The following is a 72,089-nucleotide window of genomic DNA, read 5'->3' on the forward strand; positions in this document are numbered from 1 at the left end:
GGATTATGTGTGAAGGTGGGTGGGGTCTATCTGCAATTATAACTATGTAATGGAGGACTTTGAATAGAAGATTTTTTTTAATTAACTACTAAAAGAATTTTGAAGACTGGTGTACATTTTTTACTTTGATAGCTGATGCAGCACCATATGACATTGATAGGTATATTATTTTATTTTCCCTTTTGCTTATATATTTCTTTTTAACTCTATGTGCTCTTCTATGTGATTATTATATTCCTGAGTCTATGATGTACAAGTTGTATAGCAGAAATCTCTTTACTCAATAGTCAATCCTCATCCTCATCCTCAAGGGACAAAATATAAATAAGTTTTGGCATTTTCTATTAGTTTCCTCTAGACATATGCTATAGATATCATGCATTTTTGGTCACTATAAGAGCAGATAAGTCTAGAATTTTGTCTGATAGTGTATAACTAAATAATGTTTGTTTGATTCTGTTATAATATTTATTCTTCAAATGTTCTGTTCTATCAAATATCTATCATGGGAATGAAGTCATTTAAACAAGAAAGCAAATGTGTCTTCTTTTAACAATAATGATGCCAATACCATGGGATATTTTGGTCAACTCAAGCTAATGTGGTTATGTTAGCTGCACTGAAAGCTTCTTTTATTCTCCCCGTCCAATGACTTTTTGACTACACCGGAGGAGTTTTTAAAAGATAATGATACAACTCCTGCCGTGAACGAAAATTAAAACCATTATATCTTGAAAAGACACCATGAATTTTTTAAACATTCCAGACAAAAGAAGCGCTTACAGGTTCTTTTTATGTTATCACTCTTTTTATGTTCAAAGATTTTTCAATTCATAATTTGAAAAACTAAATTCACTGCTGGAATCTTCTTACCAGGATGATGTGTACTCCATAATCACTGAGAAATGTAAAATGTATCCTAAGTGTACACTATGCATACTTAAACTTGACACTAAGGATTGTAACTGTTGTAATGAAGTTATACAAGATCCAACTCTAATTTCATCTGTCATTCACAAGTGCTCTAGAAAAATTTCCTTGTTTTTTTTTTGTTTTCTTTGTTGGATTTTTGGTATTCCTGTCACAATCTTACTTTTTCCAACTAACCTTCCCAATAGGAAGGGTTTCTGCAGTTACACAGAGAGACTGGGACTTCTCTTATATTGATTGTGTTAGCAGGTACTAAGTATCTGGGGTCTTCACTATAGAACAAACCCATGTTTCCCTTTCAAGACATATTTCAAAGCAGCATCCTTGAACCCCATCAACAAATAACCAAAATGCCAAATAAATCAATTCCCTTGAACCCCCAGAAAATCATACAGTTCAAGAAATTTAAATAGATTTGTTTCTCTATTTCTCCTTGATGCATATTCACAAACATATGGTGCTCACAATCTATCTCAACTCCAAATCCATTCAATTCACACCCACCAACATATCAAAATCACGGAAACAAAATAGAAAACGAAACATAAATAAAAAAATCAAGCAACCCTTATAACTACAAAAATGAAATCAAAATCAAACAAACATAAACTTTGAAAAAAGAAAAAAAAAAACAGAGATAACGAGGGAGAGAGGAACTTACCAGCGAGAGGAAGAAAAGCCACGGAGAGGGAGTGGTAACTCGTGACGTTGCTGAGAGAGAAAGAGAGAAAGCTTGTGATGGTGTGTGCTGAGAGGGAGAGAGAGCTCGTAGGGAGAGAGAGCTCGTCTGCAGTGTGCGATGAGATAGAGGGAGAGCGCGTGTGGTTTGTGCTGAGAGAGAAAGGGAATTTTAATTTCTTTGCTTTTTAATGAGAATTTCAAATTCTCTCAAATTAATATATTAAAATACTTTATAAAAATGACAGCATTTTAATTACTTTTAAAATACCCCATCCAAACATATTAGATTATTGAAAGACAATTTAATATCTCTGTTAAAATACTTTACCTGATTAAATTTCCCCATCCAAACACAGGGTAATTTGCAAGAACAATTATACTATGTATTCATAGAAAAGCATGGGTAATATAGAATCTTCAATTATCTCCACAGGAAAACATCCTTTCAATAGGTTACTTCAATGCGGATTTTTCTTTAGAGATCATCGAAATACCATTTCAATATTTTGCCCCAGTTCCTCAAATACATTGCCACCCTTAGTCTCATTGACTTCAAAGAAAATATCTGAGACTTAAATTCTCCTCATATCTCCTCAAAATGTCATTTCCAATCTACAACACATCCTGAAAGCTTACCAAGTTTAGAGTCCTCTCATAAGCTCCTTTTGATTTAGAAGTTGAAATGCTTCCTCAAATTTCTTCTACATGTACTTAAACTTTTCTCTTCAACAACTATCTTTTTTCACTTCATTCTTTTCTTTTCTTTTCTTGAGGAAATGAATAGGAAAGGATGATACATGTCCCACTTCAGAGTAAAAAAATCTTGATTCTTGCTTGAACAATATGAAAATACTAAAAGACATTTACGCGTATGTCTTATGACAAATTCACATTTCTAGTATAAAAAAAAACACAAAACCTTATCTAGCAGTATGCAGGCCACCCAATAAAATTGATTCCTCCCATTATATCATTTTCTCTACTTGTAACAGAATATAAATGTCAATAATAGTGCAGCCATATTTTAAATCTAGTGTTGTCCATATTGATCTTCTGGAAGGGCAGTGATCTAACTGTTAGTGCTAGAATATACATATTATGTCTTCTTATAACCGTGAAAATGACTTTTTAGCAAACACAAAAGTAAGAAAATGTGACTTTTTTTAATGGATGATGGTCCACTTTTGCTTCCCAACATTGAAAATAAGAAAATGATAAGATTAAAAATGCAATCACAATCATTACAAATGAAATTTACTTTTGTTATCCAAAAACTATTATATACAACCCATTATATTCTATCCTCTGCCAGCTGCAACAGAGAAGCAAGAGAGAATAAAATAAAAAAAGTGACTATCATGCCAAATCAGATCTGTGAATGTTTCAATATATCAGCAAGAATATACATAGATAGGAAAATGATATAATGACAAATTCTAGAAATCAAAAGACAGAGAACTAGTGCAGCTATTGCAAGGAAAGTATAAAAAGACATACACAAGATTCCTGATACATGCATTTTGTAAAATTGAACTTGCAAAAGCTCGGCTTTGTATCTTCAGGCATGTCCAATTAATTTACTTCCTCTCTCTGTACTCCTTCTGCCCATATTCCATTTCCACATTAGTACACAACCTCAACTGCTAGAGGTTATCATGTTCTCTGATCACCCTGCAAAAGAAATGGACTTTTCTTGTATCAGATTTGTTTTTTGAGGAACAACTAAAGGTATCACAACTATCAACATGAAAATGAGATAAGTGCAGAAGGAGTGCAGAGGGGGGGATGAATCAGTGAGTACTCTCACATCATTTGTATTAAGAAGACGAGTTAATAAAAAGAAAAGTCTACAACAATTAAGAGACAAGATAAATCAAATAGAACATTGTACATTTTACATCATATAACTATAACAATCAATGACATCTTGCACGACACGTCAAAATAGTTTTTCAATTATGATTGGTCTTTCATGATAACTACACTGCAACACATGAAAGTATAACAAAAATATAAGGCATTATATTAAATTTTTGTTTTCATTTTTCAGAAAGAACTTTTATACCCGAGCCTGAAAGTTCTTTTCACTACTTTCAATAACCAACAATTCACCTTTTCCTTTTCTTTGGAGTTCGCTTCAACACCGGCCTAAAACCTTGGTCGCACAGTTCCATTTGTTGAACAAAATTGTGATATACTGAGGTGTTTATTGGGCTGACCCCAAACCCTTTTAACACCTCCCACCGTTCACCATCTGTAAGCCATGATACTTTGATTTTAAACTTTGCCAGACTTTTAAGTCTGTTGTTCAGGTAGCAAGAACATCGTTTGTCATACAACACACAAACATGGTCCGAATAAATCATAGAATATGGCCCAGAAGTTTGTATTTCAACACTGTCCCTTTTACATTCATTCTCACCATTACTGATAGAGATGCTAAATTGCAATGCAGGATCCAAAAACTCCTCCGTGTCCTTGTCCAGAATGAAGCAGAAAATGAAACCCAAATGAGCAGGTGGAGCAGAAGAGAGATCAATAATTACATAATCCTTTCTAGTCTTATATGCCAACCACTCTGGAACATTGCTTCCTGGATACATGTACACTGCTTGATAAGAATCATGGAGATCCTTGTAATCATTGTAATTTTCCACATGATCAAGTATTGGTGCTGATAAATGTTGGTATGCAAATTTCATTACATTGATTTGCGCATTTAACTCAATAGCCATCAGAGAAAATTCATCCAACTTTAAGTAATTCCAAAACTCAACTCGTTTCCTGTTTTCCTCAAATTGTTCAACTGCCGTGGAAGGGAACAATACAGTCTCCAGTGATTCACACTCATCAGCATGTAGAGTTTCAAGGGATGGGGGAAGCTTCGGTAGAATGCAGAGATTGCTGCAACAACTCAAGTCAAGATATCGCAGTCTTGTAAGATTATTGATGCATGTTGGCAAGCTTTCAATGTCACTACGTATTAGATGTAGCATTTCTAACTTTCGTAGACTTCCAAAAGACAAGGGCAATGAACTGATGAGAATGCCGGTTAAATCTAGTTCAACCACATTCTCGGCTGTCACTGAGAATTCCCTTAGTTCTTCACAGTCACTGAGGTTGAGATAAAGTAGGGAGCTTAAATGACCATCATCACTTGAAAATTTGATGAGGGAACTGCATCCACTAAGGTCCAATTTCTCAAGCTTGTGTAGAGAGAAAATAGATGGATGCACACTAGTCAACCCACTGGAACAACTAACATCCAGTACCTTGAGATTTGTGGATTTTGAGAAGTCTGGAAGCTCATTCAGCAATACACACCAACGGAGTTTAACATTCTTTAAATTCACCAGATTCTGCAACAAAATAAGAGATGACGCGTCAGATTAAGTTGTTAATTAAGCTTTGCTGAATTGAGAGACATATGTAAAAGGAAGAAACATATTTACTTTCACTTCATGCCATAATTTTTCCACTCTGCTACATGACAAGTCTAATATAACAAGCTTCTCAGCAGAAAATTGCTCTGGCAAGCATGTCAAAGGGTAATGCATCCAATGAAGATATCTTAACTCATTTGGCAAAGATTGAAGCCCTTGTGGAAGAGAAGGAGAATTATTACCAAAATCCAAAAATTGTAGATTGCTCATCCTAACAAATGCATCAGGACGTAACTTCAGATTCTTCAATGTTGACAAAGGTGTTGTTATGCTTCTAATTGCCTTAGTCCCCTGTCATCAAAGTAGAAGAGAAATTTACACATAATTAAAAGCTGCATTTCCTCCAAATAATTCAAACATAGCTAAAAACCATATTTACCTTGTCATTTTTCAAAACATCATAGATCTCAATAGGATCCCATAATCGACTGCGATTTCCAAGGTCATTAGATTCTTGGCAAACAATCTCCCATGCCATTTCTTGTACAGTATCATGCATAGATACAACATTATCTTCAGAAATAGTTATAAGAGATTTTTCTTTCAGCCTTTCTAACCCAACAACCACTGCATTATGACTTCCACAATCTCCCAATAATATGTTTATAGAATCCACTTTCATATTAAAATTCTCTGTCATATTTGCTCTACGGCAGAAACATGCAAGATCTAAAAGAATCTCTTGTTCTTCATGGTGTAGATCGTCAAAACTAAGTTTCACAAAATCATGAACATTGTTACTCTTGATTCCTTTAAGCTTTTCTAGTTGACTTTTCCATACCTCCTTATCTTTTCCACAAAGAAGATGAGCCAATATTTTAAGAACTAATGGAATGCCCTTGGCATAATCAACCACCCTCTTTGATAGCTCGTAAAACTCCATTTCAAGATCACCTTGGTTAAAGGCATTCAACTTAAAAAGCTGAAATGCTTCACAGGAACTCAATCCACCAACATGGTATATTTCAGGAACTTTGTTGGCTATAAGAACTTTTATATCTCTAGTTGTTATAATAATTCTACTACCTGACCCATACCAGTCTGGAGTTCCAAATAATTCTTCCAGCTGCTCTGAATCATTCACATCATCAAGAACAATAAGCACCTTCTTTTGGCCAATCATTTTCTTAATAGAACTGGACAATCCTTTTTGTGTTTTAATATTCACATATTTTTGTAATATTGAAGCAAATAGTTTTTCTTTTAAAGAAATTACTCCAAGTCTTCTTATTTCTTCCTTTACATTTGCAAAAAAACAACAACTTTCATATTCCAGATATAATTTGCTAAACACTTCCTGTGCAATGGTTGTCTTACCAATACCGCCCACACCCCAAATTCCGATAACACAGACATCTTTTGACTCTTGTTTTAACAAAGATTCTAAATGTGCAACTTGTTTGTCAATGCCAACCAGCCCTTTTGAATCTACTGTATGCTTTCTTAACGTCATCAGCACAAGATTGATGATTTCTTGAAGTAGCTCAACATCATTCCTATCAAAAAAATAGAATGTATGAAATTCAATGACAACTTAGATCGCTTGTTAATACCCATATGCAGTTACCCCTCTCCTATTCCTTCCTACTTAGTGGGGATTACTTAACAGGGTCATATGCGCCCCAAAAAAAAAACAGGGTGGCCTTGTATGATTCTAGAAGTCTATCCAAAAAATATATCCATTAAAAATTGAAATATACTGAATTGTATTAATTGGGCCTAAGTTAACAATTACTAAATTCAATGGACTAACATAGTTTATAGCATGCTTGTCCCGTCTAAATCAGCAAGAGCCAGTTATGTCATATATGATGAAGAAGCAACTAGTAAACATACACTATTGTAAAGTCAATTTAGATAGTAAAGGTCATGTCTTCCTTCTATTTAAAAAACCAGCATATAATAATAGTAGGCTTAAATATATTTTTGGTCCCTGATAAATACGTGTTTTTTACGTTTGGTCCCTGATAAATTTTTCCTTTGAATCGGGTCTCTAATATTTGAAATTTTTTGTCTCAACTCCCTGCTATTAGTTGGGATCCGTTATTTGCTTACGTGGCTGTTAACGGGCCATGTAGATATGCCACGTGAGGTGCCATGTGTACTCGTTGCCTAAGTAGGATTACATGTGTCACTGCCACCTCATCAATAACTTCTACCACCTCCTCTGTGATTGCGGTTCCATTCACCACCACTCCCCCTCCGACACCAACCAATCCTCCTCCACTTGCCTATGCACATGCAGTCAAAACCAACTCAAAAGTTTCCCCATCAGATGACACCCCTGATTGCTTCATCTGCTGGAAAACCAATAAACCACCACACCTTAAACCATTACTCGTGTACCCACCAAGCATCAAATGCCATGAAGCAATGTTTTTGTCCAACATTTGATCAAACACTCGGCATGCATTCTTCACACTACCACATTTACAGTACATCCCAATCAATCTATTGCTCACACAAATTCAAGAGTGCGAGATCAACATGATAATCAGCAGCAACATCTTGATCCATGAGTTCCAATACTTGATCGAGGTTACCCTCTTCACACAGGGCCACCAAGTCCACATTCAAGTGGTTTTGTTTTGATAGTCGAGCTTCAATTTTCGTTCATTGGGATGTTTCTCCTTACATAAAGGAGAAATTTTATGAGTGGAACGGCTGCTGGTGTTGTCATTTCAACACCTGCTAGCATCGAGAACCGCATAGGTACAAAAAGGAATGGAGGAAGAGGAATGGGTGAAGATTGCACGTGGAATGGAAGTCATTGATGTGTGGAGTTTGAGCTCCATGCTTTCTGCTCTGCTAGTGTTCCAGTAGCTATTGCTAATAAAATATCCGATTTATCCCTCCCAACACTATTGATCGTGAAAGTAAATCTATGAGAAGTGAGAGAAAAGAAATGGTGATTGCATCAAGTGCTTGACCCAGTTCATGATGATAGTGACCCTATGGCTGCCATCGCGGAGCTTGCTTTCTAGTGCGTTGCGGTGGATAAGGACAACCGACCGAACGTGAGGGAGGTGGTGGAGGAGCTGAAGTGAGTGTTGTGACACCCTCTACCCCTCACATATATATACTAATAAAGGAATAAAAATTCAAATATTAATTAAAAGTATTTTTAAAAAAAAATTAAATAAAAGTCTTTCAAAGGGGTAAAAGACTCACATTCACTTTCTTCTACATCATATTCAAACTTGTCCAAATAAATAATAAAGTCATCTCGGCTCAAACAAGGTTGTCTAGGACTTCATACAATTAATATAAAATCCTATACCCCAATGTCACATCCTATCAGAGCGTTGTGTCCCGACATCTTTCAGCACAAGGTTCCTTAAAGCAATTCACCTAGTCATTTGATCCCTCGAACACAAAGTTCAAGATCATCACAGGATCCAAACACAAACAACACCCAGGGAGTGAGTTATCACATTTCTAACTAATAGAGAGAAACAAGATAATATATAGGTATAAATATCATATAAACAAAATGCAACTTACTTAAGCATCATTCACGTTATTTCACCACTTTGTCGCACAACATTACATCGCAACACCACACGTCTCATTCGTTTTCACAACATTCACGTATTCAAGGATCAACACACAATATCACCAAGTCAATCAATATCGATCAATACACAAGTATTATGCAACATATATACTAAGACTCAATCTTATATGCAATGTGGTGTCATGTTAGTGAAAAACCTCGTTGGCGCCTAGGAGTACATGACAAGACAAACCACACACTAGCAAGTCAGGCCAGTCTCACTAGGTAAGATCATAGGGAGACTAGTCAGGGTCACAGTATTTTGCGAGAATGCTCCAACCATATGGGATCAACATAGGCTTAAAGGAGCACTCAAACCGGGTGACCCCCAAGGCCTACGCTCCGAAGAGTACGTCAGGGACTCTCCCTACTGATTCAGGTCCAACCTAAAAAATATTTTTTGTACACAGACTCTATCTATGAACTGTACAAAATACACGACTCCTCAATTATTCTCAAAATATTTTTAACTCGTCACCCTTAAAGGGTCTTAGCATTAACTTGTCGCCCTTAAAAGGACTTAACATTAACTCATCGTCCTTAAAGGGACTTAACATTAACTCGTCGCCTTTAAAGGGTCTTAGCATTAACTCGTCGCCCTTAAAGGGACTTATGATTGTATGATTGTACAATTCATAGTTCACAACTCAATGCACACAACATCTCAATGCACATATATATCTCAATCATATACATACTCAATTTATCACATACATTCGATCTCAATCATAATGGTATAATCTCAATTTAACACGTTATCACACCTCAAGAATCATATACACTTTACCTATGAACTATGCAATACACACAACTACTCAATTGTTTTCAAAATAATTTTAACTCATCGGGTTCTCATAGTGGATCTCATCACAATACTCGTCGCCCTTAAAGGGTCTTACAATTGTGTGATTGCACAGTTCATAGCTCACAACTCAATACACACATCTCGATACACATTTATTTCATCATTCATCACAGGTTCAATTTATTACATACTCACAATTTGAACCACTATTTCACTATTTCAATATAACAATTTTTACAAAAGGTTTATCACAACTGATAATCCCTTAAATAATTTCACACAGTTATACCAAAATCAATTAATCAAAATAATGGGTTAAAACACAAAAACATCAAGAACATCAATTGTACATATATACTACAAAAATATTGTATTTATAATCATAAGGAAAAGTTATAATTCAAAAAACATCCCAAAATAAACCCCAATTTAATCCTCTAAGGATCTCTACACATGTTCTCACTAATCTCCAATTCTGAATAATTCATCCCTTACCTCTAAACGGACTCACGTGTCTTCCGACAGTGATAGCAGCATCTCTAGCGATTCCCTGAGATTCCTCCAATTTTTCCTCCGACTGCTCCGATAGAGTTCCCAAACGTCAGAGAGACAGAGAAGGGATTGAAGCCTCCATTTTTACTGTCTTCGTGAGATTTCTTTTTCTCTCTCCATGAATATTATCTCGCAAATCCCAACGGTTAACAAAACCGGAATCATAATTTTACTGAGACAATTCTAGGTTTCTACGGAAAAAGAGAAAACTACGGTGCGAATGTTATTTCGCTTAGCTCTGACATGTTTTGACAATTCCCAACGGTGAAAATGCTAGGAATTGGGTTACAAACGTGGTGCTCAAATTTCACGACAATCCAACGGTGAATGATCTCGAATGATTTTACTGAATAGATGCTTTGGTTGTTTAGGGATCAGATTGAACCCTCACTCATATATAGAGCAACATCAAACAGGACGAGCAGTTTAATATAAGGAAGAAGCAATCTCATAGAAATTATCACAAACAGTACAAAAGTGTGACCTCATGGCATGGAATACATATATATTTATAATAGATAACCATTAATTTCACCTCTATATAAATTTAAAATAGAGCAGTGCACAATCAGGGTAACGTTAATGCGCCAAATACTATTTGTTTTCCTTTCAAATTGGATTCTTCTTTTAACATGTATTCCTTTGATTTTTCCCCCTTAGTAATGATAGAGACAAAAGAAAGGACAAATCAACTAGCTTAGAAAAAATAAACTTTATTTAACATGTTCAAGTTAGTGCGTGTTTGGGAGAATTTTCATTATGGATGTCTCTCCCTAATACCACGTCTATTGGGTTGTTTTGCACCGAAGCAGCCATTTGTCGATTCTGTGAAACGTGGAGAGAGAAGCTATAGACATGTTTCAAAATTGTATTCAAACATGCACTTAGTAATTAGCCTACCAGATCCTTCTGGATTAGCAAGTTTTCAGATTAAGCCTTCATCTTGATCCATCTAAATCACAATCAATGACAAAAAAATATATATTCTTTACAGACAAAGCGAGCAAGAAATCTTCCTACTTGATCACTGTCTGATGCTTTCAAGAAAACGAATGTCTGATGAAGATAACTGTAAAGAAGTTGCAGATTTGGAAAGATTTTGTTGAATCGATGCTTTGGCCGGTTAGGAATATTCAGACTGAACACTTGCTCGTATATTTTAGAGCAACATCCAACTGGAAAGCAGTTTAAAATAAGGAAGAAGCAATCTCATTGAAAGTATCACTAACAATCCAAAAGTGTCACCTCGCTCATTCTTATATTAGATAAACGTTAGTGTCACCTCTATATAAATATATAAGATAAAAGGCAGTTCATAATCAACATGACGTTAATTTCCAAACACTATTTGCTGTCCTTTCCCATTGGTTCTTTGCTTTGATTTTTTTCTCCTTTAGTAATGCTAGTGTTGCAACTTTATTTTGTTGTGTTAAAGAGATTTTATTCTTCCCTTAGTTGCTGATGAGGACTGGTGCAAAATTATATTCTGATACAAATGGCACTTTTCTTTCTTCATCTCTTTCTCCTTTCTTTCTTCAATCAACTAACATATAATTGAGAACATCATGATGTTGGTATACCATGATGGTTTTATTTTTATTGGGAACACAAATTAATATGGTCGCCAGACTTCATGATTATGATATGAAAATATAGCGATAAACTAATAAGACAATCAAACTATGAGCTAGAGAAATGATTTTGTATTTTCAAATCATATTAGTAATGTTAGTATGAAACAAATAGTATTTGGCTCTTCTCTTTTTTTTATCCAGTTTTCAATTCTCTGTTTTTATTTTCGCTGCATATTTTTTCTCTTTTTCCTTCAGTTTTATTTTTTTCTATTCACTTTTCCTTTTACTTTAATTCTGATCGCCGTTTTTTACAATTATTCTCCTTTTTCTCTCTATATTTATCGTTGTTCTTCTTGTAATTGGGTGGCTTTGATCGTTTCTGTCAGTGCTGTTGTTATTATCAAACTTTGTGCATATGTTATGAGACTTTGGTCTATATAAACACACGCACACACGCACACATTAGGCCGACCTTAGTGAGTAGTGCGTAGATTGTTATTTCTGGTGTCTGAAATAACTAAGATGTCAGATTGTTATTTCTGGTATTTTGAAGAAGCAAACTCCTTTTTAGGGGGAAACCTTGAGTTTGTTGAAGTTTGTACACAAATCTGACCTAAAAGACCAGATTATATTCAGAATTTAGTGTATTTATTTCTTCAGAGTCTGACCTATCAGATGCCCTCAATGAGAATGAAATGGACTCATAATTGGAAGGATTGGAGAAGCAAATGATGGAGCATATATTTGCAAGTCAAATGAAGACATACAGATTAATATTGTCATCATTGTGGTAATAATGAAGAGACTCTTATTCATGTTTTGAGAGACTGCTCCCTTGCTTCCTTTGTTTGGTCTAATTTGATTTCATCTAATGAGAGAAGTAATTTTTTTGGGTTTCACTTTCTGGAGTGGGTGAGTTATAATCTCCAGATGGATGTGGGAGGGAAAAGAGATGGTAATTGCAGTGCATTTTGGGATCAAAATTGTTATTTTATGTGGTTGTGGAGAAACAAGCATGAGCACAAAGATGATTTCATTAGACCTTTGAAGCCTTGGGAAGTCATTTTGAAGGCTTGTGATGAGTATTCTAATGGTGTTGTTGTTCATGTCATGGCTTCAGGGAATACTAGTTCGGAAGTTATGATTGGTTAGAAGCCACCGTTGGTATCTTGGGTGGCAGTCAACACCGATGGTGCTGCTAGAGGGCAAGGCAGGTGGGCAACTAGTGGTGGTCCTATCAGGGTTAATGATGGCCGTTGGATTTGTGGTTTTGCTAAGAAAATTGGCAGTACCACAGCCTATGTTGCTGAGTTGTGGGAAGTTTCAGAAGGGCTCAGATTAGCTCATTCCAGGGGTGTGAAGTTCATTAATTGAGATGCAAAATTCCCAGGTGATTATTAAGTGTCTTTAAGGTGATGCTGTTGGGAGTGCTTCTGGTTTGAGAATCATTGCGGAGATTCAGCGTTTGATGTTGTTGTTTGAGTGAATTTGGGTTTGTCATGTTTATCTCGAGGCGAATTTGTGTGCGGATGCATTGGCAAACATGGCGTTTGAGTTAGAGAGTGAGTTTTTGATGATGGAGCATCCTCCTGCTTGTTTGCAGGCCTTGTTTTTTTGCTGATTTAGTTGGAGTTGCTACTTGTTATTTTATTGTAGTTTCATTTTTGGGCCTTTTAGGCACAGTCTAATATCAAAAAAAAAAAAGAGCGAGAGAAAGAGACTTTGAGTAGATTAAACAGAAAGTTGAAAATGAGGTAAAGAATTTTAAATATTTTAATTGAAATTGTTTTATTTTCAAAATTATGTGTTTGAATAAAGAAATTAAATATCTTTAGGGGTTGGAGCCCAAATCACATCCGAAGGAAGGTGATAGCTGTACATACACAACTCAGCTGGAACATACCAACTCTCCATACCGCCACTGGAAACCGGTGGAGACTATGCGTCTTCTTCGTTGGAGAAGTTGTTCTGCATGTCCTCCGACAACAAAAGCCAATGATATGATGGGTTGTTGAATAATGCAGCAATCATGAACACCATGCTCGCAACGAGGAGCCTCCCGGCGACGAGATCGTCGACAATCTGCCTAAGAACCATAGTGGAGGAAGGTGACGGACATGGAGAGGATATTGAAGCGGCCATGGAAAATGATGGTAGCGACAGTGGCACGGCGGGAGTAAAAGAAGGTTGACAGAGAGTGACGTTGGCGACGGTTCCAAACCGGTTAAAACGCACAGGCCAGTGTTCTTTCAATGGCTAAAGTGGGCTATGAGAGAGAAAGGTACAAGAGAATTTCAATTTGTTACATTTTAGAAGGAAATTAAAATTTCATATTTTTAGTTATTCAAAATTTTGTTTTAAAATTTGAAAATTTAGATTTTTATATAAAAAAACATTCAAACAATGAATTTTAGAATAAAAAATTTAAATTCTCTGATAAATTATTCTTCTCAGTTAAATTTTTCTATCCAAATGCACTCAGGAATTCATGAAGCAAAAGGCTTCCATGTCTGGTTGCAAAAAGTTCTAGTCATTCAAGAACCACTTTGCCACATGTCCCTAAGCCATTGGATGCCCAGTCAACCAATTTTGAAGATGATACTTCTAACCAACTTAATTAAGAAGGCACTCGATAAGTTTGAATTCCCTGATTTTGATGGGAATGATCTCATTGGTTTGTTGGCTAGAGCTGAGAAACTTTTTGAAATTTAAAATATCAAACCAAAATTAAAGGTGTCACTTCACTGGCTTTTGTTTGTGTGGAGGATTCTTTTGTACATTGGTTTAGAACCATTAGGTATTTAAGGAAGAGATTACAAGAGAGATAAATTGGGAGACTTTGGGATATTTTATGGATTGGTAGTGTGATGTTATTAGGAGAAAGGTAAGAACTCGTGTAATCCGTTGATAAGGGATAAAATAGCAGAACTTGTTTTCGAGGGTTCCAGCACCTCCAGAAAACAAGATAAGAACGGAATTAGCTTTTCATTGATGAAATTGTGCCATTATTACATGATGATTTATACTGAATTCCATATAACGGATTTTGTCATTTTGCATCTACAGAATATCAGCAATATCCTTATTGTTATTATGATTTTCCTACGTGTCAGCACTAAGATTCTATGCAGAGCAACAGCTATATTCCCGTACGGTGATAAAGGATTCACACGAAATCCTTGAGGTAAGCAGGCCTCATAACCTTCCTCTTGAATTTACTTGCTATTTGCACCTTCGTATTAGACTCCCCTGTGTCAGCTTGTATACTTGACTCCCCTGTGTTAGCTTGTGTGCTTGGGTTCTCTGTGACTTTGTTGACTTATTCTTCTGCGTTGTCCATGCTATCATCCGGTGGCCTTTGCAGAGTCACCTTGTCCTCAAGGTGATATTCTTGCCTTAGAGAATTCCAATCTTCCCACGAAGTCTCGTCCGGCGAAAGTCCTTCCCATTGCACCAAGACTTCCCATTCCCCCGTCTGAGGATTCCTTCTGTGACTCAGAATTGCTAACGGAATTATAAGGGGTTGATTCTGGAAGTATTGACTAGGCAATTGGGTGGCTTCATTGGTCCCTGGAGAGGTTGGGTCGCCGTGAAATGGCTTCAGGAGTGAGCAGTGAAAAACAGGATGAATGCGAGCTTGCTCCGGCAATTTTAAATGATAGGCCACAGGTCCAATTCTCTCAATTACCTCGAAGGGCCCATAAAAACGCTTTGCTAATTTCCCTTTTGTTTCAAAAGCTCCCTTAGCTGAAGCTTGACAATGTGGTCGGAGTCGAAAAAGGACCCAATCTCCCTATCGATATTCCACTTCCCGGCGCTTGTTGTCGGCTGACTTTTTCATAGCTCCCTGAGCTTTTAGAAGCTTCTTCCTGAGGGCGCGAAATGTTTCTTCCCTTTCCTTACTCATGTCTTCCACCGCGTCTATCTTAGAGGATCCCATCAAGTAATCAGGAAAATTGAATGGTTTTCGCCCGAATGTGATTTCATACGGGGTCGAACCAATGGCGGCATTCCACGCAGTGTTGTGACACCATTCAACCCATAGGAGGAGTTTTCCCCAAGTTCGCGGTTTGTTGTGCACGAAAGCCCTTAAATATTGCTCAATTACCCTGTTCATGATCTCCGTTTGACCATCACTCTGTGGATGGTAAGCGGAGCTCATTCGGAGCTGCGTCCCATTATACCGGAATAACTCCTGCCAAAATTGGCTGACAAATAGGGGATCCCTATCGGAGACCAAGCTCTGGGGAAGCCCATGGATTTTACCAACTAAATCCATGAAGAAAGTGGCCACTGTGTGAGCTTTGTGGGACAAAGGAAGCATTCCCAAGTGAATTCCTTTAGAAAAACGATCAACAACAACCAGAATCATAGTATTGCCATGGTATAGAGGAAGTCCGGCAATGAAATCGAGAGAAAGGTCTTCCCAGGGACGGTGGGGTACCGGCAAGGAGCATAATAAACCTGCGCTTCTCTTCGTTTCATACTTCGTTTGTTGGCAGGGAAGGCACTGAGAAACAAATCGAGTGACGTCATCTCGAAGACCCTACCAATAAAAGTTTTCAGTGATACGAGCAAGAGTCTTGGCAATGCCCATATGACCTCCAGTCGAAGTGCAATGATACTTCGTGATCAAAGTGGGTATCATCGGAAATCCTCGGGGTACCCAAATCCTGCTTTTATGAAGGATTAAGTTATTGGTAATTGAGAAGTGGGGATGACTCAGGGGATGTTGCAGAATCGCATTTCTTTGTTCCACCGTAAAAGGTAAGCTAAAATCCAGCAGTGCAAGGACAGGGGCCTCTGATAAAGCACATTTCAAATTATCAAAAGCAGCTTGAGCCTCTGCTGACCATTGAAACTTGTCTAAAGTGGTGAGGGCTACTAAGGGAGCTGCGAGAGATGCATAGCCCTTGATGAAGCACCTATAAAAGCCTGCGAGGCCTAAGAAACTCCGAACAGCACGAGTCGTTTGAGGGATTGGCCATTGCTGAATAGCAGAGATTTTGGAGGGCACGGGTTGAACTCCGGCAAAGGATACCATGTGTCCTAAGTACTCTACCTGGGCTTGTGCAAAGAAACACTTGGAAAGCTTCAGAACAAATTGATGACTTAGCAATACCTGAAAGGCGACCTCGAGGTGAGTGAGATGCTCTGCAAAAGTTGTGCTATATATAAGAATGTCGTCAAAGAAAACTATAATGAAACGATGAAGATACGGCCGGAACAATGAATTCATGGTTGCTTGGAATGAAGAAAGGGCATTGCAGAGCCCAAATGGCATAACACGGAACTCATAATGACCATGATGAGTTCTGAACGCCGTTTTTGGTATATCGTTGGGATGCATTTTAATTTGGTGATACCCCTGAAGTAAATCCAATTTAGAAAAGCAGCGTGCACCCCCGAGCTCATCCAAGAGCTCATCAATGGTGGGTAGCAGAAATCGGTCCTTCACTGTGAGGGAATTTAAGGCCCGATAATCCACACAGAAGCGCTATGTACCATCGTGTTTCTTCACAAGTAAAATGGGTGAGGAAAAAGGGCTATTGCTGGGTTGAATTAAGCCTTTTTGAAGCATGAGCTTGACCTGAGTTTCAATCTCCTGCTTTTGAAAATGAGGGTATCGGTACGGTCTAACATTCACCGGGGTAGCATTAGGAACTAGGTGGATACGATGATCTGTGGGTCTCGCCGGCGGAAGCTTCTCATGGGCCTGAAAGAGGGGATGAAAGCGATTAATGAGTTCCTGAATGACGGGGTCAATGTCGGAATTGACCATAGAATTGTCGTCATGGAGGACATCAACATGAAAGTATAAACTCTCTGGTTGGTTATGAAGAAGACGATGGAACTGGGATGACGATAAGGAGTTCAGTGTTGTCTCTGTGCCTCCTTGAAGTTCAACAAAAGTACCTGCATGGAAAAATTTCATGCACAATGAGTTGTAATCCATGAGCACAGGGCCTAATGATTTCAACCATTGGACGCCCAGAACCACATTAGCCCCTGCAATAGGAAGAACATGGAGGTCGACGATGAATTCAGTAGCTTGGATGGTGACCGGAACGGATTCACAGACACTGGTGCACTCTAATTGTTGTTCGTTCCCCACCATAACACACAAAGGAGTAGTCGTGCGAGGGATCAAGCTTAATTGAGAAACAAGCTGATGTTGGATGAAATTGTGAGTACTACCGCCGTCAACCAGCAGTACCACATGGCGGTTTCCGATGGTCCCCATGAAACGCAACGTTTCAGGCGTGACATTTCCAGCTAATGAGTTAAAGCTAATTTGGGCCGGGTACGGGTCTATCGGGTCGGGTGTTGGTGTTTCGGGTTCGGGTTGCGGGTTGGGCTGGGGTATTTGAACGGATGAAGGGTCATCATCCTCAGAGATGAGGAGAAAAATGTGAGATGAGCAGCGATGCCCCCAGTGGTATCGCTCGTCACAATTGAAACACAACCCGCGCTCCCTGCGGGTTGCAATCTCCTCTGGGGTCAACCGCTTGACGGCAGGTGGTATGGGACGAGGAGGGCTAGGTAAAAGAGGGGTTGGGTTAGGGGTTGTGTCAAAGAGGGAGAGGGTAAGGGTGGAAGTGGTTTGGGGCGAAGCTGGGGTCACGCATCCATGATTTTTTCCTCCTGCAAGCGAGCCAGGCCCGCCGCTTGAACGAGGGTAAGAGGCTGGTGAGCCTGAACCTCGCGGCGGATTTCGGGGGTGAGGCCCGAAAAAAAGCTGCTAAGTAAAAAGGGAGGAGGGAGTCCAATCATGCGGTTAGCAAGGTCTTCGAAGGCAGCAAGGTATTCAGCCACCGTGCCACGCTGCGTCAATTTGAAAAGGGTCCCCGTCGGATCCTCGTACTGCGACAGGGCAAAACGGGTTTGAAGCGCCTGTAGGAAGCCTTGCCATGAAGTGAACTGTCGGTTACCATTCATCCATTGGAACCAAGACAAAGCTCGGCCATCCATGTAAAAGGATGCTACGGTAAGTCTCTCATTTTCTGGGGTCTGATGATATTCAAAAAACTGGGTGATCTTAAAGATCCAACCCATGGGGTCAGTACCATCGAAACGTGGTACATCTAATTTGATTTTGTAGGTGATGGCAGGAGGAGCAACAGGGGTCGGGGAAGACGAAGCTACGGGGTCAGGGAGCACAGGAGGGAGACGATGGAGGAGCTCATCAAGTTTCAGAGCCATGGTCTGAAGGGTCTCAGCAAGGGAAATTTGATGGGTAGTGAGCTTGCGAATGGCCTCTTCGAGAGTAAGGGGAGAGTCAGCCATGGAGGAATCAACCAGAGCACCAAGATGATAAGGGATAAAATAGCAGAACTGGTTTTCGAGGGTTCCAGCACCTCCAGAAAACAAGATAAGAAGGGAATTAGCTTTTCGTTGATGAAATTGTGCCATTATTACATGATGATTTATACTGAATTCCATATAACGGATTTTGTCATTTTGCATCTACAGAATATCAGCAATATCCTTATTGTTACTCTAATTTTCCTACGTGTCAGCACTAAGATTCTATGCAGAGCAACAGCTATATTCCCGTACGGTGATAAAGGATTCACACGAAATCCTTGAGGTAAGCAAGCCTCATAACCTTCCTCTTGGATTTACTTGCTATTTGCACCTTCGTATTAGACTCCCCTGTGTCAGCTTGTATACTTGACTCCCCTGTGTTAGCTTGTGTGCTTGGGTTCTCTGTGACTTCGTTGACTTCTTCTTCTGCGTTTTCCATGCTATCATCCGTCATTTGGGCTATCCAGTACCAGTTCAAGTCCAGGTAATTGAAAATCATCTAAGTTCAGAAACAAGGCCATAGACATTTGCCATATTTAGAGTTTGGAAGGAGAAAAGACGAAGGTTGCTGTTTTAAATGTGGCCAACCAATTGGGCCACTCAATAAGTGCCGCGAAAGGAAGTTAAGAGTGCTTATTTTGGGGGATGGTGTCTAGGAGAAGGAGAAATAGAAAAGTTTGACTTAATGGAACCGTATTGAGTGCTTATTAACTAACCATAGCTCATAAAGATTCCATACCAATTTCAGAACCTGATTCTTCAAGTCTCTTCTTTTCAGCTGCTTGAAAACCAATCATCACCTGTAAAAAAAAATACACATAGTATAACCTAGGATACAAAGCCACTGATATAAGCAGTAAGCACTACACATTGAGCTATGAGGAGGACTTTATAAATTTCAGGTGATATCCTCAAATAATGAAGAAACTTGAACACCATTGTTGTAATCAAAAATCATTTTCCAAGTTCTGTCCACTTTACCTTCATTTACCTGGAGTTTACTTTTCGAAAAGACAAGTTTATAATAAGCAACTGTTATGCTACATCTATATCTTCTCTGATCCGATATTGCCTGATTGGTTGCCAATGCAATTCTATATAACATGAAATCAGTGCTATTATCCCGAAGAATTTGTTTTTGCTCTTGCTCACCAAGTATCCTGAAGAGATCAACAGCAGCTGCAGTATATATATAGGTTTTCCCATCACTACTGCAAAAGCACCTTTTCACGTCGCGGTATCTATATCGGTTATAAAAAACTGATGTAATACATAATGCGGTGGTATTTTTGTAATTAACGCCAATTATATATGTTGTCAACGATGGTTTTAGTGAAACCGCCTTTGATTTTAATCTTATTAAGGCGGTTTTATAAAGACCGTCTTTGATTCAAGTGATTTTTAATTATTTTATTTACTGGAAAATGATTTTTAAATATAAAAACTCGTGTTGGACGTTGTTCCCATCTTCGTAAACCCTAAATCCCCTTTTATATATGCAGCTGGCGAAGAAGCGAGCCGACAACCGTATTCTGATCGGCGAGTCCGGAGCGGTGGCCGCTCTGATTCCGCTGCTCTGGTGCAGTGATTCGTGGACGCAAGAACACGCGGTGACGGCGTTGCTGAACCTGTCTCTTTTGGAAGAGAACAAGGCGTTTATAACGAATGCGGGTGCAGTGAAGTCGCTAATATACGTGCTGAAAAGAGGGACGAAGACTTGGAAGCAGCACGCGGTGTTAGTTTCTTGTTGATTAATCTCTCATTTTTCTCTTAATCTTTTTGTTTTGAAAACTCAGTTTTTTCAGAAAAGGCTTGGTCTTGGTGTTAGTTTCTGTTGATCATTAGTCTCTTTTATTTTTCTCATTTTTTTTTTGTTTTTAAAACTTCCCGTTTTTGCAAGGAGGTGGTTCATCAAATAGGAAGCCATATTTTAAGCTGAAAATATTGCTTCAACTAATTATAATTACCTTCAGTTTTTGCAAGGAGGAGTGACAAAAGCAGAAGAGAGACCACAAAAGAGGGCTTCATTTTGAAAGAAAAATCTTGGGAAGAAATGAGCAAGTTAATCCTTAAACAAAGAGGGTAGAGTTTTCTTCAGGTTTTTCTTGAGGTTTTTCTGAATAAATTTGTAAATCTGTTAATTTCTCTGGATAAAAGATTACTCACAATTTTTTTGTATTTCCCTTTCTTATGCCTTAACTAATATTTTAATGCACGTATTTATATCTGGTTGGAACTTATTTGACAAGTACGTTATTGTAGACCTATTAGCTGAGCTAGCTCGAAGGGAAAAGGAAGCTGGAATATTTCCAGAGGCAGAACTTGACCTTTTCATGAAGGTAGTACTAATTATGTTATTATTATGTCCCAAAGACTAAACAACTTTGTTAATTTATTGAATACTGGTTCTCACAATTTCAACAATTTTAGGCTATTGCAATGGAAGGAACAGAAAGCAGAGTCTCATTACGGACTATACACTCAAAGTAAGTGACTTTTCATACTCAACATTATGTTTAAGGTTAGGGAGAGAAGAGGACTTCTTGTTCTTAGATATTTTTTCAAAGAATTAATAATTTTTTTATTGTAAATAATTTTAATATATTAAATTAAATTGGCGTGATAGACAAAATAATTATTTCTAATTTTCGGACTAACGACTTTGATTTTGTTATAAAAAATCACATATTCACTGTTTGCTATATGAATAGATATTGGGGCTTGATATTTGCAAAGATACCATTGTGGGTGATGAAATGCAGAGAGGTGTATCTGGTGGCCAAAACAAGCGTGTAACCACAGGTAATAACTAATTTGCCCTTCTAATTTTTCATTTTTATTATACTGAGTCTGGGGTAGTTGAAAATGTAATAACTAAGAGTCAAAGTACAAATCTTTTTGACATAGATACTAATTGTTTCAAGAGAGATCTTTTGTGTTTTGAAACCACTTTCATTCTAAGAAACATTATAAGTTATAATTCTTAATTTTGAAAAGAAGAATCTATCTAAACGGATTTCTGTTTTTTCCTTTTACCTACTAATCATAGCAAATTTCCTTTATAGCAAAATTGTCCAAATATAGCTTGCTTCTTCTTTGAAAATGTGTTATATTGCCATTATGTATAAATTCTGTTTATGTTACTCTAGCTTTTATAATATGTTAATTTGTGTGTGCTTGTCTCTATGAAGTCAGGACACTGCATTTTGATACCTGTGGAACTGCAAAGAGTACTTGGATAAGGTACACACATTTGGTTTCTTCCCATTCAATTGGATCTTTCTAACACAGAAGTGAACTGCTTAGTAGTTTGGTTTCCTCTCTTTGTTTTTGTAGGCAGTTCGCATTATCCTGACAACTGATAATGATCCACTAGGTCAAGCTTTAGCGGAAGAGCTGGCACGGTGCCTTAGGCGAGAAAGGTTGTATATCCTGTCATTGATTTTCTATGTTAAACAGTCTGTAAGTACCAAATATATCCTGTCAATAATCAAGGTTCAAGACACATATTCATGGTACCTCAACTACTTAATGTATTATTAGGTTCATGCATGCAAAGGTGTCCATATCTAACTAATAAATCAAAATGTGAACCAAATTTGGCACTCTAATAATGGTTCAGAAAGTTTATTGGATCTAAGGATAGGTTATGCATTCTGTTCTTTTCCAACACTTGAGGCTTGTGAAATAATAAATGTTCACTTTTGCTTTACTTTTTCAATTGTCATGTATTTTGCATTTGTCTACTTATTTGTCTACTTATTGTAGTGCCAACTGAATTCAGAAATACTGATGAGTGATTATTTACTTTATGTACTGATGGGTTGCTTGCATTTTATTTAGGGAATAGAGGCTGCAAGGTAGCTGGAATCTGAAGGCATACAGACACATTTAACCTTTGTCTACAGGTAGTTTTTTTTTAAAAAATATTTTACAGCAAGCTCTTGAGCTTAATACATGAAGGATTCTGATTAATGGGGTACTGAGATTCCACTTGTACCATCTAAAGGGTACTCAGATTATTGTTGTAAAAAGTTGCTTTTGCTCTTTGGATTTACATCTTTTATTTGGTTGTTATTGGACAGAAGGACGTATGAGACTTTCAAAAGCTTCTACGGTCTTTGATCCCTAGGTAATAGACTATTATTTCTTTGTATCAAATGCCTTACTTACAAAAGAATTTTCACGAAAGAGCTTGTTCCCACCCAAGCTCAATGGTATTTCTATTTTCTTTTACTTTTTATTATCACAACTCTCTTTTGACAGTGCATATAATTTTTTTTAAAAGATTTTATAATTTTTGACAGTGCATATTCTCCGACATTAATTAAATCAAAATTCAAAAAAATAGCAGTGCATGTCCTGGTTTGCTTGTGGCACACCTTTTAATTACAAGGAGACAATTTATATAAGAAAGAAAGAGTGTAATTTTAAATTACGGAGCTGAATATGACATTGGATCCTGATGCTTATTTGATGGAACTATTTGATCTCTATTTTGTTTTTTTAGTGCACATGAGCAGTTTTATTACTTTCTTCCTCTGACTTTTGGCTTTACTTTTTCTTCTATTCAGAAATTCAAGAGGATAATGCGGGCAACCCAAGGTATGCCACAAGCTTTGATGTAATTATGCGGGCAACCCAAGGTATGCCACAAGTTTTTCACTTTTAGTGCACATTAGCAGTTTTTTTTACTGATATAATAATAATAATAATAATTAATAATAATAATAATAATAATAATAATAATAATAATTATTATTATTATTATTATTATTATTATTATTATTATTATTATTATTATTTGATGGCATTATTATTAAGGTCTATCTTCTTTAGCTTTCAATTTCAATAAGTTGGACCAGCTTTGTGTGTGACATAACTGGGTTTCATTTTCTTTTGTGCCTACCTGCCTTATTTAGTCCACAATTTTATAAGCTAGCCGGTGGACCAAGAATAAACAATACAATGTAAAAACTAATAATAAGTAAACTAAAAATTTGAAAATTTTATAACTTATATTTTTATTTTTAATTGATTAAATTTCAATATACAGTAAATATATCAATGAAACACAAGTCTGTTTAGTGGGTGTGGTAAAAGAAAAATAGAAAAAGAATGTTATGTAAGACAACTCTGTTTAGTTGGAAGTGTCAATGAGAAAAATATTGGAACAAAAAATAAAAAATAAAAAATAAAAAATAGAAAAACTTAGAGGACTATAGTAGGATGAGAAAACTTTTTTGTCATAGAGCCTATTTCAGTTGGTTTACTCCAAAACTTTTTTGTACCTGAGTTAGAGTACCCGTGTACCCCATTTTTAGAAATATTTATTTATTTGCTGATAAAAAAAAAAGTAAGAATGACAATTTAGAATCATATTCAATGAATACCTATAAAAATTCTCACAATATATATGATATATATACCAATCAAATGAGTTAAGTTCTAATGAGTAATTACTTAAGCATATTCAATGTCTTACTATCTTTAGAGTTTCTTTAATGATGTCTTAGCATATTTTGAAAGTTCAAAATCAAATTAATTCTTAACAATAGATTCAGGTCATGTAGATCTCTACATTGTTTCCTTTTGTTATTTTCTTTTGGTTCTTTTATAATAAGGATGGAGGGAATCGTAAATGGCACTCTTCAATCCTTATTTTGTTACCTTAAATAAATGAATCACTAAATGTTAGATGCTAGTCACAGTAGTGTACCTTCTATCATATTTGTATTTCTTTGTATTGTGGAATAACTTTGACGTGCATGTGCCTAAAGTAATTGGTTATGTCTCAGTGAATTGAAACATTCAGAGTAATACAGATATTTTCCTTCTGTATACTTATATGGCTATTTGCTTTCTTATTTTTTTCTTGGATCTCCTTGATTTGGATGAGGAGGCTGGCATGATCCAGAAGTCAACTAACCAAACTGATCAAAATGAGGATGCTAAGGAACAAGTTAATGGTAATTCCAAAGGGAAGGCTGACAAAACATTAGTAAGTTTCCTGATAGTCATTCTTGGTTTTTGATTTCTCCTTAGTGAATGAAAATGCTGGTGCATGCATAATTAATTGCTGAAAATCTGGATGCAGGGTGCTGGAAAGAAAAGAGGTAGAAATACAGGAGGAAAAACACAAGCAAAGATAGCAAAGAAAAAAACTCCAGGTTCCAAAAAGGCAAAGATCAAGAAATGATTCAAAGAAACTCTATGTAATTTCTTGTATATGCCATGAACCAATAAAACTCAATCCTTGGTTTAAATGCAGTTTGGAGCATAATCTCCCTGATAGCCCTTTTGCTTCCCCAACAAAAGCTGCTGTTCCTGGAGACTTCATGGCTCCCTTCTCCAATGGACCTAATGTGGCCATTGATGCAGATGCCTTATACAGATTACATGAAGCCTAATACAGAGACTTACAATTGGGTTATTCAAGCTTATACTAGAGTTGAATTTTATGCCAGCTAAATACAATGTAAATATTATTATTATTATTATAATATTTTGAATTGCAGATTCTAGTTCGGTTAACACTTAATTCTGATGAGAATAATTAATTAATTAATTAATTTGAATTGCAGATTTCATGAAGCCAGCTCACGATCAGTACGTTTACAGCCATGCCAATGGGTATATACTATTCATTCATTCTTTTGAGATTCTACTTGGAATTGAATTGTGTTAGTATTTTTTTTCTTCTTTTTTTTAATTCTCTATAACGGTTGTTGGTTACCTTAAAGCTTGTGCGTGATGGGGTAGGCTCCTTCCCACATTGCTTTCAAGGATGAAGGTGGAATCACAGCCGTTGATTTCAATGTTGGAAAGTCTGATCGCAGTGGGATAAAAGTCACTGAAAAGCAGAAGAAGGTATGTATTTCTCAAGTTTGAATTTTCACACTCTCCTCCTCTCTGTTTCTGGATATGTATGAAGAATTAGCATAGCTGATTCCCGCCTGCGTGAGTCCTGTTGTTTTTTGGTGCAAAATTGAAAAATACTTTCATATTAGTAATATTACTTAAAGACTAGAGGTAGAGAATGAGTGACTTTGTCCACTTTCATTATATCCTCTCTTTATTTCTTCACGTGAATTGAGTGGCAAGATGTATCAATCTAAAAGTAAATTTGTATACTCGTATGACTTCGTTATCGAAGCTATGATATATAAAAGAGTGTTTATTCATTCCTATTTGTATATACATACATGTACAAGCAAGTAGAGATTATCTATATATATATATATATATATATATATATATATATATATATATATATATATATATATATATATATATGCTAGTTGTATATACTGCTACTTTTTTATTTAATATTAATTTCTATAATTGGTAAGCATGTAGAATTCATTATTTCAATAATACAATTGTTTACGCCTACCAATATTCATTATTTTTTATTTCATATGCCAATTTTTGTTAATTTTTTTTACTTAAAATGCCATTTACACTAATAACCCAAAACACATACTAATAACGTAATTAGTACTTTTAATTAGCCTTTTTCCTCTCTTAATCAATTCAAATCTTCTAAAAAAAATCAATTCAAACTATATCTTTTCTTTTCATTACCTAGATACTTTGATATTCGTAAGTGTTTATCCCTTTCAATTTATAATCTTTTATCCCTATTTTTAAAATAAATTTTGATAGTTTTTAAAGAAAAATTTAATTAAAAATAATCTTTTGTTTTATAAACTTGAAATACAATTCATATATTAAAAAATATTTATGTTTATTATGAATTTTAATTATAATATAAGTTATATATTAAAAAAATTATTTATTATAAATATAATTATATGAAGATAAACATTTATTTATATTATCTAATACACTAGTTATCATGCAAACAGAAAAACACTGGCTTAATTGAAAGATAGTTGAGTCTCTTAAACTGTTTTTTTTTTCCGCTATTGTTATGAGTTTGATTCGCCACTATGGAAAAGCTTTTAAAGAGACAAAACAATATCCACAGTACTCAAAATTAAGAATTATTTTCTAACTTGAAAAAGTCTTTGGTGCAATCCAATATTTGTTGGATACGCTGGCATCCATCACATGTCTAATATTTTTTCATCCAAAAAAGCAGTGATGAATTTAAAATTAAAATTTTAATTTATTTTATATATCTTTTTCTATATTTTTATACTCTTTTATTATTACATTATTTATTATTGCTTTCAATTTTTTATATATAATTTATTTTCTGTTCTACACTCATCTCAAAAGCCAACGATTAGGTGTAAAACTTATTATTATAAATCTAATGTTCATGAAAGTGATGGATGTGGTATAACTATCTGCAGGATATTATGCTACCATATTTCCCGCAAATGGATTGAAAGTCGTTGAATTTAATAAATGGGATGTATTGAGTGTTAATAGGTGTATATTAATTATTAGCGGTTAAAAAAATATGAGTATATTATTAAATATACTGAATTACTTTAACAATAAATATTCAATATTCTTTTTTGTATTTTTATCATATAGCCATGCATGTGAATACAAAAGAAGTTAGTAAATTAATCGCTATCATTATGCTTCACTTGTTTTCCCTCATTTATACTTTCTAAATTTATTGTTGTGTGCAAGTTTATTTTTTTCAAGAGTTAATACTTTTTACAGAGATAATTTTGTTCGGCTCAAATATTAGAACAATTATAAATTAAAAATTAAGTGGGATGGAATGAAATGGAATAAAATTACCGTGTATCCAGAGTCTTGATACAATCGACTCTTATACAGTTTCATTGTCCCTGAAGGTATCCCTCTAATTTGTATTTTCTTATTCCTTTACATTATCTTCTTGAGGAAATTCACCCGTGTGTTATCAACGGTGTGAGTTGTAGTAGTCATATGAGAAAACATTAAGTGCTAGCTTCTACACATGGATAAGAATTATTAGTTTATACTGTCATGAGAAATCGCATCCTGTCATCCATGTCATACAGTAGCATACTAATAAGTTCTACAAAGGTCTTAGTTATACTCAGTTGTAATCACTTGGACCTGAAAATCAATTTTTAAAATTTATAAAATACTAATTTGATTATTATTGGTTCAATCACAACTAGAATATTTATTATTGAATTGATGCTCTTATCGATTTAATGACCAGGTTGGTTTTCAAAATATTGATAATTTTCAATTGAATTGATGCTATGACGGTTGTCTAAAGAAATGATGTAGAAAGTACTCCTTCTATATCGTTTATTAGCAAAAACCGATGTAGAATGATATAATATATTACTACGGTGCCCAAACACATGATGTAGAAGAACAGTCATTTTACATCGGTTATCAGAACAACCGATGTAGAATGGTTAAGAAAAATTGACATTCTACTACGGGTTTAGCAGCACCCAATGTAGAAAGAAAGACATTCTATATCGGTTATAGGCTCAACCGATGTAGAATGGTTAAGAAAAATCGATATTCTACATCAGTTCGTCGCTAATAACCGATGTAGAATGTCTTCCTTTCTACATCGGTTTTGCCTAATAACCAATGTAGAATGTTCACTATTCTATATCGGTCAGATAACCGATGTTGAAGGACGCGAGACTTTCAACATCGTCTACTACGATGACGCATTATAACCGATATAGAATGGGTCAAAGAACCGATGTAAAAAAACTATTTTCTAGTAGTGCATCTTCGATTTTCCTTGGGGGGATGTGTTCTATCACTATCAGCCTCCAAAATATTAATTCAAGTACCACTTCTAGAAAAATTAAGGATAAAGCTTAGTCTTAAGTATGATAAAGATCAAGCTAAGTCACTCAAGAATCATAGATTGCTCAAGCTAAATAATTAAATAAGCAAAATAGTTGGGATTACCCTAGTTGTAGTTTGCATTATCTCAACATAAGAGTTCGTAAGAGGATCTTGCACCACTCTCAGAGCACACTTTGGCTAGAGACTGATCAACACCAAGATCAATCAGATTATCCTATATTCAACCAACCCAACTCAATTACCTGCTTTGTACAAAAACACATAAACATATATGTATTTTTTCCCATAAAACATTCCCAAGGAGAAAAAGAAAATATAGAGTACAAGAAAAAAATGTTACTAAATTTAAAATTGTAGCAATTATGCAATGACAAATAATCAAAGACTACTCTGGTCTCAAATATAAGAAGAAAAAAACATTATTTTCTTAATCTTAAATATAAGAAAATTTCAATTAATTTATCTTATTTAACATTACTATATCTCTAAAATATCATTCACTTAATTAAAAAATTATTTTTGATATCAAGTTTCAATAAAGGGTAAGTTAGAAAAAAAATTATTTTTAATTAAAATTGGTAAAATTAAATATGGTTAACTAATTTTCTTTAGTTAATGTGAATTAATTTTTTTCATGTATTTTAGACCAGAGAGAGCACTTCAATAATAAATATATTAAAGATATTGGGAGAAAATGAAAAAAAAAAACTTTTAATGTGCGTGAGTATCATTAGTAAGTTGAATTATCTATTTGTATTCAAAAAGATTACAAAGATAATCAACCAATGCCAACTACAATATACAAGAGAGCAGTTAAGTTATCACTACTTCCTAAGATGAACTATAGCTATACAAAATATCTAGGCTACTTGGAAAGAGGAACAACATTTAAAATGCTCTTGTTTCCTTTAATGTTTCTATTTCCAAGAGATAAGATAAAGGGTAAATAGTTACTTTGGTCTCTCAATATGTAATTCGCTAACAAATGCATCCATGAAAGATGAAAATACAAAATTTAATTCTTGAAAGTGTAAACAGTGCGACAAATATGTCTTACCATCAACTTCCGTTCGTCACCGTTAATAAAATAGTTTATGTGACACAGAGGGACAAATTTGTCACGAAAATGATTGTCAACGTGGATTGTCAGCATAGGGGCATATTTGTCATAATATTTTTTTTAACTTTTCGACTTTCCACTATGCTGACAAATGAGTCCTTAAAAGATGAAAGTACAAAATTTAGTCCATAAAAGTATAAAAAGTACAACAAATATATTTAGACTTAAATAATAGATTGTGACTAATTATTATTATTATTATTATTATTATTATTATTATTATTATTATTATTATTATTATTATGTGTTTATAATTTACTGCTCCTATTCGTTTAGTACTTATACAATATATTTTTAAAATTTCCTTTTAATATATATATTTTTATTATTTTGATTTCATTATCAAACCTTAATCTTTGTTGCTAAAAAAAGATTATCTTATATCTTATACTTTGATAAATTTAAGAGCCATAAGTTCAACCATAATGCTTGTATATAATATTATCATTTATATATGTCACATTAAAACTATAAAACTTTCGTTCAAAATGAGTCGTACTTTGGCGTTCATACTTAATTTGATATCTCCAAGATTTGTTATTCTACTACTATATATTATATTTTATATGGTTGAACTTATGGCTCTTAATCTCATCAAGTGCTAGAGAATTTTTCATTAACACAATCTAATTCTCTCCAAGATTTGATATAATTTTATCAAATTTCTACTAAATTTATAGTATCTTATATTTTATACTTTAAGAGATTTAGTAGAAATTTGATAAAATTATAAGATATAAGATAAAGTCAACAAAGATTAAGGTTTGACAAAGAAATCAAAATAATAAAATATATATATTAAAAAAAATTAAAAAAATATATTGCATAAGTACTAAATAACACATAATAATAATAATAATAATAATAATAATAATTAGTCACAATCTATTATTAACGTCCGAACATATTTGTCGTAATTTTTATACTTTTAGGGACTAAATTTTATATTTTCATCTCTCAGGAATGCATTTTTCAGTAGAGTGAGAAGATAAAAAGTCAAAAAAATATTATGACAAATATGTCTCTATGCTAGCAATCCATGTTGACAATCATTTCAGTTACAAATTTGTTCATCCGTGTCACGTAGACTATTTTATTAACAATGATGGACGAAAGTTAACGGCAGGACATAATTATCGTATTTTTTACACTTTCAGAAACTAAATTTTTATATTTTCATCTTTCAAGAACGCATCTACTAGCGAGTTACACGTTGAGGGAACAAAATTAACTATTTACCCTAAGATAAAATCATGTTTTCAACCTATTGTAAACTGTTTATAGTCTTAGAAATTACTCAAGCAATTAATGGAATAGGACAGTGGAATGAAACTAATGTCTAAGATAGCGGAATGAAATTGATGTCTAATTACATTTTTTGGTAATGTCTTTTGAGTGTTAATTGGGTAATCTTTAAACCATTAATGTTTCCATATGAATAGTTTTCCTTCCCAAGTTCCTCTAAGAGAAGTACCACAAGAACCTTATTTGATGCAATTTGTTTTATAAGTGAAACAACTTTGCTCCTAATAACCTTATCAAAACTAGAATTGTCAAGAGGTTTTTGTTCCTTTTCCACAATGCCTTCCTCAAAAGGCAAAATAAGAACATCATACACCTTGTTCAGTTCCAAATCTCCAAATATAACCGCCTTCACACAACAAGCATTTCTTACACAAACTTGAAACTAAGTGTCTTGGCTATATGACACAGTGTACAAATTAATAGGTTGTTGACCTCGTTTCTTCTAACAAAAGTTGCAATTGCGCGAGCCTTCACACTTTGAACATGTCCAATCACCCAACTACTATATATGTTCTACATTCTTCCCATACCTACTCCAGAGGTACTTGTGTTGAACTTAATGGTACAAGGGTTCCCCTTCTTTAAATTCTTATAAGTAGCATAAAAATCCATATTTTTTTGTCACATTCGTTACAGTTTTTCCATTTGCAAATTTATGGGGATTTTGCTACTTGTGAAATCCCATTTTTGAAACTTGTTCCTATTGCCAACTAAAAGCTAAGGATTTTGCTGCTACTTGTAAAAATTTGAAGAAGGGGAATCCTTGTCCCATTAAGTTTTGCCACTACCCTTGGAATAGGTATCAGGAAAATGCATAAAGGTGGAGTAGTTGGGTGATTAGACATGTCCAAAGTGTAGTAAAGGATTTTGTAATGATATTTTTTGTCAGAGAAAATAAGGTAAAAAACTTGTCTACTTTTTCATATAGTTAGGCATGTAGTTTCAAGTCTATATCAATACTGATTGTTGCGAAGGCTGTTAGATTTTGAGAATTTAAGTAGAACAAGGTGAATGATGTTGGTGTTTTGCCTTTCAAGGAAGGGATTGTGAAAAAAGAGCAAAACCGTGTTGATAATTCATTTTGTCACAAGGTTCTTATGAGCAAAGTTGTTTCACCTATAAAGCAAATTGCATCAGATAAGGTGTTGCTGTACTTCTCTCACAGGAAATTAGAAAGAAAAACTCTTCAAATGAAAACAATTGTATAAAGCTTGATCCTATTAACACTCATAAGACATGACTCAAAAAATCTAAAGAAAAGAATTATTGAAAAATATGGTTCTTGATAGGATTGAACACGAGGGACAACAACAATTGCTTTCTCGATCCAATGAAATTCATGAATTTATCTATGACGGCATACTAGAAATTTTGTTGAAGTAGATAAGCACCTTATCTTAATTGAAATCAACATAAGTTGACCAAGCACCTAACAACTCCAAATAAAAAATAATGAAGTATAGGCCGGGAAGATAAATTTGAAAAGGGTACAATTTTTGCCAAAGAAATTCCTAATATATGGATATAGAACCGAAGTTTTGAACATTTTATTCTTTGAAAAAAAACAATTTAATGAGATTATTGATAACGAACATATAAAATCTCCTAAATATAATCATTAGAATTGATTATTTCTTACACATAATAAATCAAGCAAGTGTACATTATAAAATACATTTGAACAATTTAAAAAATAGGCTAAAATAGAATTTTGGTCCATTTTCATTTTTTGTTTCAGATTGGTCTCTTAAAAGTATATTTGTTAGACTAAATTAATCTTGGTTAACTTTGTGGCACTAGCAAACAAAAAGAGATGCAACGTGACACAAAATTAACACCATTAGTACAAACAATTGACAGAATGATCAATTTGATTTAACAAAACACTTTAAGGGACTCAAGTGGAATTTTTATGGTAAACTATATTTTGTTTCCCTCAAAATATTTTAAAATATTAGTTTTAGTCAAGAGACTGTTTGGGCCTATACCATCAAGAATTTTTTGTGATTGCATGGGAACAAGTTCATCTTTGAAGTATTTTTCCCTTCCAATATTTATCTATTGGAGTTTGTGGGATTCCTTTTATTGAACATAATGATGTGAATCGAGCTGTAATGAGTTCTAAAATGCATTGTCAAGCAGTTTAGCTTTCTCAGTTTGAAAAATGCATTGTTGGAAATGGATTGGAACACCAAATAACTTTCGATTCAGAGATTTCCGTTATAGCTTATAAAAATTTATTATGTTTTTAATTCCTATATTTACTAAAAGTTGTGTAGTTTTTGTCTTTCATTAGGGACTAAAAACATATATATTAAATTTTTATAGGAACTAAAGTCAACTTTCCAAAGTATTTTAAAGGGCTAAAAAATATTTGTGTGAGCTGGGAGCCAATATTGAAACTTTCTTCACATTGGTTTCAAGATTTTGAATTTAAGTGACTCTACATTTGTTTGCCACATTTCATTGGAAAGTTAAAACATTTGAGATATCTCAATTTTTGTTATGATAAGAAAATTAGTGATAAATTAATAAGAAAATTAAGAGATTCCCTAATTCCATTTGTATGGTGCAAAATATTCAATTTTTGTTTCAAGCTAAGTGCACTGAACTTGATATATTGCCCAATGGTTTAAGAGATTTTGATTAGTCTCCAAGATTTAAAGATGACCACAAAGCAACCTGTATGCCTGAGAACAAAATTGCAAACTTGAGTTCTCTTCAATATTTAACTATTAATTTTAGCGACAATCTGGAAGAATACAAGCCGCAAGAGTTAGAGAGTATTGGAGAACCAAATATCACACATCAAATAATATATTAGGATGGGCGAATAGAGGATCTAAAAGGAGAATAAGTGGAAGAGAAAGAATTTGATGAAGTGGGAAATCTTTAATAACCTTGATTAGATGTTGAAGGCCTTTCTTTTTTTCTGGGTTTCCGTAATGCAGGTTTTTTTTGTTCTTGAGCAGTTGAGCATTTTTTAAGAGTTGGCTTATTGTTAAACATAGGTTTGTTGGACCTCATATGATGAACACAAAAACATATTTATTACTTTCTCATTAGTCCTTGATATAGTATAAGAATAAATACATTCTTAAACATAAAAAAAATATTTTCATTAGTCGTCATTGTTCTCACAAACATTGAAAACTCATAATTCAACTCACATGACAGAGAATAGGAAGAATCTTCTAACCTTAAGTTTTAGCCTTCTATAGATGTGTGAATCAATGAATTATCATCGGCTTTTATAGACAACACTTCCTTGCCTATATAAAATTTGTAATATTCCATTGATTCACACACATTTAAAAGACTAAAGTTAGAAAATTCATGTTATTCTCTTTCTTTGTTATATGAATTAAATTGTGAGTTTTTAGTGTTTGTTTCTTTTACTTGTAATAACAATAATTACTAATGGAGGTATGCTATTTTTTTAATTTTTTTTGTGTTCAAGATTGTATTTATTCTTACTTTGTATATTCAAGGATCAATGACAAAAGTAATGAATATATTTTTGTATTCATCACAAGACGTCTAACAAACCTATCTCTAACAATAAGCCAACACTTAAAAAAAAAAAAATTAACTAACCATATATAGCACATAAAGGTTCCACCAATTTCATCCCGTCTCTTCTTTTCAGCTTCTTGAAAATCAATCATTGCCTGTAAAAACACATAGTTTAACCTTGGATCCACAGCCACTGATATAAGCAGAAGCACTACACACTGTCTAGCTAGTTTACATTTATTTATCTGGAGTTGACTTTTCGAAAAGATAAATTTATAATAAGAATTTGTTACATTATAAGCCAATTCTGTATAACATGACACCAGTGCTATTATCCCGAACAATCTGTTCTTGCTCACCAAGTGTCCTGAAGCGATCAACAGCAGCTGTGGCATATAGCTTCCCACCTTCCGTTTTCTTTGGGGGTTGTATTCTGTCAGCCTCCAATTAATTCAAGTACCATTTCTAAAATAATTAACAATAAAGCTTAGTCTTATGTATGATAAAGAAGTCACTCAAGAATCATAGATTACTAAAGCTTAATAAATAAGCAAAATAGTTGGCATTGCCCTAGTTATTGTGGCTAGCATTCTCTCAACACAAGAGGATCTTGGACCACTCAGAGCACACTTGGGCTAGAGACTCATCAACTCCAAGCCCAATCAGATTATCTGGGTATTCAACCACCAAACCGTTTACACGGTTCGTAATAAAACATAGGCATGGTTTTATTTTCATAAAACATTCAGAGGGAGTAAAGGAAAATATAGAAACCAAGCAAAAAGGGTTACTAAATTTAAAAATGAAGAAATTATGCCAATGACAAGTAATCAAATACTTCAATGATGAATATATTAAAGATATTTGGAGAAAATGAGAAAAAATAAATAAAGTTCTTTTAATATTGTGCTAGAGTATCAACACACTAAGCTGAACTATCTATTTCTATTCAAAAAGAATACAAAGTTAATCATGCCAACTACAATTTACAATAGAGCATGTCATTACTTCTTAACATGCATTCCAACTAGTTATACAAACTATCTAGGGTACGCGTACTTGGAAAGAGGAACAACATTAAAAATGCTCTTATTTTCTGAAATGCTTCTATTTCCGAGCGATATGATGAAAGTTGAAACCATGGTTTCAACCTATTGGAAAATGTTTATATTGTTAGGAATTAATGTCTAGAACAGTAGAATGAAATTAATGTTAGGATAGTGAAATGAAATTGATGTGTAAAACAGTGGAATAGCAAGATTCATGTATAGAGGCTATTTGTATCCTGGAGAGTTGCAGATTCATGTATAGTGGCTATCCAACATGGTATCAAAGCGAGTTTGAACCCGGTCTATCGTCTTCTATGTCACGTCTTCGGTGCCAGTCATTGTTATCTGCCAATTTTCGGCACTAACCACTACCTCCTGATGCAGTTTATCAGGTACTGTTCATGAACACGTACAATTCATTGTAAGGGTATTGTTCATCTGCATGTTACTATTCATCATGTGGCCTGTTTATTCGTGGGTACTATTCATTCACGTACTTTGCAGGTATATTGTCCCACTTTGTTGTTTCACCCTTGTTTACGCATGGGTCTGCATATATCTCTTCTCTTAGAGTTCTTCCTTCATTGTTACTACATTATATCAAGATCTAACTGGGTCTTTGTCACCGATGCTTAAGTTCTTTGTGCCAAATGCATTGACCTCCTTTGTCATTCTCATAGTTGCACTAGCCTTTGTCTCTATCGCTAAAGCATTTGTTGTCCCTTAGGTTCGATCCTGTCAAGAACCATATTTGTCAACAATTGTTTTCCTTTTAGATTTTTTGGTTCATGTATTGCGAGTGTTAATCAATAGGGTCAAGCTTTAAACCATAGTTTCCATCTGAAGAGTTTTTTCTTTCTAATTTCCTCTTAGAAAAGTACCATAATTAAGCACTTTATTTGATGCAATTTGCTTTATAGGTGAAATAACTTTGCTCATAAGAACCTTATCAAAACATGAATTATGAACACGTTTTCTCTCCTTTTCCACAATACCTTATGCGAAAGGCAAACCAACAACATCATACACCTTGTTTAATTCCTAATCTCCAAATTTAAGAGGTTTCACAACAAGCATTTTTGACATAAACTTGAAACCAGGTGCCTTGGCTGTATGACAAAGTGGACAAGTAGAAAATTTAATAAAGTAGATAAGCGCCTTATCTTAATTGAAATCAGATCATGAGCTCTGACAGCTTCAATTCTAGTCAAATAACCACACCTAACAACTGAAATAAAAAAATCCAATGAGATTTATATCAATGAAAAACAAGACAAGGAAACAAAGACTCACATGAAAAACCTACATTTGCGTTTTTCAATTTTTCTAATTGTGTGAAGAAAACCAATATCTTTTTTTTTTTAATAAGATTAATATAAGCAATATTTTATGCCAAAAAATAAATATTGTGCACTTACCAATATAAACTACAATGATTGAAGGAGCATTCAGGAACATTTATCTTGTAGATCGGAGTGCCAAAGTTCTACATCAGCAAAGGGAAAGCCACTATAGCCCTTTAACACTTTATTAAGCAAAATTAACTGAAACTGACAGCAAATAGAAGGTAAAGACTGATTATGAATCATTCGCATATATCTCTGATAAAATCCCTTTCACGAAGAAATGAGAGAGGAAAAAACAGAATACGTGTTGAAAGTTATTGCTGTTAATTTGATAAAGAAAAAGAATAACACTTATAGCTAATGAGCCTAATTCACTAAGATTGTGGGAATGGAATCTACGCCTAAATATTGGCTTGACTAATGGGTGGATCAAAGGAAACAATAATCTACACCAATCCTTGTCATTGATTAAAAATTAGTTTATATGCAAAAGTTTTCCCAAAAACACTTATACCAAATAGATCAAAGTTGTCGAACCAGCGGTTGTGATTCTTTCTCTACGCAAGTTTGGAATTAATTTTGGGGTGTTTTATGCATTTTAATTTTGCATGTACAATGATAACTACAAATTGTTCATGTTTGACGGGTCAATTGATGTCCTTATGCAAATTGGATGGTTTAATTAAGTGTTCGGCTTTGAATGTTAAAAACCTAGAAATTTAAGAATTATTGATTCTTGCACGTTTTCTTGAAATTGATTGAGTGGTTTGTTCCCCATGATGTGATCACATGTTCTATGTTATTAACAGAATGAATAAGTGAATGATGCCTTAAATGTTGGAAGATTGCATTGTATGAGAAGTGATAATGTGTTAGTGGGAAGGTGAGATGAGACATGTGTTATGAACAAGTGTGGGATTAATATGTTTCTCAATGTGATTATATATGTTATTATAAAGTGTAAAGTGATGACATTGAGTTGTGAGTTATGAACTGTATAATTACACGACTGTAAGACTCTTTAAAGACGACGAGTATTGTGATGGGATTCGCTGTGGGAACCCGACAAGTTTAATCACTTTAAGGCGCGACGAGTTAAAATTATTTTGATAACAATTAAGGAGTTGTGTGTTTTGTATAGTTCATAGATAGAGTCTACGTGTTAAATATTTTCTGGGTTGGACCTGAATCAAGAGGGAGAGACCCTGACAGACTCTTCGGAGTCTAGGCCTTGGGGTAAATACACCATGTTTGAGTGCTCTTTTAAGCTTGTGTCGATCGTACATGGTAGAAACATTCTCGCAAAACAGCGTGACATTGACTGGTTTCCCTATGATTTTACCTAGTGAGAGTGACCTGACTTCTGGTGTGTGGTCCATTTTGTCATGTACTTCTAGGCGCCCGACGAGGTTTTTCACTGACATGGTACAATATTGCATATAGGATCAAGTCTTGGTATATTTGTTGCATAATGTCTTTATAATGATCATTGTGACTTGTTACGTGATAGTGTGGAATGAATTGTGTGAGTGTGAGATGTTGTGTTGTACTTAAGATGTGTTGTTTTGAACATGCGATTAATCATTAATGTGAAGGTGTGGAATGTGATTTTATGATTAAATCCTTGGGACAAGTGATGTTATGCAATGAGTGTTAAAATGATGCGAATTATGCTAAGTTGAGCTTGTAATACTTATATTATATTGTCTGTGTGTGTGTGTGTGTGTGTGCACTTTCGTTTATCTCTACCTGTTTACGAATGTCATAACTTGTTCTCTGTGTGTTGTTTGTGTTTTGATTCTGTGATGATCTCGAATCTTGTGTTCATAGGAGCATATGGTTAGGTGAATGACTTTAAAGAACCTCGTGCTAGAGGATGTTGGGACGCAATGCTCTGATAGGAAGTGACATTGGGGCGTGGGTTTCTATATTATTTGCATAATATTCTGAACATATGTTACTTTATATCGTTCCACTACTTAACTTATTTTCCTTTTGTAAAAAAAGATTGGACGACCTTGTTTTGGGCCAAAGATGTTTTCATACCCTTATTTGATAAATTTTTAATTTGATGATTAACTTAGATGTGAACCTTTACCCACGTCAACTCTTTTAGGCTCAGAAAATAAAATCTCTTTCATGTAATTCCACATTTCCATATATTTTATTATATAAATATGTATATCAGGATAGAGGGTGTCACAATCCTCAACTATACAGTCTCATACCTGCACAGCCTCTGAATCTCTCTTATTCTAGTGTGATTTGTTCAGGTGTTACATGTCCATCAGCTTCCGCCTAGTTTGTCCCTAAACCCCACCATACCAAGAAAGAGGTTTGCTCTAGTACCATTTGTAACATCCCTAATTTTTTACTTCTCAACAGCTCTCACACCATGGCATTTCATGCAATGACACTTCACTCAACATCCTTTTTGGTCAAAACCCATCGGTCTAAACCCTTCGTAAGTAGCCCTTTTTGAGACCTTGAAAATCACTCTGTCTGCTTCCAGGATCAACAACTGACCCCATAAATCAATACAAGACTTTTCAGTATGTTTTTCAATATGTTTTGTTCTCACTCACATGCTTTCTAGCAAACTTTCCAAAAGGTCACCCATCCCAAAACTACTCTAAGACAAGCATGCTTAACTATGAAGTTCTTAAGTGATTGTTTATCGAAAAGTAAATGTATCTTGTTGGTATAGGTAGTACCAATTAATTCTTTTAACTTATCCTCTACTATACAATCTTATATTTGCACAATGTTTAGATATCTCTCATTCTGGTGTGATTCGATCGGGGTGTTTACAATAATGATTCTTTTTCTTCGTCTCATCTCATGGCTCCACTGATTTTAGACATGAGCTTCATCTTCAGAGGAGATGGAGTCCAATTACAAACCCTAATTTAGACATCATTGAAATTTTTGAAAATGAAAGATAACACGAATGAAACATAAATATGTTGGTTAAATCCCTAATATATCCAAATTACTTAGGGTCGGCCAAGTATTAGGTGGCCCAAGCCCTTTCTATAGGTCTTTGTTAGGTAATCAATGCTTCCATAAACAAAAATTATCCACACCCACAAAGGATCATGAGAATACACAAAGATTACACCATAGAAAAAATAATAACAAATATAAGAATTTAACGTGATTCGACACCTCTTGTATACGTCCACGAAACCGTCTCAAAAAGTATTTCATTATCACAAAAATGATTACAAGATTGTAACTCACCCCAAATAGTGTATCACTCTACAAACCCGAGTACCCCACTTAATGGTTACAAGAAATTATAACACTCTCACACAAATACTTTTTTCTCTCAACAAAGTGACTTTGTTTCACAATCTCTCTTTTCACACTCTCTCTCTTCATGTGTTGTTTCTCCACTAATTCTCTTCTCTATTTATAGTGAAGATTGTCATCAACTATAATAAATAATTTTTGTTGAAAGTTGAAACAAAAATAACTTCCATTGCATCCATTCAACTAAGGTTCATCTAGTAAAATGCAATTTTTCACTTTGCATTTAAACTACCTAAACTTTAGTGATAAAACTTCACAATCCTATAGAAAGGGCTTCACAATCCTCATTTGGAATATAAAACTTCACAATCCTCATTTGGAAGGACTTCTTCAATTTCCTTTCAAATAAACTCATCACAATTAAACAATGGGTTAGAATAAAAACAAAAGTATCATTCCTTTTCTTTTTCTATTTTTCTTGACTTTTTCTCTTAACTCTTTCTCTTAATTCTTTTAAGGGCTACAATATAAAACTTGGCATTCCTTATTTGGAAGGAATTCTTCAACTTCCTTCACTGAATTATACAAGAGAAAAATTACACACCAATTGACAGTTATATTTCCAAATGCATATATGGCTTACAGAATAATGTTAACAATTCCTATATATGACATTTCAGCGAAGAAGTTTTTCAAAATTGAAATTATTAAAATATTTTAAGATCAATGTCTAATGTAACATCTGAGCGCTAATGAGAGCGGGGAGTGATTGTCAATGCAAAAGAGATTAGGCATGGACAAGGAGAAACTCTTGGAAGGCTTTCAGTAGGAGGTGTAACATCCCTGATTTTCAACTTATTGACAACTCTCACACTACATCACTTCACACAGTGACACTTTACTCAACATCTTTGTTGGTCATAACCCTTTACTAGTCAGAATCCTCCATAGTTAGTCCTTTTCAAGACCTCGACAATCAGCTCTAACTGCTTACAGGATCAATGACTGACCCCACAAACCAACACGAGACTTTTCAGCATATTTTTCCCTCACTTTAAATGTTTTCTGGGAAACATCCTAGAAGGTTACTCATCCCATAACTACTCCAAGTCAAGTACACTTAACCATGGAGTTCTTATGTGTTAGGCAACCGAAAAGTATATGCATCTTATTAGTATAGGAAAGGTAGTACCAATTAATTCTTTTAGGTCATCCTTAACTATACAGTCTCATACCGCACATTCTCTAGATCCCTCTCTTTCTGGTGTGATTCAACGGGTGTTACAAGAGGGATACATGAATGAACCTTTTACACACCTAAATAAGAGGGATCTAGAGGTTGTGCAAGTGTGGGGTTGTGTACAGTTAAGGATAACTTGAAGGACTTAACTAATACTATATATACCAATAGGATGCATCTACATTTTGATAATTCATCACTTAAAAACTCCATCGTTAAGCGTGCTTGACTAGGAGAAATTTTGGGATGGATAAGCTCCTTGGAAATTTCATGGGAAGTGTATGAGTGAGATCAAAGCATGTTGTAAATTCTTATGTTGATTTATAGGAATAGTCAACAATCCTTAAAGTAGTCAAACATTGTGTTGATGGATTGGCAAGTGCACCAATTCATCCCAAGTAGCAAAGTTAAAACGGAAGTCTGAATATCGTATTCACAGAGACTTTGTTTATACTTAAGTAGATAAATATTTGATTAAGAAAAAGATTTGAAAAGATTATAGAAAAACAATAATTTAAACTGATAGAAAATTAAATCAAACAAGAGGAGAAATTAAACAAGAATTTAAATTAAAAGACAGAAGGATTAGAGAACCCAATAATATTGTAAAAGTAAATTCATAAGATGAAAATGTTTGGAACTTAGTTTTCCAGAGCTACTCTATGATGTAATGTTAATGATTTTTCTCTATTTATAATTATTCCAATTTACACCTGCATCTACTAGTATACTCTAACTTTGGTCCCGCATGAAAGAGTCTAATTTATCTATTTTCTCTCTCAAATCCCTTTATAGAGCTAAAATAGTAAATTGCATTAAGTATAGAGATGTATAATATGCTAAACAAATATCAACATATCTCTAGTGATAACTTTATTTATATACAATTTCTCAGTTCTATTAGAAAATAATGTTTTCCAGCACTACCCCTAAAACTTACCATGCAAATGGGTGATCAAGCTACAAGCAATAATATTAAGCACAAGAAAAAAATAATGCAAATGTAATATTCATAAATAGATAGGAAGAAAAATTACATTAAGAATAGTAAGGCTGTCAAGTTCCCAACAAAGGGGGTTTAGCCTCTCATTGTCATGAAGACTTTACAATTACAAAAAGGAAATATTTAATAAAGGGGAAGAAGATATGAAAGGGAATGGATGGAAGGAATAACTCCCTATGTTTGCTTCTCCTTCTTCTAGCTTTTGTCTTCTATAAGGAATTATATTCTCTTGGAATTTTTGTGTGTGTTTTTTTCTTCTTCTCTCTTCTTCTTTTATATGTGCAGATTAGCGGGATTTTTTACACTAAATCTGCATTTACTTTCCTAAGTTAGTCATACTTTTCTTAATTAGTCATGTTTTTCTTAATTAGCTTTGCTTCCTTAATTAGCTCACTTTCCTTAATTATTCATGCCTTCTTGAATTATCCTTCTTTTTTGGGCTTTATTTTACTCACTAAGCATCATAAATTCATCACTTTTAATATTCTTTGCACAAAAACTTAAATGATATTAATTTAACAATTATTTACTCAAAAAGGAAAAATTATGAGAGAAAAATTACAAATTTCTATATAATTTAACCTCAAACTATATTCATAGTTAGCAGTTATCATGTTGCAAGTGGCACAGAATAGGTCTCTTCCGTAGTACAATGTGGTTCGAGGATGTAGATTTTTATTTTGGCCCCTAAATGTTTCATTTTAGTCCTTGTTAATGTAGTCACAAGAAGAAGAAAATTTTTTAAAAAAAAACTTTATTTTGGTCCTTGAAAGTTTCATTTAATGTCTGTTAACATAGACACGAGAAGAAAATATTTAAAATAAATAAAGATTAAACTATCATTTTGGTTTTAAAAGTTTTATTTTGGTCATTGCTAATATGGATGTGTGTGGCAAGTTAGTATTGATAGAACATGACTTTTTTGCAAGTTTCTTTCATTTGGAGACCGGCTAACCGACGCCTTAGACTTTCATGAACACATTTGGTTATTCACTCTATAATTTTTATGTAGCTCACTTCCAAAATCAACACACTAAAGAAACAAACAAGATCTAGAAAAAAAATCAAGTAAATGATCACTTTAGTTCTTGAATTTGTAAAGTGTTGTCACGTAAGTCCTAGAATTGAATATTTTTTAAAAAAAGGAAAATCTAAAAGTGTAAATCAACAATCAAATTATTCCAAAATTCATAAAAAAAAGTGTGAATAAAACGATAATATTAACATATGCTTAGAGACTTGGATGGTAGTAAGTAGTTAAATTTAGGGACTAATTACAATATGAATTTTAGGAACTGATGTGACAATACCTACCACTTTCAAGGACCACCTAAAAAAAACCTTTTGATCTTTGCTGTCCAAATCTTCAAAACTTAATTTCATTACATCATGAATTTGTTTTACTAGGCAGCTTTTTAAGCTTGTAAAGTTGACTTCCCACAACTCCTTATGTTTCCCACAAAGGAGATGACCCAAAACTTAAAATAAATAAATAAATAAAAACTATTGGAATTTCTCTTGCATAATTGACAGCCTTTATTTGTCACCCTGTTATGTTCTTTTTACAAAAAAATGAATGTCTTGTGAAGATCACAGTAAAGCAATTACCGTCTTCGAATGATTTTACTGAATTGATGCTTTTGGCTGGTTAGGAATTAGATAGATCAACATCCAACTAGTCCAGCAATAGTCACCAATTGTCAATTCAATATATTAAACACAGTCAATAACACTCTATGCAATATCCACAAGGAACAGGGCATTTACACACCAAATTTCCTTTGGTTTCTATCATCAAATCTTATCTAATTTATTCATACTCTAACGCAGAGCTCAAAAGAACAATTCACCCAACATTTGGCATCATAAATCAAATTACAAACATGATAATCTCCTACATGAACAACATTCAATTTACAGAATCATCATCAGTTGTCCTACTCAAAAATTTGATCATGCCCCAAACTATAACTTTAGTCCATCTTACTTAAACACCAAGGCAACCACCATAGGGACTCAGAACATGTCCCAAACATATTCTATTATCAATTAAACAACAGCCACTTCACTTGGAAGTAGAAAAAAGAGGAAAGTAACATTCTAAACAGCCATTCTTCAAGCAACTCAAAATTAATCGGATTGGAGAGATCCTAACCTCCTCCTTAAGCCAACTAAGAGTTAAGATCCAAAACAGACTCATATATCTCAATAAATCAGACTTAAAATAAACATTTGAGATTTGAATTATCTTATCTTTGTCTAATAGTTGTAACTAAAACGAGTTCCACCCAATCCCACAAATCCAAGTACCACTTTAGGTTCTCATTTATCCTTAGATCCTTTTTGTCTCCCTAGAGTGTCATCCCCATGCTGAGTTTTCAAGGTCCCTTTTCCCACTCTCTGTTCAACTTCTTAAAGTTTTTATTTCATGTTTTACTACTTCGCTCCTAAACAAATTCCAACCCAAATAATCCCTTTTCCAAACCCCAAACGGCTACAAGTACTAGTGGTACATGCACAATATCATCCAGAATTAATTTGCAAACTCAAATAATAATGCAAGGTGTTGTGGCATTGCAATAACATTTTGGAGGAAAAGAGATCAGAACAAAAATTAAAATATCTTACAATTCCGATATGTAACAAAAAATAATAAAATGAGAATGGAATGTAAGTGAGACCGTGATAATTACATCTCTCCAAAAATTGCTTGAGTTCCAAAACATAGGTAAAGGGCTTATCCAAGACGGAAGGAACAGAATTGCAGCACCATATTGATGCCCAGCATAAAAACCATCTTAGTGTTACCACAGAAATGCATTGTTAGATTGAAGTGCATCTTTTTGGTACATAAATTGCAGTCTCAGGTTGAGTCCTAGAGCTAGCACACTGCGCACGTTCAAACATTACGTTCCAATCTTATCAAGATTTTCGCAGACAGTTTTCATCCTAGGCCGAGCCTCTGGATCTTCCTCAGTGCAAGACAGTGCAACATGAAACACAGCCAGAACCTCTTTCTTGACGCGCACTTCTTGGAGCAGAGATGGATCAACCATTTCGGATAATGGGCTTTCTTGATCGAATCCTTTTCTAACCCACCTTACCAAGTCAGGGACTTCCATGGAAGTTGATGTGGTGGGAGATGACTCTGGTGACCTCCCAGTTAGTATTTCAAGCAGGATAACTCCAAACGAATACACATCCCATTTCTGGGTGGTTCTGCAGCCAGGGACTCGAGCCTCGGGGGCTTTGTAATTGTTGGTTCTCTCTTTCTGTGATGAGTTCATGTAAGGAAGAGCTCCACCCATGAATCCACCGGTGGAGGGGTTGTTGCCGGTGATGCTGATTAGACGGTTGAGGCCAAAATCGGATATGTAGGGTTGAAAGTCGTTGTCTAGCAGGATGTTGGAGGGCTTGATGTCGCCATGGACGAATTTTCTTGGACTGCATTCGTGGAGATAGGCCAGGCCCCTCGCTGTTCCTTTGGCGATTCTCAGCCTGGTGGACCATGAAAGATTTGTAGATGGTTGGCCATTTCTCCCTGCAGCACATTGTCAAATTGAGTGAAGTAAAGCATTAGCACCAGTGAATGTTTGTTAGTGGCTGATAATTTTAATTGGAAAGATTGTTTGTAACATCTGGTACAGAATGCAAATGCAGATCATGATATACATTTTATTGCAACTTCAAATATATGTCGACTTTAATAGGAGTGCTAGCAGCACACTTTCATACATTCTTTTTAACACATTTTATTGTTTAAATTTAATTAGAAACTACTGCAAAATCATGAGTAGAATCTCACTAAATGAGAAGTGGAATACAGTTTTGTGATTTTAACTTAAGCCAATTATAAAGGACGCGACTGATGAGTGTATTAGAGAATGTTCTACTAGTATTTTTCTTTCTTCTAATAGTATGGGTGAGACATAGGTGCAGTGGAAGCAAGGAAAAGGTAAGAAAACAATTTCTAGTAGGACCCTGGTTAAGAGTAACGAAGATGGTAGAGATTGTGCTTCATAATCGAGAATGGTTAGTAACCTAAAAGATAAAATAAACCATGAAATAAAAAACACTCATTTTCACCAAGATATGAATAACTTATTTTCCTGAGTAAAAAGGCGCAAACGTGCCTTCTTGAGATATTTTGAAGGAGGCTAGTTTTGAAAAATATGGATATGGTGTGTAAGTAAAGAAAGGTATAAGGGGGATCCAAGTACTCAAAACTCAGAAGTCTTGGGGAAGAAGTAAAACAATGATTTTAAAAAGAAAAAAGATTTTAACCTCAAACAACATTGCTTGCAGTTGACAAGAGAAATGGATTGGAAGAGTGAAACTGGAACTTTGATATGTAAGTTTTGTTTTGTTAGTAAATAGTGATTAAAGCTCAAGAAGACAAGAAATTGTTCTTGGTCCCCACCAAGAGCGTGTGTGTCTTGCCAATTCATCTCCCAGACACATGCTGAACCAACAGAGTTGTCTTTAGTTCTAGGCTTCTAGCAAGTGGCATATCCCTCAACGTCATCAACCCCGCAACAGACAAAAGCTCCAAATCCAATTTCCCTCTTACTTTCTAAGTAAGAAAATATACTACTGTTTTTAGAAAAAAAACAGAAATATTCTAGCCAGCATCGTGAAAATACCTTCTTATATCACGAGAGATAACTCAGATAAGTAAACAATTTGACCTAAGGATTGATATTCTTTCATGCAAATTCACTTTGCATCTAATTGTTTTCTAAAATTGGAACAAAAACTTATAAAATCCACAAGGAATGTAAAGTTTCTTTATCTTTTCCTTACCGAATTTTTTTTTTATCTATCTTCATAGCTACCAAATATACATGTCACAACATAAAATTACTCATACCTACTTTCTCATGAAAAACAACAGAAAGTTGCCATGAACTGGACAAACTCAATTCACGGACCACAATAGAATATGTACTTTTTGAGGAACAATAGAATGTAGAGTATATACCGTATATAAATGTGGGCCATTTAACAAAAAAGTAGACAAAGAACTCAAATCCTATTTAATAAGTCCCAGTACCAGGTCCTGCTTAAACTAAATCACTAAATAAAATAAACTTTCCCTTTAAGCAAAGAAATTAAAAACTAACATATAAGTTATAAGCCACATGGACAACAGAGTACAAAATTGCTAAATGTGTGAGTGTGATGCTTTTTCCCCATCATCCATGTATGAATGACTAGTCTTTTTTGACTCATACATGTCATGCATCATGTTCGAAATATCCACCTATCATTAATTAATTTATTGGTTCTTTTAACCTTTTCACTATTTCCTATCAATATCATTCTGATTCAAATTCCTTGTTCACTTTACTGCATGAACCCAACCTAACAAACAAAAACAATCAGGAAAAGAAAAAACATCACACACATGCTGAACCAACAGCATTGTCTTTTGTTCTAGCAGGTGGCATATTCCATCAACGTCATCAACTACACAACAGACAAAAACTCCAAATCAAATTTCCTCCTACTTTCTAAACAAGGAAATCTAAAGTATCTTTTCAATATCTAATTGATAAAGGTTTCAACTCATTTTCTTTTGGTAATCTTTATATTCTCAAAAAAAAAATTATCTTTATAGCTACCAATTCTATACATATCACACAACATAAAATTACTCATGCCTAGTATCTCATGAAACATAAGTTGCCATGGACTGGACAAACTAACTCACGGATCATGATATATATATATATATATATATATATATATATATATATATATATATATATATATACTTTGAGGCACAGTAGAACGTAGAATATACAACATATATAAATATGAACTATTAAAAACGAAAAAAACAGTTGACATGGAACTCAAGTTCTATTTAAATAATTCACATTACGTGCTGGTGCTCCCTTTTAAACTAAGTCACTAAATAAATAAACTTCTCTTTTAAGCAAAGAAATTAAAACTAATTTATCTGCCACATGGACAAGAGAGTACAATATTACTATATGTGTGAGTGTGATGCTTTCGCTATTATATTAATCCATCATCGATGCATGAATGATTAGGCTTTTTCTAACTCATACATGTCATGCATCAAGTTCGAAATATTCACCTATCATTAATTAATTTATTGTACTTTTAACCTTCTCGATCACTATTGCCTATCAATATCACTCTCAATCATATCCCCTGTTTTCAAATGCATGAACTCAACAAACAAAATCAAGGATAAAAAGTTATTTTGCTCGCCAAAAGTGTACAGCATTGTAACATTAATATAGTAAGAATACTAAAAATTCCTAAAAGTGTAAGTTATTTCATTTATGTTCATGTAATTAAGTTTCTAAATTTAATCGTTTGTTATATTTTTATCCTTAAACATATATTTATATCATACTTAAGTCATATGTTAAATTGCACTTAAAGAAATTATTTTTGAATTCTTTTACTTTCCGAGACTATAATAACAGTTTATAGTCTATATACACTTTCCGAGACCAAAATATCTTTTTAACCCAAAAACAATCAACTAAAAAGTGAAACAGAAAAGAACTAACCTCTAAGGGCATGAGCCAAATTGCCATTGGAGATGAAATCACTGATGAGAAGCTTCTCATCATGTGCCCAATAGTAAGCCCTCAACCTCACAACATTAGGGTGCTTGACCTTCCCAATGGCCATAACCTCAGCAGCAAACTCCTTATACCTCTGTTCCCCACCCTCCCCCAACCTCCTCACAGCCACAGGAACCCCATTCCCCAACACCACCTTATACACAATCCCCAATCCACTCTTCCCCAACACATAAGCTGAAGCCCTCAACAACTCATCAAGCTCAAAACTCAAACCCTTATCAATCCTCACTAATTCCCCTTCACCCTCACCCTCACCACCTTCAAACTCTTCATCATCATCATCATCACTCTTCACCCCACCAAAACATGATAACCCACCACACACACACATGTTCCCTTTCTCTTCACCAAATCTCCTCTTCCTAATGCAACTACAAGCATTCTCATCATCCTTTCTCTTCCAATAAATGTAAACAATCACAAGACCAATCAAGGCCACCACAGCAGCATCAGCTGCCGAGATTAAAATAATTAGCCCCGGACTCAGCCCCTTGGACCGGTTACCGTTGTCCGGTTTGTTCTGGTCCGAACCGGAAGAAAAATTTCGGTCCGAACCAGAACACGATTTCCTGAGTGGAAACCCGCATAGGTCTGGGTTTCCGAGGAACGCGGTGGGGCCCTGGTTGGAAAACGACCCCGTCTGGGGAATCTCGCCGCTGAGGTTATTGTTTTTGAGGTCAAAGATCACTGTTGCCGGTAATTTTCCCAACGAAGACGGAATTTTACCGGAGAGGTGGTTGAAGGAGAGGTTCAGCGTGCCGGAGAGGGAAATTAGGGTTCCGATTTCGCTGGGGATTGAGCCTGTTAACTCGTTATCGGAGAGGTCGAGTTGGAGGAGGTTTTGCAGGTCCGGCCACACGCCGGCCGGAATCTCGCCGGAGAATTTGTTGCCGGCGAGGACGAGGCGCTGGAGGTTCTTGCAGTTTCTGAGGTGCTCCGGGATGTGGCCGGAGAAGGCGTTTTCGGAGAGGTCAAGGTTCTGGAGGCGGGGGAGGGTGCAGAGGGAGGAGGGGATTGCGCCGGAGAGGTTGTTTCCGTGAAGGAAGAGGCTGTGGAGCGCGGTGGCGTTGGAGAGCTGCGCCGGGAGGACGCCGGAGAAGGCGTTGTCGTGGAGGTTGAGTCGCCGGAGGAATCGCAGCGTGCCGAGCTCCGAGGGGAGGTAGCCAGAGAGCGATTTTCCGGCGAGGGAAATTCCGACAACTCGCGGCTCCCCCTCGCCGGAGACATTGGCGCAGGCGATCCCCGACCAGGCACAAGGCGTGGGGTCGCCGTTGTTCCAGTCGGAGAAAGCGGCGGCGGAGGGCTCGTCCACGGCGGACTTTAGGGCGAGAAGCGCGAGCCCATCGGACGACAAAGAGAGTGAGGGGGATGTGAAGAAGAAATGAAATATGAAAACAATATACAAAAACGAAGAAAGTGTCATTGAAGTATTCTTTCTATTTTTTCAAGTGAATGGTGACTTCAACGACGGCGTTTTAAGGATGGGAAGTAAGAACCAAAGAAGAAAGTGTGTATTTGTGTAGTTGCAGTTGCAGATTGTATGAGTGTTAAAAATGGTGTTATGTTATTATTTGTGGTGTTTTTGTTGAGAGAGAATGGGAAAGAAGGAGGTTGAAGTATTTATGAGAAAGATGGGTTTGTTTTTAAGTTGGTGGGGTATAGCTCCCGCCAAAAATAATAGGGAAAGACTTGCTAACCGAAAAGAGTGTTAGAGTAAAGACAAAGAGTGAAGTGTAATGTAAGAAAAAGAGAAGGAGAATGAATGTTTGTTGTTGTTCTTCTTCTTCTTTGCTTTGTTGCACGCTTGCAACTTCAAATCGTGGTCCAGTTTGTCTCATTAGTTCTTGATTTTTCTTTTCACACTTTAAAATATAAATTTCTCTTTCTTTTCTTTTTTTTTATATATAATTTCTCTTTCTGTTTTTATAAGGTTGTGAAATGGTGAAATATAGTACATGTAATTTTAAGTGTTAGAACTTTTTGTGTGACTTTTTCAAGAAATAAATTTAACACCGAAGGGAAGGAATGCGTTTGGAACTAAGCATGTCATTCATTGAAAAATATTCAAGAAATCTTTATGCTATGTTTGCATTTTGCAGGGTAGTTGAAGGAAACTTTGGTCAAAAGACATTAAAGGGAGGGGGGAAATTAAATTTAAATTGAAAGAAAAAAAAACTTTAGTTATTAATTGTTTTTTGTGTATTAATTATTTGTTGACTAGAACAATTTGAGTTTTTTTTTTTCTCTCCTGTGTAGATGGGAGAAGTGAGTAGGTTTCAAACAAAATTAAGAATAAATTTGAAAAAATGTTATAATTATAAATAAATTTAATATTAATAACTAAATAAACTAACTTTTATGGAGGAAGTATTTTATATGTATTATCCTGTCTGTATAAATGTTTACACATAAAAAATTATGATATATATAATTTTAAACTAGTTATTGTTAAATTATCTTAATATTGATTAATGATTTAATAGTCAACGTATACAATTTGCATAAATGTTTCTCTGCTTGGGTTCACCTGCAGTTTACTTCATTTGTTATAGCTGTAAAATTAATATTATCGGATTGCACATTTTTTCCTAGAAAAGAAAAACCTTTTTTTAAAATATAAAAATAATTTGGTTAGTTCGCTAAGAAAATCCAATGGTATACATATTACATACATTGACAAATATTTGTTCAGGGTAAGTAACAAATAAACCAAATACTCATCTAAGTAATATCACTTGAATTTATTTATAAATATAATATTCAATACTGCGAAAGTTTATGAAAGCCAGAATGGGGTTAAATTGAGTCGAATCAAATTAAGAAAACTAAAAATAAAATAAAAAATACACCACCCCTGAAATGTACCATAGCAATTTCAGAGAATGATAAGGTGAAACTTCGAAATTATTACTATATAATTAAAATGCGTAAGACCTTACGATCTTGAACACTTCTAAATCGAAGTTAAAATAAATAAAAAGTACATCCCGATCGTCCACATAATATTATAAATTAATTGCTTGTTAAAAATTGCACCAAATTTGGTGATGTTACAAAGCCTAAACTTGAAGCAAAATTTTGGTACACCTCAGAAAACAATATTTGAATGTTTAACCTTTCTGGACGCATATAAATTCCAGGACATAATAATCACTTTTCGGTTATCATGGACTCTTATTTTTTTCATGACATTTCGCACTAGAGACCAATAGAATGATTAGTGCAAATCCCTTTCTTCAACCCACCCACCACTTCCTCACTCAATGGGTCACACCATCATCAACAGTGTCCCTTTAATTTAATTTACACCTTAAGTCTCACTGCAATTACAACAGTAATTTGTTACTTCACGTAAATGAGTAATGCACATAGCCCCCATCATCGTCTGTTGTAATTATTCAATTGTTGAGTGGAATCATCAAGTACAATTTCAATTGCATCTACGTCTCAATCATGCAAAGCAAACTTAGAAGCTAACAAAGCCACATAAAATTAACACAAATTTTTTGTACTTCCCCTCTGCAAAAGAATTCAGTAATGATTTCTATCAGCGAAAAATAAAAGAACTTTGGACAAGTACACAACATGAATCCCCATATTTCAAAAGAAAACACCTTGAATCCATCCCACGCACGAACTTTATACAACTCCAACAATTGAAATTAATTAATAATCTCTTGCTTTGTACTCAAGGGACACACTTTGTTGGTCCAAATAAATATATAAATAAATAAAAGGGATAGGAATATGTTGGATTATTTATTTGTGGATTAACATTAATCAATTATTTAGAATCAATTCTTTGAATTATTAAATATATCAATTATGGTGATTATTAATTTAATCATAACACTTTAAGTGATGGATATTTCATGCGACTGACGTATGATGGATTGGACTGCTTACTTGGTGGCTAACATTATAATAAGGAGTCCTTGCTCTCATCTAAACTGCCTATAAAATTGTTGCCTAGATCACCAAACAGTTTAAAAGTATGCACCTTTGCACAACCTTAGCCATGTAGCTTTCTCTTTTTTTTTTTTTCTCTACATGGTTAGATCAAGATTGTGAACATGGATTAAATTGTGTTTATTGAATGTAGTTTTCTCTCAGATTTTCTTTTAACACATGCCTCACATATTTTATCCTTCCCTCTAAGTACACACTTTCTATGATATTCCTTAATTAAATTGCGTTATTACATGTTCTACTATGTATCATTGTGTGACAATCCAAATCTATTTTTCTAAAATCACTTGCAAAATAACTACAACCAGCATTAAACCGAATTTGTCTTAGTTCAATCGCCTGTTCATCAGTTTTTAAAAAACATTGATTCCAACTATTTGATCAGGATACTACAGTACTCATTTCAGTACAATTTCCTCCACCCCACCTCAACAAAAAACAAAAATTGAAAGAGTAATACAAATACTGCTATATAACACTGAGGGAACGATTCTAAAGTGACACTGCAACAACACCTCTAAGTTTTTATGGTAATATTCTTTTATCAAAGCCAAATTTAAGATACTTGAGCATTTGTGAACTTAATGTAATACGTATGATTTATTACTTTAAAAAGATCCACAATGAATGATAGGGGCAGACATTGTCACTATAAATCTTATTGTCAAAATCAAGCTTGCCTTAATATTATGTTTGATAAAGGAGAAAGGGAGAGAAACAAAGTGGATACAGAGAACAATGCATTTTCTTTTGTTTGATTTTAAGCGAAAATACAAAAGGAAAAAAAAAACAGAAAATTTGACTTTAAGAAATAAAATTTCAATCTTTTGTCTCCCCTCATTTTTTTCTCTGCATTCAAACAGAGGGGAAGAGTTAGTACCGAGCATTCATCATCTGTATTAGCAGTTAATTAAAGACTAAATTTGGTAATAATCCTACTTCTAAACGTTTTTTTGGTCACGATCATTATTCGAAACTCAATTGCCCAGCTTAGTTTGCATCTTTCAATTTGGGCCAACGTTTCTATTGGATCCCTCCCCTACACCCCACAACTACTTCTGTACATGATCTCTTCCCAGCTTTCAACTTTAAGTCTCACTGCAATTACAACAGTAATTTGTTACTTCACGTAAATGAGCAATGCACATATGCCCATCATCTTCGTTGTAATTATTCAATTGTTGAGTGGAATCATCAAGTACAATTGCAATTGCATCTCCATCTCAATTATGCAAAGAACTTATAGCATCTTTTTAATGGGAGTTTTTGAGCTGGATTCTTGAAATTAAGAACTTTAGATCTACCACTAATTTTGTTCAAGAGTTCTTTATGCTAGAGGCTAGGTTGGATTCTAAGGAAAGAATTACCAAGAACTCCTCTTTTTTCAAAAAATATTATTTTTTTAATGTCTTTCTCCCTAACTCCCAAGAAACTTTGTTGTTCTTTCTGGGTAAATAAAATCCAAGAACCCAAATTGAATTCTACTGCTAAAGCAAAATATGAAAAAAAGTTCTTGCATCCTATATGATATCATTGGATCCAAAAAAAGTGGTCCAAGAATCCAAAATGGGTTCTTTCATTAAAGATGTTCTTAGAAGCTAAGAGCATCTTTAATGGAATCTTGAGCTGGATTCTGAGTTCAAGATCCCTTCTTCATCGGATCTTCCACAAAATAGACTCTCAAGATCTTCATGCTAAAGATTGGGTTCTTGTGAAAAAACTCTAAACATGTGCTCTTTAAAAAAAAGATTATTTTTTAATGTCTCTCTAAGAGCATCTTTAATAATAGATCTCATTTTGGGATAGACCTTGCAATGCCACATGCATGTGCATCAAGATTTTACCTCTTTTTTGCTCTGATGGAAAATTCAATTTGGAATCTTGAGACAATTTTATTGGGTCACAATGGAAGCCACTTAAATATTTTAATCAATTATTTTTAAGTTAAATTTAAGTAATTAATTATAAACATTTTAATTATAAAATAAATAATGTTAAAAAATAGAAAATATTGATAATTAAAATTTTATTTATGACTTAAAGTTAAGCCAACGAAAAATACACAACATTTATAAGCAACAAAATACAAAATATTAACATTTAGTAAGAAATATTAAATTTTATCATTGTTATCATTGAAACATGTTCAAATATGTTCCATCAAGTTGCTTGAAGTTATTGATGAATTTCTCTTGTATGCATATAGTGCCTTGTTTGTAGGTATGTAGCAAAGTCTCGGGAGAGCGCCACAAGATACATCAACGTTTGAAATCTTTTGGTCTATATGATCATAATCAACATTAATATTATCATTATGTGTATCTCAATCGTCTTCAACAATCATATTATGTAATATAATGCATGCCAAAATAATATTCTTCATCGTATCAATGTATCAATTACGCGGTGGACCGCATATAATCGCAAATTGAGATTTTAGCACACCAAATGCTCTTTCACATCTTTTTTGTCAATTCTTGACATTTTGCATATAACTTTATTTTTCTCTCTGTGTGGCATAGGAATGATCTTCACAAAAGTGGCCTAACCAAGATCTGCAATTACACTGGAGGAGCTCAACCTTGCAAAATGTCATTAAACATGGGCAATTAATATAACACATTAATGTCATTGCTTGAATTTACAACTCCATAATATGCATGTCAAATGGACAAGTCTTGTGAAGCGACAACTTTAAGTATTACTGTCGGTTTGTGATGGTCACCTTTACAATATTGGTCTTGCCGTGTAATTTGACAATTTTTCATTCCCAATGCATGCAATCAATAAAACTCAACATACTTGAAAACCCACGTGTCTCTCCAATTTGTAGTAGGCAATTGATGTGATTATTGTTTAGCCTTCTCAAGTACACATCCTTAAATATCTTTTTCATAGCCTTTACAAAAGTTTCTAAGCATTGAATTGCAGTGCATTAGACAATTCTAACATACTATTGATACTATTTTGAGAAGGGGGAAATGGATGAAGATTTTGAGAATTTTCAGTGAAATAGAATTGATTATTTTGCATAAAATTCATTGGTGATGATGGTAGGAAATAGGGAAAAAAATGGATGAGGATTTTGAGAATTTTTCGTTTGAAGGGGTCATTTGGTAATTTGGCAACAAATTGTAATAAGCTTGCCAGTGAAATTAATTTGAATCCATTTAGAATGAAATTAAAGTAAGAGATTAAGAAATTAAGGATGAGAATGAGAGTTGGTGTGTAAAATGTGGTCACCAATGAGGCTATTTATAGTATTTTTCATGTCTAAGTTTGACAATAATTTAATCTAAAAAAGTTATAAAAAAATTTAACATGCTTGAATATGGCAAACGATATAATTTTCTCTCACGGATGGTATAACAAATATTCAAATACCTACTGATCGACAAACAATGTTTAAAACAAAATTAAATTCACTTGTCAAAATTAACAAGTAACGGTAAGAAAAACAAGATCACACCACACAAACTCAAACTTCACAAAACTACTTTTTTTCTCGTCCCCCTCCCCCCCTTCACAAGAATCCTCCATGTTTCCTTCTTTCTCTTCCCTCTCCTCCCTTCCACGAGAAAACCCTTTACATTTCCTTCTTCCTCCATTCCCAACCTCCCTCCGTCGAACCCCTCCCATGGAAGGGTTCAACGAAAGAATGTTGGGAGCGAAGGAAGAAGGAAATATGAAGGGTTTTCATGTCAAAAGGGAGAAGGAGAATAGAAAAGGAGTTTTGTGGGACTTGGGTTTTTGTGGTGTGATTTTTTTTTTCTTACCGTTACTTGTTAATTTTGACAAGTGAATGTAATTTTATTTTTTGTGTAAACGGTGCTTGTCAATCAATAGGTATTCGAACGTTTGCTATACCATGAGAGAAAATTATACCGTTTGCTACATTTATAGCATGTTAGATTTATTTTTTTTTATAAAATTTTTAGATTGAATTATTGTCAAATTTTGACATGAAAAATACTATAAATAACCTTATTGGTGGCCACATTTTGCACACTTACTTTCATTCTCATCCTTAATTTCTCAATCTCTATTTTGCAATCTCAATCTCTTGCTTTAGTTTCATTCTAAATGGATCCAAATCAATTCCATAGGCAAGCTTATTACAATTTGTTAAAAAATTACCAAATGACCCATTCGATCGAAAATTTTCAAAATCCTCGTTCGTCTTTTTCCTACTTGTCACCGTCATCAGTAATGAATTTTATGCAAAATAATCAATCCCCTTGAAAAATCTCAAAATCCTTCTTCATTTTTTCCATTCTCAAAATAATGTTAATGAGTATGTTAGAATTGTTGAATGCAATACAATTCAATGCTTAGAAGATTTTGTAAAAGGTGTGAATAAGATATTTGGGGATGAGTACTTGAGAAGGCTAAACAACAACGACATTAATTGCTTACTACAAATTGGAGAGACATGTGAATTTCCACGTATGTTGGGTTTTATTAATTGCATGCATTCAGAATGAAAATTGTCAAATTACATGACAAGGTCAATATCATAGAGCTCGCCATTGCAAACCCACAGCAATACTTGAAGTTATTACTTCATAAGACTTGTGAATTTGGCATGCATATTGTGAAGTTGTAGGTTCAAACAATGACAACAATGTGTTAAATTAATCACCCATGTTTAATGACGTTTTGCAAGGTTGAGCTCCTCCAGTGTAATTTACAATTAATGCAACTCCATATAAAATGGAATACTATCTTGCAGATGACATTTATCCTTATTAGGCCACTTTTATGAAGATCACCCCTATGTCACAAGGAGATAAAATAAAGTTATTTGCAAAATGTCAAGAATAGACAAGAAAGGATGTGGAGAAAGCATTTGTGGGCCTAAAATCTCAATTTGCAATTATATGGGATCTATCACATAATTGGCACATCGATACGATAAAGAATAATATATTGACATGCATTATATTACATAACATGATTGTTAAAGACGAATGAGATACATGCAATGGTAATTTGATGTGGATTGTGATCATTTAGACCAAGAGATTTAGAACATTGACGTATCTCATGGTGTTCCTCTCGATTTTGCTACATACCTACAAACAAGATGTTATATGCATACGAGAAGAATTCATCAACAATTTCAAGCAAACTTGGTGAAACATATTTGGGTATGCTTCCTTGACAACAATGACGAAATTTAATATTTATTGTTGAATGTCAATATTTTGTATTTTGTTACTTATGAATGTTATGTATTTTTTGTTGGTTTAACTTTAGGTCAAATAAAAATTTTAATTATCAATATTTTTCTATTTTTAAATATTATTTATTTATAATTAAAATGTTTATAATTAATTACTTAAAAATAATTCATAAAAACATTTAAGTAGAATCCATTGTGTGACCCACAAAAACTTCCTCAAGATCTCAAATTGGGATCTACCATTAGAACAAAAAAGAGGGGAAATCTAGGTACACATATGGCACTCCAGAGTCCACCAAAAAATAGTCCAAGATCGCAAAATGAGATATATTATTAAAGATGTTCTTAGGGAGAGAGACATTAAAAAACATTTAAAAAAAAAAAATAGATCTTCAGAGTTTTTTTTTACACGTGAACCCAACCTCCGGCGTGAAGATCTTAGTAGCCTACCTGATCTGGTGATGAGATGATCTTGAGCTCAAAAACCCACTTCAAAATCCCATTAAAGATGCTAACTTAGATATTTTATCCTTTTCAGCTTATTTGGCGTAAACCTATAACTAGTTCTAGTTTTGCTAACTTAGATATGATTCTCATGATTAAATGTCCGACCCCCGTATGCTTCCCTCTAAAGTACACACATTCTATGAACCTCAATTAAATTGTTACTACAACATGTTATACTATGCATCATTGTGTGACACAATCGAAAACTATTTTTCTAAAATTCCTTGCAGAATAACTACAGCCAGCGTTTTAAAAATTAAACCGAATTTGTCATGGCTCAATCTCCTGTTCAAGATATTACAGTACTATTAGTATTTCCTCCCCTCCACCCCCACCTAAACAAAAAAATAATAATAATAAAATTGAAAGTCAGTAATACTGCTATATAACACTGGGGGAGCTAAAGTGACACAGCAACACCACCTCTAAGCTTATATGGTAATATTCTTTTATCAAAGTTAAATTTAACATACTTGAGCATTTGTGAGCTTAATGTAAGACGTATGATTTATTACTTTAAATGATAGGGCAGACGTTGTCTCTTTATATATTATTGTCATAATCATATTATGTTTGCTAAAGCAGAAAGAGAAAAGAAAAGAGAGAAGATACAGACAAAAATGCATTTTCTTTTGTTTGATTCAAGAGAAAATAAAAGGGGGAATAGAGAAAAGTTTACCTTAAAAATAAAATTTCAATACTTTGTCTCCCATCATTTTCTCTGTATTCAAACAGAGGGGAAGAGTTAGTACCGAGCATTCATCATGTGTTAATAGCAATCAACTGAAGGTTGGTACTCATCTTTATTCAAAACTCAATTACCACATCATAAACCTACAAGGGTTCTCAATTTTGATATTAAATTTCTTTTATCGTATTTGAAAAGCAGCTGTGAACAACATAAATCAAGAGCAACTACCGTAAAAATAAAATCAAACAGCCATATACACACACGCAGCTTCAATGCTGTGAATGGTTTGCGAAACCATTGAAGCTTCTTTATTGATGGCGAATTCAAAACCTTCAGTGGTGATTAACTTCTCCATGTCTTCCTTCTTTATCTTCATTCTTGGCGCTGTTCAACCAGGGAAATTCCAGATCCCATTTCGAAAAGGATGGGTTTTCGAATAGGAAAGGTAAAAAATGAAGCTTAACCCATCTCCGTCTTCATAAAAGGTGGGGCGAACTCAAATTCGGGTTTATAACAAGCAAGGTAAAAAAATAGAGCCTAACCCCATCCCCATCACGTTCTATCAGGTTGGAGAAAACCCACGGGAAACCATTTCATATTTTTTTTAAAATTATTTCATATATTTTAAATAAATCATAGATTAAGTTATTAATTATATTTTAATTCAATTAAGGTATATATAATTTAATAAAGAATAAATAATGTAAAGATATTTAAGAATTAAATTATATTTTTAATTTAATGTATATTTTATTTTGGTATAATTAACAATTTAATGTTATTTATTTAACTATTAAAATAATTATTCTATATTTTTAATAATTATAAAAAAATAAATTTTGAAATGATTACATAAGTATATAATTAACAATCAGATATAATATGTATAGTAATATAATTATATATAAATATATAACTACATTATTAATAATTATAAAAACATGTGTAGTGGGACCAATATAGGGGGCGGGGGCGGAACAAGAAGTGACATACCAGCCCCCGCTTCACCAAGTTGGGGGAAATCCAAACCTAACCCCGACCTAATCAAATTAGGGTTTCCTCGTCAAACTCAAGGCGAGGGTGAACGAGTACCCCTAAATTTAGTTTTTGTTGTCATGCCTAGATCAAAGCGCTTACTACATAGGCTACTAACAACATGGTGACAGATTGTTCCAATGGTAATAATATCAATATCCAAATTCCTAAGCCACTTGATTGAGTTATGGGGTGCTAAACCTCATGCACATCTAGGAGAAAAGGCTTCATGTCTATCATAGCCTAAACAAATTGGTCTCTATCATCATGAATACAAGTAACAAAACCAAACGAATGATTCTCCTCAAAGAAAGTCGTATCAACGTTGCACTTTAGGCCCCTTAATGAAGGAGTTCACCAAGATGTATTGTTTAATTTTTCTTTTGTCCTATGTCAGAAGTCACGAGTGTCTCTTAACTCACTGAATTAGACATTGTTTATGGTAGATCGCAAAAAAATCATGAAGGAAATTTTGAATATTCCATCACACCTTAGTATAAGCTCTATGATCTTATCCCACAAACTAGCTTCCTTCGAGACCAAGCTTACCCATTGGCATCCCACAAGAACATGCTATTTATTTTCAAAGTTTGAATCACACAAAAAAAGACAATGACTATTACAAACAACTTCTTTCACCTACAACTTCTATCTAGTAGGTATGATGGAAAAAAGGATATTCAGGAACACACATTGTGGAATAAAAGAATTTATTTTATATTTAAATTATATTATAAACAGATAACATATTAAAAAATGTACTTGTTGATAAACTCTTGAAGTATAAAAATTCTTCAATAATGTGAAGACTCTACGTGTATCCATACCGAGACTGACCTCTATTCATCAACAACTTTGACAAGTGAAAAAATAAGAATAGAGAAGTGATATATGAATGGTTTCAACGTGCAGTCTAAGGCTTTATTTATAGCACGCTAAGGATACCAAATTTTTTATCAAATCAAAATCATTATTAATAGTATCCTTTTTTAAGCTATATTATTTCTTGTTACCTTTTATTGTTAACAATTTAGCAATTAAAATTGAAATTATAATTGACCAAGTCAAACTTATATTTAGTCGTCTTTTCAACCCAAATTTCAAATACAAAATCATACATGTTTGTTTCTCTTCTTTCACCAAATCTTTCATATTATTTATATTTTCAGTGCTAGCATAAATATAATAATATTCCACCTTTTTTTAAATTAATTAATCATTTGATCATATTAAATTCTCTAATTTAATTAATCATCAAATATTAAAATAATTTCTTTAACAAAGATTAGAACACTCGTTTTGTGTGTGACCCCGTAGGTTCAATATTAAGTCGATAATATATTAATCAAATTAATATACTAATCAAGGTAGACGTCTAACAACACTCCTTAACATCCGGATAGCATGAAGTAGCATTTTACTTTCAAGAACCATTAGAAGAGTAATGTAATAATTTCTTCCATCTTTACAACTCAGGGTTAACTCTAGAGTATGGTATTACTGTCAAACCCCTCTTGAGTTAACTCATAATGACTTAAGAAACTTATTTCTTCTTTCATTTAATTTTCCTGGCCAAAATATAATTTTATTCATAGAGCTCAAACTCACTACCAAGAGTTGATGGATTCCTTCTTGATTAATCATTAATTCTACTAAGTATTTAATCATATCTAATATTTATTCAATAAGTGTTCTAAAGCATTAGGTGTCCGAAATCAAAATACAACAAATAACTTGTTAATTACTATGACAATCTCAGGTCAAAGAAAACTATTATACATATTCTTGAGAATTGTCTATTGACAGTTTATGGTAAATTTTAACCATTAGAAAATTTCAATTGAGTCAGTTCAATGATCACATCAACATGTGACTCATCTATATATGCAAATTAATAAACGATATCTATTAATATTTATCCAATAAATACTATCACATATATATTAATCTATCTGGATTATTGATATCCTATTTACAATAATCCTATGATCAAGAACGGTTTAGATTAAAATTAGAACAAACTTGTTTCTCATTATCATAATCTCTATTATAATAATAGGTCTTTAATTTTAATCAAAGACATTATCAAATGGACCATTTAATCAAATAGTGAAATATGACAATGAAAATAAAATAATATTTTATTAATAAAATTAGAAATGATTACATGATGACTTGGATCATGGACATACAAATTTATTCCCAACTAGGTAAGCTGACCCTACACATATGTGAAATAAAATGTTTCACTCTGGCCGTTACATTAGTATAGTATCATATCAATACTTGTTTCTATTGCATCACTAATTCACTATAAAGGGATATTTAAATTGTACTTATTATTATTATTATTATTATTATTATTATTATTATATTTTCTCTGCAAACAAAAAAAACATTCTAAAGGAACAAAAAGATATATAATTTTTTCTAACTATTTTTAGTTTTTTCTTTCAATATATTTATATTTATTAATAATTTTTTATAGATAAATATTAGTTTGTTATAATGTTAATTTTATTAGCATAGAGGATTGAATCCGCGACTTTTTCATTCTTCCATTTTTCCTTAACCATCCAACACCTTATACATCCTTTTATACTTTCTAATATGATTAAACTTGATTTAGAACATTTATTATTAATGTTATAAGATAAAATAAATATTTTAGATTAAATTCTAAATTCAATAATAGTGGTGTTAAAAGCATCTCCACACTTTAAATATATTAAATTAACAATAGAATATTTCAAATTAGTTTTTTTTTTTAATTTATATTTAGGCTAAACTCAAAAGTACATTTTGTCTCATTTTTATTTGTTCTCCCTTGAGTTATAACCTAAATACTTTTTGATTGAGCATTGCTATTCCCATAACACAAATTGCTTTTTCCACCCCCATACGTTGTTTGAATTTAGTGAATTCCAAACATGCCCCTCACGAGCACACATTTTCATGCCTCAAAATGCACAACGGATATTCATTCTCGCTACATATTGGGTGTGTAGCGTATATACACAACAAAAACACTTTTCTATTGTGTATTTGAACTTGTAGACATAACAAAATTGTGTTTTCGTTATGAATCTAAATTTTGATGTATAACAAAAGTGTGTTTGCATTATGCATCTAAACTTGTATACATAACAAAAAACGTGACGATCCACTCTAGTATTTTACTACATCGCAATTGAGTTTCCATTGGATCTACATTTTTTTAAAAGACTTACCAAAACTATAGCTTCTTCTTCCTATGGCGATAATCACAAACAACAACTCCTCAACGGATGGCTACGCCAAGCTCAGCAAATTACAATAGTGACCTCAATAGAAGGCAACATAGTTGTTTGCATAGTTTTAAAAACCGGTTCGGTGATTGACTCGGTCATGACATTGGGTCAGTGGTTAAATCGATGGCTCACTAGTTAACCCGCATGACCCGATATGTAATAAAAAAATATATATAAATTTTATACTTGTCTTAAAATCTTTCTCCTGGCTCACAAAAATTCACGAGTCTTAAAAACACAAACAAAATATAAAGAACATAAGTTTAAAAAAATGACTATTATGTCTAACCTTTAACTTCAAAGACATCAACGACATTATATATATAAATATTCACACTAAAATGAAACATAGTCATATCACATAAATGTAGATTATAAAATATAAAAAACCAATCCAAAGTTCCAAACCATAGTTTTAAAAAAAATGATGTGGGAACACAATTTCACCTGCAACTTAACCGCAATTGCGACCACTTCTAAATCAATTTAAATCAACAAAAAACACAATTGCGGCCACAAACAACGCTCAACAATGAATTAAAAGATCAATTTAACTCAAAATCACACAAAAAAAAAACACAATTGCGGCCACAAACAACGCTCAACAATGAATTAAAAGATCAATTTAACTCAAAATCACACAAAAAAAAAACTAAAAGAAAAAAGAAAAAAATAAAGTTAGTTGGACTCACTTGCGGATTTGAACTGAGTGAGTTTGACAAGGTGGTGACAACACTACACCACAATGAAAGGAAGGAAGAAGAGGTTGGCTAGCGAGTAAGAAGGGTAGGCCAGTAGTGTTTCTAAAATTAAAATGGGTTCAAATTGAAACTACATCGTTTCAACTATATCCAGAAGAGAAAAAAAAAAGATAAATGACCTAGTCTGGGTCCATGGATCATCGGTTTGACTGCAAACTCGGATGAGTCAATCCGAATTAAAAGCATACCTAATTGAACTTGTGATTCAACTTGGTCCAACCACTAGGTTGCCGTCCGACAGGCCGAGTCGGTTTGAGTCTTAAAACTTTGACTGTTTGGGTTAGAAAATGGAAATGGAAATTCAAGATGGGGGAAAGAGTAGTTGAAAAGTAAAAGGTTGTTTCTATAAAAGGGAGGGAAAGAAGTAGGGGTGTGGGAAAATAGAACTAAGGGTAATTATGTAATTTAATGTTTCTAAAAAGTAAAGGATTGGAAGAGTAGAAACAGAAGTAAGAATAGCAATGACCTTTTTTATTTTTTTTCTAAGTTATTCCCACCCATTTTTATATAAGTTAACCCCCAACTTTTTTTTAAAAAAAAAATAAAAAACATTCTTGATAGAATTATGTTTTTGTTGTAGTCGATACACAATAAAAAATTAGTTTCGTTAAGTTACAAGGTATAATTCATCATAAGTGACAAAAACAAGTTTTCATTGTCTATTATGAAATTGTGATGAAAACTTATTAAAAATAACACCACAGAAATGTAAACACAACATTTTATTTGCGTTGTATAGTAATTTTATTTATAAGTTACTTTTTTTTTAGAAAAGTTACCTTTTAATATTAATCAAATCAATTATGATAGAAATTACCTTTTATTAAAATTAAATTAAATATAATGTTAAGTTATACTTTTTAAGGTTTAAATACTATTTTCATCTTTTAATTTATTTTTTAGGTTTAATTTAATCTCTTTATTTTTAAACCTATTTGTTAACAGAAGGCCAAAATAATAACTAAACTTATTTTTTAATAGGCTTAGACTGAAACACTTTTCTTTACCTATTATAACTTTTGTCAATTGCTTTATGTAGTTCAATTTTTGCTTAGTGCACTCCCAAAATTTTTAGTATCCCTGCCTTATCCATTTCCCCTCTTCCCTCTCCCACTCTCTTCTTCTTTCCATCTTCCTCTTCACCACATCACACCTTCTCGTCGCTGCCACTAATATCTTTCCACACACCTTTGCATCATCGCTATAACCTCTTCCACCTTCAAATTCATGATTCAAAGTTATAGTTTCACCATTTCAGATTGAGTAATCCAAAGTACATTTGTTTTCCAGATTACTTAATTCGAAATACATTCATTTTCCATATTACTCAATACAGAATACAAATGTATTATGTATTACTCAATCTAAAATTATGAAATCATAACTTTGAATCCAAAATTTGAAGGTGGAGGATGTTGTCGCCATGATGCAGAGGTGTGAGGGAGGGGATTAGTGGTTGTAGCAAGAAGATGTGATGCAGTGAAGAGGAAGATGGAAAGCAGAAGAAAGTGAGCGAGGGGTGAAGGGTAAGATGGGGTCATAAAAAAATTTGGGAGTGCATCAAGAAAAAATGGAAAGCATACATCAATTGCCCTAACTTTTGTTTCTTAAATTTCATTGGGCCTAACCCTACTTTTTTGCTATTTATGTTTTGTTTGCTTATTTTTATATTTTATTTATTCTGCTACATTGGATATATCTCATTATCCTAATGCTTCCTTATTTTTTCTTCGTGTAATTAGACCTAAGTCCATATTTTATTTTTTATTTTTTGATTAATTGTTAAGTCTAACTTATATTGTGTGTTTTAAATATGACTATAGACAGTCTTATGGTGGTGAATCTTATAGATGTTTCAAATAGTAATTAAATAAGTTAAATTTAAATGTCAAAACTCTTTTGTTTTATATAAATATATGCATAATTATCCTTTAAAAATGAATTAATTCAAGATTTACACTTCATTAGTCCTATGTTTTAAAAGAATGTTGACTATGACATTTATTAACCCCAAGAGGATCATTTAAAATATATAAAAAAAATGATTTCATAAAGATTAGATTAATTCCTTCGAAAGAAGTTAGATTAATACAAGCATGATGCTCCATTAATCCAGTGCTTTGGGAATTGTTGGTTTTTTTTTTTTTTTTGTGTGTGTGTGAGGAAAAAAGGAGAACTCCCAAAACAACTAAAGCTCGCGAAGAAAAGCGGTAGAAGTTACATATGCCAAAATGGAATGAACAAGAAAAGAAGGAACAACATAAAAAATAAGAAGCCTATCCTCAAGGATTGTGCATAGCCAGCTAAAGCATCAACAACCTGATTGCATTCCCTAAGAGTATGAGACCAAGAGAAACTACCTCCAACCGAAAGGAATCATAAAATATTATGAACCAATCCCAAACAAGGATGAACTTTAGCGCAACCATTCTTAAGCAAATTAATGGCAACCTGTGTGAATCAGATTCTACCACAAAAGTTTTTAAACCACGACTCCAAGGAATCCGGATTCCAAATAGAATCTCCTGAAGCTCATCTTGCACCACAGAGCATAAACCTAATTTGGAAGCAAAGGCAAAAAAAAACTCGTTCGCTATGGTCTCTTAAAAACTCCACATGCAATTGCAATACTCCCTTACTCCTGAACAAAACCATCACAATTAAGCTTGTATTGACGGCTGGGAGGAGGCACAGGCGAAAGGGAAATGGATCCTCTCCATTTCCTTTTTCATCTATTTCCTCCATTTCTTCAATTTTTATAAGCTTTTGGAAAAATAAATCAAATGGAGATATGGTGCATATTTTATGGGAGTAACATTTATTTTCTCAAATGTTTAGTAAGGAAAGAAAGAAAATGAAAAGGATCCAAACCCCCCACGAAATTGCCTTAGGAGGATTATTCATAGCAATGTTAGCATTAAAGGAACTGCTATGTTGGAGACTCAACTAAATGGCATCAATTTGCCTCAAAATACGTTGAACGATATCAGAGGAATTATGTCTCACATTCTAAAAAATGAGCACATTCCTAGAACCCCAAAATTTTGTTGGTTGTGAAAATATGATTGTTATTGCTGTTATATAAAATTTGATGAAGTTAATTTTGATTTACTTGTCTAGAGATAAATAGAGGAATCTCTTCAAAAGTAAGTAGAATATGACAAAAATTTGTAAAATTTGTTTATGCAATTGAAAGAACTTATTTTGATTGAGTTTGTTCATTTCAATAATTTCTTTCAGGCATGTGGAGTTGGAAAGCACTAAAGAGAGCAAAATATTTTTCAACAAATTAAAATACCAGATGGTGTGATTGTGGAAAAGTTATGCAAAGACAGGTATCAATATTAGATCACATCATTGTGTATGAAATTGTCTTTGTACACATGTAAAAATATATAATTAGACCATTAGAATTGTAAATCTATAAATAAAATGACTTACTATCAATTCCCGAGGATTAATACACAATCACTTAATTCCTCAAAATACCAACACTACACCTAATTAGCAAAGGTTCAACATGTTATGGTGTATGTATTCATTTTTCAACTTTTATGAATTCATGTTTGTTTATTTTAGTGCACATTTCTAAATCTTTTACTTTTTTCAATCTTCATTTCTTCTCAAAACTTGACTTTTCCAATCCCTATTTCTTATTAGTATCAAAATTATTTAGAAACTAATCATTAAATCAACAACACTTTTATTAAAAAGTTATTCTATTATCTTATGAATTACAACCTTATTATAATTTAAATGGACATATTTATCAAAATTATAATCATGATGTGCATTGAATATTAGACAATTCTCAATTAAGTTGAAAATTAGAAACTTACTTGTTTGACTAAAAAGAACTTATAATCAAAAATAGATTCTATATCTCATTTTTAAATATTTATTTGTTAATTTAATCAATTAGTGAAAATTATGTTACTATCTTGAAAATATTTTTCTTTCCAGAAATAGATATAATTTTCACGATTAATACTACAAAACCCCAAAATTCTCAAATTAAATTATTTTTCAAATAAAAATCTCTCCGTTAATCCTCTATTTAAAGGAAAGGTTGGTTAAGACCAACCGGTAATTTTTAAATATAAGAAAAAGGAACCTTTGTGTTTTTAAAATAGTTAAACAATAAGAAAAACTCATTTTTTTTTTAAAATAATATATGCAACTTTGAAACACACACAAATTGTCTTTCTCATACATTCTTTTTACAAGTGAAACAATAAAAAAAAAGTTACATTTGTTTTGCATATTCAATTAAGGATAATGTAACAATTTTCTAAAACTGAAGTATTACCACTTTAATTGACTTTCAAGCCCAAAATTGATTTCAAAGACTTTAGTTGAAAAAGGTTTTATTTTTAAATGTTTTTTTTTTCAAAATATATCTTTGTTAATGACATCTTATTTGTTAATCTTATTTTTAAAATCGTTTATATGTACTATTTTGTTATAGTAAAATTAGAATCAGAGATTTAGTCCTTTTTTTATATGTACGATTGTATCATACTAAAATTAAAACCAAAGATCTCATGCATACTATTTAAATTCTCATCATTAGACTAGTCCTAATGACTACAATCAATTTAACCATCACACTAAAATTAGAACCAAATATCTCATGCATACTATGTAACATCTCATCATTAGACTAGTCCTAATGACTACAATCAATTTAACCTCTAACATGATAATAAACAAGTCAAAGTAATTTATATGCTAGTCAAAATAGTAGCTTATAAGTTACTAAAGTCTTACTAAATACGTTGATAAAAAAAAAGTCTTACTAAATGCACTTTTTGTGCACTAATAATTTTTTTAGTTCCTTATCTACATTAATATTAGTGACCAAATTAATTACCACACAACGATGTCATAGATAAAATTAATTAACACAGTGATTAAAGTTAAGAATTACTCCATTTGATCTTTTGTAGTATTGTGGATCTAATTAATTGATGGTACGAACATTTTGAACTACACATTTTTTTCCCTACAAGGTCCAACATTAATTGCCATGTGATATCAGTATCAAGGGCCATATGAATATTTTATTCTTCACTAGTATAACGTACTATATATTCACAAGTGGTCCCCCCAAATAACTTCAGTCTATCAATTTGTGAGACATAAATTGTAACTTGTAAGTGCGTGAATTTCATCTCTTATTACTTGCGCTCTACCCCTTTTTCGTCTTCTTCTCCACCTTCGTTTACCTCTTGTAAAGCTTCATTTTTTTTTTTTGGTATATCTTGTAAAGCTTACCTTGAACATTCGCTTGAAAAATAAAAATAAAAAGTAAATTGTTAGTACGTGTGTACCCCAACTCTTTCAAATTCCAATGACAAGAATCGAATAAAAAGTGTTAATTTGTGTGGGTGGCTATTGTGCACAAGTTGACATTTGACAACATATTTCTCTAAGTTTGATTTATACGTGAATCCCAAATTACACATGTGCAATGTCTAATCTAGAACCCCCACTCAAATCAAAAGGGAAACTATAGTATATCACCAACTTAAGGAGTGGGGGCAGACAAATAGAATTGCGCAAACCTTAGCTTTAACGTTGGGCAATCTAAATCATGGGAATTTGGACTTAGACCGTAACACGAAGTTGGGACTAGTCAACATCTCTACTCTACCATTTCATTCCCACGTGATATAGTGGCTAAGTTCGGCTTATATTATATCAATCTTTTCTTCTTTTCTTTTTTTGCATACAATCTTCCTCCTATCCTTGCGATGTTTGTGGATGATGCCGAGTTATATCAAGGGCTACCGAGAATGAAAAAAAAAAAAAAAACTAGTCTTAGTTTAAAAACCATGAAGAATGGAAGTGAGAAATCGCTTGTCTTCTCAAGAAATTCATCACATGAACCCCTTTTTTAACATCAACACAAAATTAAGAAATCAAATGAACCCTGTTTTTAACATCACAAAAAATTAAGGGGATAAACAGTCTCTTAACTGTAATGGTTTATCATTGGGTTACATACTTTTACTTTAGTAGTGAAGCATTTGCTTTTTATGATGAACTATAGTGAAGGAGGAAACAAAAAATCCAAACATTGTATATATCATGGATCATGATCTAATAACTTCTAAGCATCTTGGTTACAAGCTAGAAGGAAAAGCTAGCTAGAAAACAGTTCAAGGTTTGTAAAGAGAACCATTCATTTGATCTTCTCTGAGTTTACTTGAACCTATATTGTAGCATATATGGATAGTGTTAGCTAGAAATTACAGATACCAAATTTTTTTGGCTAGTCATCAACTTTTAAAACACACTTTAAAAAGAGAAAACTTTGAAGTAAATTAAAGAGTCACTCTACACAACCCAAGAGGATTTGACACATTTTGGTTTCTACCTTTCTTCCACTTACTTCATCTTTAGGCTCTCTCTTTCACTTAGGAAAACAAAAAGAAAAGAAAAGATGTTAGTCATTAAAATTGCCATAACAAACAAAAATGAAAGAAGTAGAACAACAAAAGAAGTAGTAAAACTGAAAGAACCTTTGAGTAGTGTAGAGTAGTGCATGATGATTAAGACCAACAATTTTATTTTTATTTTTATTTATTTTTCTTTTGGGGGGTTTCTCCTGAAAACTGAAGATCCATTGTGTGTGGATAGAAGCCATGAAACTCAGGATGGATAGCGCAAGAGAAGATCAAGAGTGAAGAGAAGATCATCCATGGCGCTATCCCTCCTGAGCTTTACAGATTCTTCCACACTAAAAAACAAGAGCAGCACAACACAACAGCACACACACAAGGTGCAGAAGCTAATAACCCTTTTCTTAAAAAAAAGCTGGCTATAGCTAGCTACCATTATGGAACATTAAATGCTTCTGATACATGGTGGGGAGGGACGTAGCAGAGGTATTTATAGAAGCAGAGAAGGGGACGTGGGAAATTTCAGACACAAACACAAAAGGGAAAAAAAATAACAAAAGAAAATAAACAAAATAAAAAAAATGATTAAATTAAGGGAAAAAAAAGAAAAAGCAAAAGATATACTTTTATCTTGTTTTATAGTTTCAGTTTCATTCTTCAAATTTACAAGTTTCACTTTCTATCTCTTAAAATATTTATAAAAAAAAATCAAATTAATCATTTCATTAGTTTATCAGACAAACTTGGCTAATTTAGTAACACTGACAAACTGTGAAAAATGTTACTATATCATATAAGCATTTGTTAGGTAAGTTAAAATTAACATGGTTAATCCGACAAATTGAACGATCAACTAATTTAATTTAAGAGAAATAATAACAATACACTCTTTCTTTGAACATTTTTTTATTAGTCAAATTTTATTTAAAAAAACACAATTTTGGTAGGTCTCATCTTATATTTAATGAATTTCTCTATTAATTTTATAAATTTAAATAAAATTTAATCAATAATAAAGTGTGTAGTACTAAGAGTGTATTAGAGAGTTTAACCATCCTCTTAATTTAATAGAAATAAGAGTTTAATATTCATTCTATGTCAGTGCAATATTTTTTTTTAATATTCATTCTATGCCAGTATAATTATTTTACAGTTAATTGATAAAAAAATTAT

General features: G+C 33.5%; 3 protein-coding genes, 2 long non-coding RNA genes and 1 other non-coding gene across 7 annotated transcripts; 2 read left to right on the forward strand and 4 right to left on the reverse strand.

The window, feature by feature from the left end:
* Window positions 1-2,959: 2,959 nt before the first annotated feature.
* On the reverse strand, window positions 2,960-7,849 carry LOC100781152 (disease resistance protein RPV1). Its single transcript, XM_041013894.1, has 6 exons — window positions 7,743-7,849; window positions 7,364-7,505; window positions 7,110-7,285; window positions 5,434-6,550; window positions 5,064-5,345; window positions 2,960-4,970 (listed from the first exon to the last, which is right to left on the reverse strand). Exons 1-6 carry the CDS (start codon window positions 7,847-7,849, stop codon window positions 3,720-3,722), a joined length of 3,075 nt encoding a protein of 1,024 aa, XP_040869828.1. The 3' UTR covers window positions 2,960-3,719.
* Window positions 7,850-20,308: 12,459 nt separating this feature from the next.
* LOC106798288 (uncharacterized) lies at window positions 20,309-25,595 on the forward strand. Of its 2 annotated transcripts, XR_005890661.1 has the most exons (14): window positions 20,309-20,584; window positions 20,823-20,931; window positions 21,112-21,188; window positions 21,280-21,335; window positions 21,561-21,651; window positions 22,041-22,092; window positions 22,186-22,271; window positions 22,693-22,757; window positions 22,935-22,981; window positions 23,424-23,495; window positions 24,752-24,850; window positions 24,947-25,019; window positions 25,121-25,327; window positions 25,434-25,595. XR_005890661.1 is itself a non-coding variant. In XM_014774279.3 (4 exons), the coding sequence occupies exons 1-3, from the start codon at window positions 24,698-24,700 to the stop codon at window positions 25,318-25,320; spliced, it is 426 nt and encodes a 141-aa protein (XP_014629765.1). In that variant the 5' UTR covers window positions 24,233-24,697; the 3' UTR covers window positions 25,321-25,327; window positions 25,434-25,595. The 2 variants fall into 2 exon arrangements, 1 of the variants encoding a protein (XP_014629765.1); XM_014774279.3 differs by lacking the exons at window positions 20,309-20,584; window positions 20,823-20,931; window positions 21,112-21,188; ... (5 more) ...; window positions 22,935-22,981; window positions 23,424-23,495 and having other exon boundaries at window positions 24,233-24,850.
* Window positions 25,596-25,605: 10 nt separating this feature from the next.
* Window positions 25,606-38,963, forward strand: LOC121174529 (uncharacterized). The gene is made up of 2 exons (XR_005890662.1): window positions 25,606-25,719; window positions 38,775-38,963. It is a non-coding gene; the product is annotated as an uncharacterized lncRNA (long non-coding RNA).
* A 6,093-nt stretch (window positions 38,964-45,056) lies between these two features.
* Window positions 45,057-50,650, reverse strand: LOC100787556 (receptor protein kinase-like protein ZAR1). The gene is made up of 2 exons (XM_006576438.4): window positions 48,994-50,650; window positions 45,057-45,983 (listed from the first exon to the last, which is right to left on the reverse strand). Exons 1-2 carry the CDS (start codon window positions 50,492-50,494, stop codon window positions 45,349-45,351), a joined length of 2,136 nt encoding a protein of 711 aa, XP_006576501.2. The 5' UTR covers window positions 50,495-50,650; the 3' UTR covers window positions 45,057-45,348.
* An 18,896-nt stretch (window positions 50,651-69,546) lies between these two features.
* On the reverse strand, window positions 69,547-71,557 carry LOC121174582 (uncharacterized). Its single transcript, XR_005890685.1, has 2 exons — window positions 71,037-71,557; window positions 69,547-70,930 (listed from the first exon to the last, which is right to left on the reverse strand). It is a non-coding gene; the product is annotated as an uncharacterized lncRNA (long non-coding RNA).
* MIR390A (microRNA MIR390a) lies at window positions 71,144-71,248 on the reverse strand. Its single transcript, NR_048610.2, has one exon. It is a non-coding gene; the product is annotated as a microRNA MIR390a (primary transcript).
* Window positions 71,558-72,089: the final 532 nt, after the last annotated feature.

Source organism: Glycine max, chromosome 3 (assembly GCF_000004515.6).
Source record: "Glycine max cultivar Williams 82 chromosome 3, Glycine_max_v4.0, whole genome shotgun sequence".
In the NCBI taxonomy this organism is placed as follows: Eukaryota; Viridiplantae; Streptophyta; class Magnoliopsida; order Fabales; family Fabaceae; genus Glycine; species Glycine max.

What these genes read in the sequence shown, in the direction of transcription:
- LOC106798288 (XM_014774279.3), top strand. Translation starts at nt 24,698, where the DNA reads ATGGCTATTTGCTTTCTTATTTTTTTCTTGGATCTCCTTGATTTGGAT. An exon ending in GGAAGGCTGACAAAACATTA is followed by an intron (nt 24,851 to 24,946) that starts GTAAGTTTCCTG and finishes ATCTGGATGCAG; the next exon opens with GGTGCTGGAAAGAAAAGAGG. An exon ending in AGCAAAGAAAAAAACTCCAG is followed by an intron (nt 25,020 to 25,120) that starts GTTCCAAAAAGG and finishes GTTTAAATGCAG; the next exon opens with TTTGGAGCATAATCTCCCTG.
- LOC100787556 (XM_006576438.4), bottom strand. Translation starts at nt 50,494, where the DNA reads ATGACACTTTCTTCGTTTTTGTATATTGTTTTCATATTTCATTTCTTC. An exon ending in TTTGGCTCATGCCCTTAGAG is followed by an intron (nt 45,984 to 48,993) that starts GTTAGTTCTTTT and finishes AATGTGCTGCAG; the next exon opens with GGAGAAATGGCCAACCATCT.
- LOC100781152 (XM_041013894.1), bottom strand. Translation starts at nt 7,849, where the DNA reads ATGGAGCTCAAACTCCACACATCAATGACTTCCATTCCACGTGCAATC. An exon ending in GCGGTTCTCGATGCTAGCAG is followed by an intron (nt 7,506 to 7,742) that starts GTGTTGAAATGA and finishes TGTGAGCAATAG; the next exon opens with ATTGATTGGGATGTACTGTA. An exon ending in CATGGCCCGTTAACAGCCAC is followed by an intron (nt 6,551 to 7,109) that starts GTAAGCAAATAA and finishes TTTTTTTGATAG; the next exon opens with GAATGATGTTGAGCTACTTC.